Source organism: Phoenix dactylifera, chromosome 17 (genome assembly GCF_051530095.1).
Source record: "Phoenix dactylifera cultivar Ajwa chromosome 17, Ajwa_hap1_PhDact_Kaust_v1.1, whole genome shotgun sequence".
Lineage (NCBI taxonomy): Eukaryota > Viridiplantae > Streptophyta > Magnoliopsida > Arecales > Arecaceae > Phoenix > Phoenix dactylifera.
In genome coordinates, this window is record NC_143206.1 from 16,503,176 (window position 1) to 16,573,403 (window position 70,228).

Below are 70,228 nucleotides of genomic sequence, written 5' to 3' on the forward strand. Positions count from 1 at the left end.
CATCCATATAACAAGCAGTATATTTAAGAGAAAATCCGGAGCTCTAGCAACGCCATTCCACCTCTTCTTTTTTTTTCGGTTTTTCCGGGTAACATGGGAGGCCCGAGGGCCTAAAAACAAAGAAAATATATTACGACCGACAACTATATATGCTTGAGCCTAGCTCCAATGCCTAAAGAAAATATATTAATTCCACCTAGCTCCAATGCCTTAAGAGAATGACCAATCGACCTACAAACCGATGGTGAAGGATTTCATTTTAACAGAGCATCAGCCAAATGGAAACAAACCGTAGTCCCATAGATCCATCCTACAGTCATTAGAAGGCTGCAAGCAATTACTGTCACACTCGCAAACCTACTAACCTAGAGAACTTGGGGGCGCATCCACGACGTCCTTCCCTTCCATCTGGACGCACAGCGGCGCCTTCCCCTCCGTCATCTCCAACGTCTCCTTCTTGTAGTTGTACATGATCGAAACCCAGATGAAGACCACCATATTGATCACTGAGATAGCCGTCAGAAATCCATAGTAGTAGTCCAGATGCGAGTCGTTCAAGTTGTTCCCGATCCAGCTCTTCCCTCCACCTCTCCTCGTCAACTTATCGACGACGGTCACCAAAAGGCTGTTGAGAAAGTTGCCGACGCCGATCCCGCTAGTAAAGAACGTCGTCCCCAAGCTCTGCATGTCCTCTGGGGACTGATCATAGAAGAATTCCAGCAATCCGACGGCGTTGAAGACGTCGCCCACCCCTAGCAAAATGTACTGAGGCAGCAGCCAGAAGATGCTCATGGGCACGATGTCTTTGGGGCCATTCATACCGTGCGACTTGATGACATGCATTCGTTTGAGCTCGACGAGGGAGGCAACAACTGTCACGAGAACTTGGAAGCCAAACCCGATGCCGAGCCGCTGCAGGAGGGTGATGCCTCGGGGGTTCCCGGTGCGGCGCTGCATGAAGGGGACGAAGTAGCGGTCGTATATGGGAATGGAGAGGAGCATGGAAATGATGATGAAGCTCCCGAGAGAAGCGGCGGGGATCTGGAAGCCATGGCCGAGGACTCGGCGCAGGGTGGTGCCTTGTTTGACGAAGAGGGTGCCGACCTGGGCCGTGATGATGTTGGGGATGAGGGTGGCGAGCCAGATGATGCTCATGCCAAACACCAGCTTGGTCTCTTCCACTTGGTTCACTGTGCAGGCTTTGGTCCCTTCCTTCAATGCTGCTTTGTCTAGAAACCTATAAACTACTCAGGATCACTAACAGGGTGATGAAGTGAGCCTTGTTGAAGTCCTCTAGACATGCCCATGAATCTTGCCACGTACTACAAATAAAATGCGATGCTGTATGCCATTCTATGGGGGTTGGGTTGCCTTCATGCCATCAATTTTCCCGGCTTGAAGAACTTAAAGACTTAGGCTTGCACATTAAGGTCACGGCCAGGCTCAAATAACAAGTCCTAGGTGATTTTAGACTTAGGCTTCTTTTTTGAGGGTGTGTATATAGCAGGGTGTATTTTTCGTGCGATAGAATGATTAACCTTTCTTTGCGTGAATTCACCGTTGGATCATCAGTTGCTTGCTTTGATATCTATATCAACAGATGAATGATGGATATCCAAGCGCTTTTTGATCTATGCGGTGGATGATCCAGTGGTGTTTTCCTGCAAAGAAAGGTTAATCATTCTTTTGCGCTAAAGATACAGTTTGCTTGAGTCTTTGTCATGATACTCCAGTCAAAGACATGGCCAAAGCCCAGGCCCAATAAATTAGTCAGTGGTAAGGCTTAAGTGAACTCGGCCTGGAGAATATAAATTGGGTTCAATGCTCATCCGACTATCTGATGGGTCAGTACAGCACCAGCCTTTGGTCTCATGCCAATTAGCTCTAGAAAAAGTTTTTTACAGATGGCTCAGTGAGTATAATGTAAATTCGCTTGATGCCAATTAGGCCTTTCTTTTCTTTAATTTCCTTTTCACTCTCCAATGATGTCAGGCAAGAATTTTTATGAATGTCAGGGCTTTCAAATTTGTGGGAGAGGATTTTCTTTAAAAAAAAAAAAGCTGTACATTTTATTCGAATAATTACTTTCAAATAAGAATCTTTCGCAAATTCCTTAAGCATTGCTCTTTCTAAAATGTTGTAAAATTTGATTTGATTCTGCTAAAGTTTCAAGCAGACAACTGCAGTCGTTTCTCATGATTACGTTCTCCACTAGTCCCTTCAGGTCGGCCACCGGAAAGCGCGGTTTTATTCTCCATTAACACCCCTACTATACCCACCCACCAACCTATCCGACGTAGCAGAATATTGGTGCAATTCAGGTTGGGCTTCGCCCCTTAATTGGGAACCACGTCCTTGCTTTACTCCGCATACTTCCGAACTCAACGTCAACTATCGCCGTTCAGGTGTCAAATTATTACGCAATAAAATTTATTAGATGAACCAGATCCACGACGAACCTGTGATAAAATGTATCCATTTAATAATAATTTTATCTTAAGATGAAATAAATCCATCTGAAATAATTTTATCTTAGGTCCACAGTAAATCTGATCCATCTCATGCAGCCCATCTAAATTTGCTGCTGCAGGCTGTACTATATTCAGCACAGTCCAATTCTCGGACACCACGAACACAGAACAGCCTTACTCGGAAAATCCATGGTGCAACCATTTGGGTCGCAACTGAGTAAATCCTAGGGTTTTCTACTTGACAGAATTAGTATGTTAATATACCAAAGCTTAGAATCGCCCGCTTCGAGCGAAGTATGAGAGCTTAATTACCTGAAAGCTGAAGTGTGGTGCACTCGCCGCTTTCCGGCGATCATATAATGCTGCGGCTCGAGCTCGTAGAGCGCCGCCGGGTCATCAGGTAGCTCGAACCCTCGATTAGCGAAAGCGGTAGAACAAACTTTAAAAATCTCCTTCGCTGGGCTCTCAGTCCTCCTAACCTTGTGCCTATAATTCGGCGTGCCAAAATAGAAGATGAGGAGGGAGACCATGAGCCCGCCGGTGGGGATGCCGTACCCCACGCCCCACCCCAAGTTCTCCTGGATGTACACGAGGCCGAGGGTGGCGATGAGGGCCCCCATGAAGGTACTGAACATCCACCAGTTGAAGAAGGACAGCTTTAGCTTCTTCTCGTCGGGGTCGAAGTCATCAAACTGGTCCGCGCCGAATGTGGATATGTTAGGCTTGGTCCCCCCAGCTCCGATGGAAATGACGTAGAGTGATGCAAAGAAGAAGGCGATCTGAGATGGCGTCGCCTTGCTGCAGATCCCATGGGTGCAAGTTGGCCTTAGAGACTTGAGGGAGACCGCCAATGTCAAGAGGACCATGCCCTGCGGCAGCAGAAGGAAGAGGGTGTAAAGGTGTTGCAGCAAAACACGGCCCACATACCATTAAGATAAAGTGGCACTACATGGGTCAGCAGAGATCATCGACGTACTGCTCGCCAAATTATCTTACATTATTAGGGATTCCACAACCTTTGGAGGCCTGATTCCACTTGAAGAAGGAAAAAGAATAAAACCAAATTGAAGTTTATGTGATACTAATTCTAAAACTTATTTTCTAGTTGCTGGTTCGTTGTGTTTTCTTATCACGGGTGTCCTCTTCTATACATGTCATTAATGGAGCAAGGTCTATCATGTTTCCCTGATGATGAAGCAACTGTAGGCCCTAGCCGTGTTGGGGTAGGTTGGCTTTCCCCGTCACCAAGCTGGTGGGTGGAAGGAAAGCAACTCCGGGGAATGAGACAATTGATATGAGGATTGGGTTCATCACTCCCTTGTCTTTCAAAATTAAATCATAATGAATGTGCGAACCAGAACAAACTCGTGCATTTTCCATCTCCAATCATGCATTCTAGTTGCCATCCAAATCATAGGCCCGTCCTCCCACAACAAAAATAAATAAATAAATTACTCCCCGTGATGTCACCTAGCTTCCTGTCACACTCCAACCTTCACCAGCCGATGATGAAGCTGCATGTTCTTATTACACCATGCTTAGTTCCTTAAATTGGAATTATGGTTGCAATTATCACTTACTGAGACGTAGATGAGAGCCGAAATTGTGAAGGTCCAGAACCGGCCGAAGTAGGTATCGGCGATGTAGGCTCCAAGGATCGGCGTGATCCAAACTGAACCCGACCAGTTGTTAACGCTCCTCACTGATGAGACTGTGTCCTCGTGTAGTTGGGTTGTCAAATAAACCACCAGATTTGAGGCGATGCCATTGAAGGCCATCCTTTCAAATGCTTCATAGCCTGCGTGATCATTTGAGGAGACAAAGTAGCTTTCATGCAAACCTATCTAGTAAAAAGAAATTTTTGGGAAAAAAGTACTTCATTATAGCTACAAAGAAGCACAGCAAGGATCCCTTCCATACTACTCTAACCACTCAACTAAACTTCCATGATCTCTCTCCTTACCAAACATATATGAAGGATATGGGGAGATTGTAAGACCCGATGCTTTGCCCTATCCACCACTGAAATAGGCAAAAAGGGAACAAGTTCTCCTCTTTGAGTCGGAAGAGGAGACCGTCTCCGACTCCTCTTCATCTGCATCGGAGGCTAGGAACCCTAGCCTCCATGCCTATTTAAACGAACCTCACTCCACCTTCGAAGCCATCCTCCATCGTAGCCAAATTTGAGAGCAATTTTTAGTTTGTTACCACGAAGGATCTCGGAGATTTCACTGTCGATCCGGCCGGGAGAGCTCGCCGAAAGTGAGTCGTGGTGGTTGGCATTTCTCTCATTCTTTTGGTTGTTATGCCACCGTCTGTTTGTCGAAATCCGGTCAGTGAGTCGCCGGAATAATCGTGAATAGTGTATCCCCTATTTCATCTTTTTCTTCCATTTTTATCGATCGTTGTCGGTTGTGGCACGCCGCCGATGACGCCGTGGGTTGTCGGCTGCTAGGATCATCGACCACGAGCGACTGCTGCCACCAAGTGCCTATTTCAGGAAAGAGAGGGAGGGAAGGAGAAATGGCCTTATAGCTCTCTTCTTCTTCTCTTATTTTCTCTCTCCTCTCTCTAGTTCTTCTCTCTTGTTCTCTCTCTTTATCATTTTTTCTCTCTCTACATATTTTAGTGGATAGTGGCGGGTCTAGGTACTTTGTAAAGTCGGCCTGACCATTAGAGGGATCCCGACCAATGTTGCGTGACATGAAGCTTCGAGCCGGTATTGGCCTTGGGTCGGCATTATGCAGCTGTACGAAGGTTTCGGGTTAGCATTATATAACCCTATGAGGGGTCATGAGTTTATAACTTGACTTCTCTCTCTATCTTGGTGTTTTTTCTCTCTAGTTGATCCGAAAAAATTCTTGGTTAAAAAGATTTGGTAGTAGCTTTGTTTGAGATTGCTACGTGATGGTGGATCCTTTAGTGGACCAGTAGAGGGTTCTGGGTTGTTAAATACCTCAGATAATTTTTTATATTGATTTGGTTCTATAGGAGAACAATCTTTAGAGCAAGAAAATATCGAGTAGGGTTCTGCGCATCTGGATTCATAGATCGCGGTGTCGACAGGTGATTAGTCTATCTTGATTGTTGGCATAGAGGTAAGAATCTTTGTACATTCATCTGTTTGATTATAGATATTTTGTGTATATATATGATATGCTAATGATTAAGATAAGTAAGATGTAAGAATTCTTTTAAAATGGTTTTTTCATTAAACCATATTTTAATCATGTATGCTTGTAATTAATACTATGATGAATGTACATATGAGTATAATTTATATTTGCATAATCAGACTAATGGATGTGGTGCTTTGAAGATTTTCAGTGGGTGGTAAAACTCACACCATATTTTTTCTTTTTCTTTCAGAGTTGTAAGATACTGGGTACTTAGTTGTAGTTAGAATTAAGGATAAAAAGATGAATAGATAGGCTATTACTAAAACCAGCTGGATGATTAAATTTTCTAATTGTTCTAGTTTTATTATTTGTTATGAATTGAGATAATTATTATTTAATAATATTGAGGTTGTAATAAATTTTCAGATATTGCATATTCTCTAGTGATTTGTCCTAAATAATATGTGGCCATGTCATGTAGCCGATCTAGGTGCTGGGTTTGGGGAGGGACATAGATAAAGCTAAAGATACACGCGTGTTATGTTTAGAAACAAATCCGTTTGTGGAATCTAGGGGAAAGTATTCCTTCAATCAAAAGAATAGGAAAACATTCATTTATTTACCTATAAATTAAGATGATTAATTCGAAACAGATTGCTGTAATAAAGAAACGATATCGTGATATGACCCTAGAAAACATGAAGGGATATGGATGCAGCTAGACATACCTACTAGGAAGGCACACGCTCTCCACCTGCCGGTTTGAGAAGCAAGAACCGGTCGCCCACGGAGATCAACAGAGCCATCCAGCGTGTAGCCCTTCTCTTCCATTAGAGAACCGCGGGGAGGACTTGAGACTTTGCGATGAGAAAGAGAGAAGCGAGACCTTGCCTAGGAGTTGGATGAAGGATAGAGGGGATACCCTTTGTGCTTCTCCGAAGAAGAAGAAGAAGAAGAAGAAGAAGAAGAAGAAGGAAGATTGGACTCAAGATGGAAGCTACCTACCACAAGTGCTGGGGAGCTTATCACTTAAATAAGCTATAGGCGAGCACCAAAGCGGCTAGGTTATGTAGGACGCGTTTGCTCCACTTTCTTTCTTCTTTTTTTTTCCATATACTTTGTATTTTTTTCCCCTCAGCCTTTAGTTATGGTTCCAGTGATTTGATGATGAATATATGCCCTTCTCTTCTAAAATACAGACCCCTTTTTTACAACAGAGGCGCGTGATCCTTTGTGGTGCATATTTTAAACCATGGAGAGCCACATGGCAGCCACATCATTTAATCACGGAGATGGAAGGCTGCCAAATAGGATACGGCAGGTCACCCCAAGTTTCTTTTTTTTTTTTGTTTTTTTAATGAAAAGGAGGTAATAAACCTCCCAGCCTTTGTTGAAAATTAAGCAAAGAGATGCAGAGAGAAAGGTCTATTACTATCTGAGCAAGAGAGTCAGCAACCAAAAGAAACAAACAGAAGAGAGCAGCTAAAACAAAAATAAGAAACAAACAGAACCAAAGAAGGGGCCTCAGCTGGTACAAAGTGGTTCTCAAGCAAAAACACCAAAACAACCAAAACTGAGAATTAAGGCGGATGGAAGAGCTGAAAATAAACAATGCAGGGCTCAGTGGAGTATATCCCAACAGGCCATGTCAAGTAAGGCTGCAAATAGATCGGGTTGATCCATGATCCGACCTGCTTAGACCTGATCCGATTCGATTCATTTTGGAGGACCCATGGGTCCGGGTCGGATTCTAAAATTGGATCCATTTCATTTCTTAGGTCGAGTCTGGGTTTACGGAATTCAGATCCGACCGACCATTTAAAATTTGGGTAATTTTGGATTTTAATTTTACGATCCGACCTTATCCAACCCGAACCTGTAAAATTATTTGGGCTCGCGGCTGCACCTCACGGGGGTGCAAATACAAATTCTGAAGCTATGGATGGGTTAATCCGAATCGGACCCGACTCGGATCCGAATCGGACCCAAATTTTTCGGGTTGAGTCTGGGTTATACACGGACCCGACCCGACCCGAATGACCTATTGGGTCAAAAATTGTAGCGGTGGATCCGACCTGACTCGATCCCATAGGTCCAAAATTAGGACTCGACAAGAAATCGGGTTAGGTCGGGATCACTCATAATCTGATCCGATCCGACCTATTTGCATCCCTAATACCAAGTTACATGTTATACAAGACAGTTTGCTTTTAAATGTTTGATAGATATTTTTCTCTATGATCACATGATGTGGTGGTCACCAAAGGATGTACAGATCAATGCAACCAAAAACATCAAATAGAGAGGATCACAACTCGAGTATGCATGTATGGCAACTCTTGGACAACTCTTGGATAACTATTGGTCTGACCGTATCTTGACTGTTTTTGTGGCTGCCAATGAATCCCTAAAAGTGGCAGAAACAAATGGAGCCAATTATTGGACTAATAGTTACTATCATTCACATCCATTCGTTTCTTCTTAGACATGGTTTTGGGTGGATTAGATTTTTCATTGTGCTTAATGGGAGGTATTATTAAATTTATATATGAGAAATAACACAGCCCATGCATTTGTGCATCACAGCCCATGCATTTGTGCATCACGAGCACTCGCAGGGACGTAACGGAAGATTGTAACGTCCATCAGAGCACTGACCATACGGCGGAATCTTGGCTCGCAAATGCAGCGGGCAGCGACTTTTGGCGGACGTGCCACCGGTAACCATACGCACAAAGGTGACGGCAGTTGAAAAGGAATAAAATATAGCTCGCAAAAAGCGAAACAGCGAACCTTACTGCATGTACAGAAGGACTGAATTGGTTTGGCTTTCCCTTTCATCACCCCCATCAAAAAAAAAAAAAGGGTTTGGCTTTCTTTTTCTTTTCTTTAGCTTTACGGTAAATGTCACTTGATAGATGGGGACCTTTTATATTGATCTTGACTAAATTGTACAAGCTGCGAGTATAAAATGCACTGAAAATTTTTTGCAGCAATCAACCGATTTCTCTTGGATACGAAGGATTCATCTTCCTTTGCTAGAATTTACTCTTGGAACGTGCAATAATTGCTTCGAGACCTATATAGAGGATGATTGAAGGAGTTTGGAGTAATTTTAGATTTGTGCATAGCGTCGTCCAATGATTTATGTTGCGACAGAAGATCAATCACTCTTTTGCATGAAATAGACAACCCGAACCCAAATGATTGTAAGACTATTTTATTTAATAAAGCACTTCATCCTTTACTATCCATCCACCTATATAGATCTCAAGGCATTCTGTCCTCTATCATTTATTGGTCTGCATAGATCTTAAAGCGTTTCATTCTCTAACATCCATCTACCTACACATATCACAAAGAGCTTCGTCCTTTTTATCATCCATCCGCTTGCACAAATCTCAAAGTACTCCATCTTTTGCCATCTATCTACTTATACGGACCCCAAAATACTCCATCCTCTATCATTCATCCATCCGCATAGGTCTCAAAATGATCCATCCTCTATCATCCATCCACATGCACAGCTCCCAAAGCACCATGTCCTCTATCATATATTCATTTGCACAGATCTCAAAGCACCTCATTTTCTATCATCCATTTATCTACACGGATCTCAAGTGCTTTAGTCTTTGTAATCCATCCACTTGCACAGATTTCAAAGCAATCCATCCTCTTCTTATCCACCTGTCTGCGCAAATCTCAAAGCACTTCATCCTCTATTATCCATTCACCTATGCAGATCTTAAAGTGCTCCATCCTTTGTTATCTATCGGCCTACATAGATCTCAAAGTACTTCATCCTATATTATCCATATACGTGCATAGATCTTTATTTTCTATTATTCATCTACTCCGCACACATCTCAAAGCACCACATCCTCTATCATTCATTCGCTTGCATATATCGAAACACCTCATCCTTTCTCATTCGGCTATATGCACACAACTCGAAGTGCTATATCTTTTGTCATTCATCCATTTGCGCCGATCTCAAAGCGCTCTGTCTACGTGGCTCTCCTTCCCCTTATCCTCAATTCATGTCGAAAGATGAACCTCTTGCAAAATTAGTGGGAATGACAGTTTTGCGATTTTATCGAGGCTGACTCTCACGTGATAATGTTTTGTAACAGACGGCCGGACTACATTGCAATAATTTTGAAGTTATAGCAGCTAAATAATACTTTTTAAAATTTGAGATTTAACTGTAAATAGCCTAAATTTGTAGGGTTGTTTCTGCAATTTTTCTATTAAAAAATTAAAATTAGACGATTGATGGTAATATCTCTGCCATAATACCTAGCTGTGCTGGTGTTGGGAGTCTTGGAGAGATACAAAAGAAGTGATACGACCAATATCTTCTTTTTCTCCCCTCTTACTATCCTTTTTCAAATTTTGTTTTCAAGGAACATAGTGACCTTCCTTATCTTTTATCTTTTCTAAGGATAAGAGCATGCTTAAAGTCTCAAGGTACTGCTAAAATTTCCAGATGATACGTCGTTGGTAGAAGGAAGCGCGCGCACTAGTCTAGTCCGGTCGATACCCAAGTCTTTGTGCTCTTTTGTTCATTTTGTAAGAAAATATAAAATATATAAATAAAACTATTTCATCCTATCAGTTTAAGTTTTTGGGACAAGTTGTGATAAACCAAAAGTAATTTTTACAATCTATTAGAAACTGTGGACAGAAACATAGAAAAGAAAAATTGAAGTCCAAAGCAATTCATCCCATGCCTAAGCAGGCGCCACCTGCAAAACAAAAGTAAATCAAGTTTGTAGATCATGATTATATAAATTTGTATACAAAAGTAATAAAATAATTTATAAAGTGTATTATGTTAATAAGTTTATTACAAAAATCGAAGGCAATATAATGTATGTTCCTATAACATCTCCAATTCTTCTATAACATCCATCAAATATAACATCCATCAAATCTTGTCAGAGGCTTATTATCCACTTTTACTTTCTTAATATATATCTCTCAAAATTGAGCCATAAGTGCATTTTTTTTACACAACTTTATGTGGATCCTTACAAGAGTTTCTAGTGTCATATCAAGATGAGATATTTTGGAACTAAATTTACAACTATCATGAATCAAATTGTTGAGACCCTATTCTTTATATAATTAAGATATTTTCTTTAACCTTTTTCAAGCAACTGGAATAGAATTCCAGTTCAGATTTAATAAACTGTGTTGTTCCACTGCAAATTAACTGTGCCATGCCAGTGTAGATTGCGCTGTGCCATGCCATTGTTGTGCGATGAAAGGACTCACCCTCAATCGTACTGTTCCCTTTCCTGCGTCCAAACTGCAGAAAGACGAATCGAGAAGAAGAAGTAGTAGAGAATAAAATCAAATAATCACAAAGACAATAATTTTACGTGGTTCACCCCAATACGGGTTACGTCCACGGAGGCCACACACACAGATTTCAATATATTCAGCAAAGGTTACAATGATTTCTCTTTTCCGTTAGAGATTGCACACCTAGGGCTTACAAGAGAGATAGGACTCCAAAAGAAACTCTCTACAGCCGCTCTCATTACCTCTAGGGTTCACCAAAAAACCCTATTTATAGGTTTTCAACACATAAGGAAACTTCCCTACGAAACCCTAAGTCAAAAAAACCCATCTTGCCATCGTTTCAATCAATCCCGTGATCAGGAGTCGACTCTTCACTTTCAGGGGTCGACTCCCGATAAGTTCGAGTCAACTCGGACATCCTCGGGTCAACTCCAAGTATCAGCACCGAAACTGGCACGCTCTGTCTTCCTGAGAGAGTCGACTTCTTCAACCTGCAGGAGTCGACTCCAGCAAGCAACCCAAAAAACTGCTCTCTGTTTCTTCAATGTGGCAGATGCGAGTCGACCCCCTCATCCCTGGGTCGACTCAAGCTTCACATGAGTCGACTCCTAGATGCTAGGGGTCGACTCCATTCAGTTGGCACAGACTTTTTCAAACAAACTTGAGCCAAATTCAATTTGCAGTCGTTTCAAGTTTCGAGGCACATTTTCTCAACAGCCATTGCACTCCTATTCATATTATCACCACAGGAAGTACATTCAAATCTCAATTTGTAGCTCTATGATATCACATATTTCATTGTTAGCTAAGCACTCATTTGTGTTGAGGTTAGAGTAAAGATAAGTGGATTCTATTTTATTTACTAAATTGAAACAACTTGTGGCTGACCAAACACAAATGCAAGCATGGAAGCCATCTTATAATAGATAGCAACAGACAATAACTCGAAATATTGCTCAACAGAAGTAGGATACAATAAGTCATCTAGGCATATGGTTGCTCATCCAAATCTGCCCTCGGGCACAGGGTAAAAGTTGTGCTCAGTAGACATATTCTGGACTAGTCTAATATGGGGTAAAAAGAAACCATTGAAACAAGAAGGGGATTTTGCAGTCCCACTAACAGATCTTGTTCTGTTGACTCCACACACTATCAAACTGGGAACTGGAGAATTATATCTACTTTCTTATGTAACACAATATCTAAATCTGCACTAGTTTTCAACCTCGCTACCAGGGCCATTTCCATTCATCTGGAGACAATAGTGGGTGCCATGGGTGACACTAGCAACACATACAAAGAATAAAACTCCAACGAAGTGCTATAAAAGATTCTCTTTAACATTTGATAGTCCAGCAAAAGACAAAAAGAAATTAAGCAGTAAATTAAAAGGAGCAGGCCATGATCAGCTTACCTCATTCCAAGATCTTCCTTGTGCGAGCCGTGGATAAACAGGAGCCTTTGGATTTGCAAAGGAAAATGCATTTGAAATTGCGACGACCTTGGGCTGCAAATTTAGTATACAAGTTAATCCTGTACTGCACTAGCGGTGACAACTGCAATCAACAACCAAATAAGAAATCATCATCAAAAGTTATCATAAGTAAATTTAATATTAAAAGTTTCAAATAGGAATATCATCAAACAGTAGCAAGTCATGAAGAAATGATGCGTTCGTTTGGAAGGAACAACCACCGTAGAAAGAAACAGGAAAACTAAAAGAAAGAGCTCTATCTTCGATCTTATCATTTGGTCCCATGCACAGGAAGAGAACAAAACAACAAAAAAGAGAGAGATTTATCTTCAATAGCTCACACTAGGAGATATTAATAGCAGATGTCGAACAGGTGGTGGCCAGGATCTACTATGACTAACTGGGTTTTTTGTCGAATAGATGGTGGGCTGATTATGCTATGCCTACTCTCAAGAAGGAAAAGAGATGCAGTTGAAGGGGCTGAAGGCGGCGCTGAGCTCGCTGCTGCTATGGACGGCGAAGAGGAACTGCACGAGAGGGGAGGATGAGGAGCTCTATATATTGGTGCTGAACTAGCCGATGTACAAGACCATATCCTCCGACCAGCCCCAGTCACTTCTCCGCTGCTCAGTTTAAAGAAAGCCCATATGCCGATGACGAGGCTCTCTCTCGGGGTACCTCTAAGACTTGTAAGTGCCTGTTGTGAGCAAGCATGCGATTACTGCGGCACCTCCATAACTCCGAGGACTCACCAACCAAACCATTCTTCTCCCTCTGTCCAAGTTATTTAAGGGCATTAAAATGTATGAACAAAATTGGATGATAGTTAAGGAGAAGATAAGATATGAAGACCTTTTTACCTGGAAAAAACAACTATATTAGTAGTTGCCATAGACAGCCTTCGCCTAAAATATATCTAGTAAATGGACCTAGCATTTATTGCAAAATAGGCTTGAAAGTTTTTGCAGGAGGATGACTCTTCTTGATGAAACCTTATTCAAAGAGTTTCCTATCGCCGGAAGTAATTTGGAACGAGGATTAGAAAAAATCTCAAAAGTTTATCTTCTATTTGGAAAGACATCAGTAAACAACTTAAAGTCTTTTGAAACTATTTATCATTTAAATTGGGAAATAGCAAGAACATCCGCCCTTGGGAGGATAGCTGACTGGGGCCTTTGAAGCTTTCTTCTTTATTTACTGAGCTCTATGCTAATTGAGTAAGGCAGAATTACATGGTTGCCTCGCAATAGTCATAGAGAACACTCTCTTAGAAAGTTAAAGTAAGAGGACCTCTTACAAAACAACAAATGGATCAATTATATACCCTCAAAGAAGCCCTCTCTCTCATGTAAGACCGTCTCGAATGGGTGATGTCTCCCTGTGGAAACTCAGGAGGTTGTTTTACAATAAATTTTTTCTACAAATTTCTTAATAATAGTGGCCTTCGCTGTCCTTTTTATAACAGCCTGTGGAAGGCAGCTTTACAAAAAAAAAGTGAGAATTTTTATATGGCTTGCGCTCAGAAGAGATTCTTGTTAAGAAAGGATGACAAATTAGTGATGGATGTGTACTGTATGGAAAAAAAGAACCGAAACAATCTCCAATCTACTAATTAGGTGCTCATTTGCCTGCAGTTTATGGACAATAATTAAAAGGCAGCTAAATCTGAGAGAATGGCCTATCAGCACTAATTATGATTTGTGGACAGAAAATTTTCAACAACCAATGAGAAGAGTTGTGGATTAGTTGATTGCTGCTATTTGTTGAAAAACATAGAAGGAGTGAAATGCTCAAATTTTTTTTTAAATAAATCAAGTTCTATCTATTGTGTTTTGTATGAAATCTTGTTAACCTTTTTCAGCTAGAAGTGTCTGTGTTTAGAAAAGCTACTTGATCCTCATCTAAAATTTTGGAATAATCTCGCAACATTGGTACCGCATGTTGAAAGACATTAATTTGTCTTTGTAGAAGAAGGCTAACTCATATCAGGATACAAAGTTTATATAGTTGTATACTGAATATACAGAGATCTTTCGAATCACCTAGGAGATTATTCAGCTTGTTGAATAGTTTACAGGTCTACTTGTAGATCACTATCTTTTGTGAAACATTTTTATTGCTCTTTTGTATTTTTTTTTGTAAATTCTTTATAAATAGTTTATGTAAAGTTTTCTTTTCTAATAAAGGCCAGGTGGCTCTGCCTCCCTCTTCATTAAAAAAAAAAATAATAAGCGTCTCTACTCGATTGGCCGCATAAGCGGCCATCCAATTTGCAATAAAATTGGCCTCCTTAAAAACATGCTTGGCCTGAAAAGCTATCTCATTCTTCCCTATCAGCCAAATATCCTGAAACAGGGGGGCGTCACTCGAGCCCAAAAACGTCAAATCTTTGGAAAGAACAAAACTCACCTTTTTTTTTTTTTTTTTCTTTATTTTGTTAGATAACAAAACTCTACTTCGTCTTCTACAATACATTGAGTTTTGCTGTGGCACATTTTATTAGTTTCACGAAAAAAAGTGATGATTCCTGGCCGTCCTTTTCATGGGGGTAAAAAATAAAAATACGTATGCAACGGTTACCAGTTATTGCATGGCTGCTTTTCTTTATTTTTGATTACTTTATTCAACCCGGCCTCCTCCATCTATACCATGCCCGTCTCCGCCGCTTGGTATCCCTGCCCCACCTCCTCGCTGCCACCTCTGCAGCCCCTCCACGACCCACGGCGTACGCCACCTCCTAGAAGTGGATAACACCACTCCAAGATTGCCGGTTTATCCGAGAGGCAATGGAGGTGGTGGAGAGAGGGGATATGCAACCAAACGACTGGGATTTGAGAGCAGCCATGTTTGTTGATTGGAACTGGTCGGCAGCAACGACGGCAAGCACCGACGGCAAGGTGGAAGAGATCGTGGAGTTAAATTTTGAGCTAAGGTTTTCGCAGGAGAGGTGGCTCCTACCAATGAAGGGGGTCGAGTAGGCAACCACCGCACGATAAGGAAGGAGAAGGAGGAGGGGATAAGAGGAAGAGGAGGAAGAAGGATTTTAAAATAAGAAAGAGTCTTTGTAGTAATTACGTAAAAACTAGCATCTAAAACTGGAGCTCTTATGTGAGACCTATTCCCGGCATTATGCTCCAAAAATAGGAATATTTATCTATAACATTGAGAAAATTAAGTTAGAGTTTATACACAATAAACCATCACACCATCATTTATAAAAATGGCCTATTACATTCAACAAATCTTTATTACCATTAATAATTTTAAGACAGCAAATTTATGACCATTACATTCAACAAATCTTCATGGCCGTTGATTATAATAAAAAGACAGCAAATTTATGAATTAACATAGTTTAATATATATATGAGACACAATTAGATATGAATTTCATAATAAAGCCACCAAGCAAAACAAATTAATTCGCTTTCCTGCAATTCATGCGAATCTCGCCCCGGTTGCCTGTCAGTGGACTAATATTTCCCATCTTCAACATAGACACGGCAAAGTCAGCCCAAAAGGCATAGGGGTTAGCACTATAGAAACTGACCAAGCCATCGCTTACACCCTGACCACGCTTGAATAGCTGTTGGTCCGAGTGCAAGAGCCCCCTCCCATGCAGCAACCCGTTGAAGTAAGCTGTGTCGAATCTCGCCGGGGTCGCGTCCAATGATGCAAGGTTGTCATCCCCACCCGAGGTTGGGCAATAGTTGCGAAGAATGCTTGCAAAGCCTCGGTCGATGTTGGTCTCGTTGTAGAGCCTGTCCCTAAAGCTTGTGCATCGAGCCAGCCCAATCGTGTGGCCGCCAGATAAAACCACTAGATCTTTAAGATCTAGCCCGTGTGATCGGAAGTTGGAGAGGAGCTGAGAGAAGTTAAAGACGGGGGGCGGGATGTCATTATTAGCATCATTTAGGCTCGCTGTCCTCGAGTCTCTTCTTCCTAGTAGTACCATATAAGGAGGTCCTCCCAACTGCAGTAAAGTATTTTGTTAGAATAAATTCTCATAAGAAGGAAACATGTTCGAAGGAAACAAAGGCTAAGAATTACAAACTATCGAGTTTTACTAAGTACTTGATCTAGATATTTCTTTTATCGTTTCTTTGGAATGTTTGACAGTGCCTTTTCTAATGACGAAGTCATATCCAAATATGTTGAGCTAAAAACCATATTTTCTGCTTCTAAATTTAAATAAATACGATCAATCATATCGGGAGGAAATGGTGTTGAGGTTGGGATATGGCATTGGCTGGCAGCACGGTATAATTTGGAGCCTTTGGTTGGAGAAGAATTAGAGGTTTTCGATAACAAGTGGCTGGGAGATCCGATCGAGTAACAATATGAGAGAAGGATCGAGCTATGGAAGACAGTTTTTGCACCAAACTCCAGTTGTTCCTTGCTTCTATTTTTGCGTGTTTCTGGAAGCAATAAATCTTTGCTTTAAATTTTTTTGATTTTTTTTTGGAAATAATTTGAGAAAATTAGGAGGTTTTATGGTACTGGGATTTTTGAAACAGAAACAAAAGAAATACCAAAGGGGCCTCTATTATTCCATTTGCACGCGCCCCATAATTTCTCATGCAGAAGAAAACGAGAGAGCAACTCACCGCCGCGACGGAGTCACGAGCTGCAATTGCCAAGATATCCGCACACGACACAACATTGCCATGGCATGCTTCGTTGACGGCGTTCTTGATCTCGTCGACCACATCGAATCCCCTCACGGAGTTCAAGTTAGGTTTCGCGGTCTTCTCTCCAGTGAAACCAGGTGCATCATCCAACAGAATCGATCCATCACAACCCTGCAAAACAAAATATAAGTATGCACATCAAATCAATACTCTCTGCTTTCCTTTTAAGAAATAAACGAATGAAAGAAAGAAATTAGTGATAAACAATTCCGGACAAATGGGATGACAAGCTAGCTTTACGTTAACGAAGCAGTCGTGGAAGTGCAGTCGGAGCAAAGACGCTCCCATGCGTGGTTCCCGCGCCACCGCTCTCTCCACCACTGCCTTTATGGCGGGCAGTGCTTCTGGGCATACGTGGTCGTAGAAGTCGGGGCATAGCTGAGCCCTCGATGCGAGAGCTAATGCAGCTATTAGGAGGACAAGCATGGAGAAACTGCAACCGGCCATGAGGATTTGTGATGATATCTATGGCGCTCTTGTTAGCTAAAGGATCTGGACGGGTCTTTATGTAGACGAGAGTTAAGATATTTTTATTCCTCCATGGCAGCATACGAGGTTCGATAGCGTAAAAAGAGAGTGCTTGACTTCGTCTATAGATAGATGTTTCCTCCGACTTATATCAGAAAAAAGACTTCGTCTACAGATGTTGTTTTTCTTCCTTCTACTTAGTCTGCAGGTTCCGGTGATTGGACGCGACAAATCTGCTAGATTTACGTGGTTTCGAACCTATCTCGAGAAGCGATGACATAACCCATATTTTCATTCTCAAATTACACAGCCCATCTCATGAAGCATACTGACTACATTTCAGTATCACTGCGAATATATTAGAAGTGGACTGGGCAATTTGGAACCCACCTTCCTCTTGACTATTCAAGAAACCTCTCTGTTTTCATGAACCTGCTACAGGTCCGTAAGCTAGATAAATAATGCATATTGTCCGCGACTTCTAATTGCATCAGAAACGGTATTTAGAACGCGCAACATACACTAAACTACTCACGTGAGGCATTTATTTAGTTAATCATGCCAAACTGACCTGTTCCAAATTTCAATGCAAGTGGGTAGCATCATGTATCCGCTAGAATTTGCCTAGAAACATTTTCATTCTTCCTTCTGAAAAGAACTTCCCTAGAAACATGCTGTAACCTGCATATTGGTAGCGACAAAAGCCTAATATATATATTGAGTTGCTACAGAAATGTAAACCTCAAACATGATGAATCCAATAAAAATGACTCCAATTTAAGGAATGAAATATATATGAATGTGTCAACTAGGCAGTTAGCTGCTCAAATCACTAACAAACTATTGCACTATATACCTACTTCCAACTGCCTTATATTTTATTTTCCTTCGCCTTCATTTATGTTCTGTTTCCTTCTTGGACAAGAAAACTGTCTTTTCTCAATGCATGCGCTTCTCATTGGTTCAAATAGAAATTATACCCAAGGGTCGTTATACTAGCTCGATAGTATATAGGACCAATTATTTTTTGCCACATTCCATGTTTAGCCACCTCAGCATTAGAAAGTAGAAAAAAAAAGAGGAAGCTTGGGCTTCAACCCCTCCCCGGGTGGACAGAGCTCTAGCCGTCCTCCTGTTCAAAGTGAACGGCAAAGTGTTGGCGTTGTCGATGTCCGAATCTCCACCTACATCCTCCATCTCCCGAGAGCGCCACCGAATAACTCCCAATCAGAGGTGTCTCGTCTCAAATGACTCTGCCACAAAATCCTGGGTTGGTAATAAAATTAGCCTTTTCCATGGGGATAACATATTAAATCAATCAGCAATGTAAGTAATAATTAAATTAAATTAGCCCCCGTTTTTTAAGGTAATAGGGAGCCCCCAGGGCCTAAAAACAAAGAAAATATTACGACCTACAACTATGCTTGAACCTAATTTCGACAAGAGAGTCGTCATTGGGATAGGCGACCTGAAATCTTCGATGCATATTTTCTCAAGGATACTTGGCTATGCTGAAACTAATTTACCAATCAAGTATCTGGGATTGCGGCTTCAAGCCTCGTGTGTCAAATTGGTAACTCTTGGAGGAAAAAGATAGAGAAGAACTTAGCATCATGTAAGGCTGCAAATGGATCGGGCTGACCCATAGAGCTGGGTCAGGTCCTAAAATTGGACTCGTTCCATTTTTTGAGTCAGGTCTGGATTTATTGAATTCAGAACCGATCCGACACAACCCGATCATTTGAAATTTGGATAATTTTGGATTTTCAATCTTATGATCCAACCCGAATCTGTAAGATTATTTGGTCCCACGGGTCGCAGCACACTGGGGTGCAAAAAAATTGTGAAGACAGAATGGGTTGACTCGAAACGGACTCAACCCTAACCCAAACTGGACCAAATTTTTTTGGGTTGGGTTCAGGTTATATATGGCCTCGACCTGACCCGAATGACCCGTTGGGTCAAAAATTGTAGTGGTGGACCCAACCCAACCCTTTATTGGGTTGGGTCTGGGTCCAAAATTAGGATCTGAACAAGGAACCGGCCGGGTTGGGTCAGGATCACTCATTACCCAAGCCGATCCGACCCATTTACACCCCTAACATCATGGAAAGGGAGGGTTCTAACATTAGCTAGCAGATTAATGCTAGTGAATGCAGTTTTAAGTAAAATTCCAGTGTTTTGGATGGCTGCTTTCTTCTTACCTTCTCTCTCTCTTTTTTTTTTGTCTTTCCCTTTTATAGAGGCAGCCCAGCAAGTGGAATTACTCTAGTCAAATGCTTAAAATAGTACCTCACAAGTTTCAAGCATGCAGCTTCCTTGACTTGGAGGAGGAGTGTAATCACTTGGTTAAGGCCTAGATAATGCTAGAATTACAAATTAGGTTAGAGATGGATAAAAATATCAGCTTCTCTATTTATCTAGTCATATTGCCAACAGCTAGTAGTTTAATTAATAGATGTTGACACCCCCAACATCTATTATTTTAATATCTATAGCTCGTATTGCTTGAATCTGAGGCAAACCTACCATCTTGTCTATAGGTTGTATTGCTTGAATCTGAGCTAAACCTACCATCTTGTTCTATTTCTGAGCAAATAAAGAACATATATCCTATCTCATTACAATAATTTCTCTCAGTTTCAGCTTGGAAAGCCTTGGCCTGCGAAGTTTTATCCTTTTTTTAAAAATTTCTCTAGTGTTGGTTGTGGACTTCTTCATTTTGAGCATTAAGTTAATTACACTCAACCCTTATAATACCACAAATACTAATAATTAAACAGACTGACTCAATCAATAGCGTAGGGAGAAGCTATCTTATACAACCGCCGTTTCCAATTTTTGTCGGTTCACAGGCAGTCTTGTTGCTATCCGGTCAACGGGAGCCAGAGATTTCCTGTGGCATTCCGTAAAGTATGTTTCTGGTCCAAAGAGCAGTATATATTAAACGATAACGAGATAGAGTGTAGGGGTTGGTTTGGATTTGATTCTAATTAACTTTTATTTTTATATTTTGGTGAGTGATGGTTGATTTGGAGTGTTATCGACAAACTAGAATGACTTGGCCCGGAGGTACGTCAAATCCTAATTCGTCATCAGAATACTAAAATATGATATAGTTCGGGAGTTCTTCTGGTTCTTACTGTAAATAATAGATCAGCATGGGCTTCGTCTGAAATGTTGCTGCTAATTAATAATAAAATTAGAATTCATTCACCTCATTTAGTGCGTCGTCTGCTGACCAAGACTTGGTCTTCAATTCAGTCTTTCCTCCATGAGCTTCAAGGTTCTTGGGCGTAGGCACAACCACATATATGGTAGATGAAAAAAAATGCTAGAGATCATCTATGCTAAGTTCACCAATTTTCATATGGAAAACAAGGACTCATTTGGTTCGCAGAAAGAATTTTTCTTAAATATTTTTCTGCGAAGCTGATGCCTGAAGATATGATGCCTAGGAAAGTGATTTTTGCATTTTTAATTGATTATAGAAAAGTGATGCATTTTAGAATGGCTTATATTTAGTTGAACATCTACTTTTCTGAAAAAAATTATATAAAATATCTGTTATGCCCTTAATAAAGAGAAAGATCTTATCTCATTTTATTTAAAAGCGCAAGGACACTTTTGGGGAAAAAAATTACCCCAATTCCAAGCCATTGGGAATTTGACTTTGGCATATCCTTTATAGATTTTTTTTCCATAAATGTGAAAATCTTATTTTCATAGAAAAACTATTTTTCATTTTTCTTGTTTGAAACTCTAATCAAACATAAGATATTTTTTTATTTTTCTATTGGCATACTTTCCCTCCTCCTCTCCTCTCAAATCAAACAAGTCCTAATTGGTTAAGCGATGCATATATAGGACAGATGGTACCATCTACCTCTCATGTACAGCAGACTATATCATGTCAGGCCAGACCATCACACTGAATAGCCAGCGCAAATTATGTTAATATGCATTGGGAGAACCATTGGATCTAAAATATCGATAGCCAAACGTGACATACATGATGTTTTTGGAAGAAAAAAAAAGTGACTTCAATTGATTGTCAAATAAAGTTAATGTTTTTAAAAAAGAAAATGCAACTAGTGAGTTAATTAAATTATGAGGCATCAAATATATATTCATGTCTCAGGCAAAATGTGCTGCCTTTGCACTATTGCTGCTTGCTGGTTAGCATGCATGGGTCCATTATAGCGCAGATCAAACATGTGGAAGCTGCCATGCAAGCTGATGGTCTACGCGTTCACCTTAATCTACTCGATAATTGAATGCCAACTAGAGTTGCACATTCCATCAAGATTAATTTTACAACATGCATGGAACCATAGAACTTTTTACCACCGTAATTTTTTACAACATCTGCACGTACACCTGCTATATATCTAGGCATGCATTTCCCCTTTATATTCAAATACGAACGTACTTAACTATTTTTAATAGGCTTCAGAAAAACACCTGCTATAGATGGTTGCGTGTCTTCGAAAAACCACCCTCTTCTTCATGTCTAGTGCTTTGCCTTCAGAAGGGAACATTGGAAGCTTTTGATGCCCCTCCCACGGAGTAGAAGATTTCTCCGGCTTTGCTTAAGCTTTGAGTTAGCTAAGTCGAACGGGTAAGCGATAACTCCAGGATCAGAAGAAACCCGTCATCAGAAAGTTCCATATTATATATGAACACGTCTTCTTGAATACAATGCATTAGGTACATTAAACAGTTAGAGGTTAGTAGCCTCCTGATACGTCATAGGTCAATCTTTCCATGGTTATATAGACACTCCAAGTCTCCAAAAACCTTACCCTCCCCCTATCATCATAAAAGAGCAGGGTGTCTCTCCATGGCTGCTACCCAATTGTTCATCACATACTTTGCTATGATCTCGGCCATCATGCTCTCCGCATTTGGGGAGCTATCAGTAGACTTTTACGACGCAGTTTGCCCGCAGGCATTGCCCACAATCAAAGTAATGGTTGAGGAGGCGATCGCTCTTGAGCCTCGGATGGGTGCGTCGTTGGTCCGGTTACACTTCCACGACTGCTTTGTTAATGTAATTACATGGCTCTCTTCATCATCTTTGCCTAGCAAAGAACATCGAAATAGGCTGTATTCGATCGACATACGCCCGTGTATATATATATATATATATATATATATATATATATATATATATATATATATATATATTTTCTTTTAATTGCTCAGACTGAAGAAGAAATTGTCATGTAATTCTGATGGCAGGGTTGTGATGGATCAATTTTGTTGGATGATACCCCAGATTTCATCGGCGAGAAGACGGCAGCGCCTAACAACAACTCCGTTCGGGGCTTCGACGTGATCGATCAAATTAAAGCGGATGTCAATTTGGCGTGCTTAGGAAATGTGGTCTCGTGTGCTGATATCCTGGCTGTCGCTGCTCGAGACTCCGTTGTGGCTGTGAGTTTCGTCCTAATGAAATCGGATTCTATCAACATATGTCACTCATCAAATTAATTAAGCAGCCCAGCCATCAAATACAGAGTCTAAACTGTAAACCATCAAATGAGATTCGACAGTATCGTTTCCCATGATTCTTGCGCGTTTCCCATTTCATACGTAGCAACTGCATGCCATTAATTAGTACGTTCTCTAACTCTACTGCCATAAATTTGACTGCATGCAGCTTGGAGGAGGCTCCTATGATGTGCTCCTAGGCCGAAGGGACACCACGACGGCAAGCAGGGACGCAGCGAATACCAATATCCCATCTCCTCTCTTGGATCTTCCAGACCTCATCGCCAACTTCGAGTCCCACGGTCTGGGCCTCGTGGACCTCGTGGCCCTCTCCGGCGCGCACAGCCTTGGCTTCTCTCGATGCCTTCTGTTCCGAAACAGAATCTACAATGAGACATCCACCATCGACGGCGACTTCGCCGCCTCCCTCCAGGCCGTGTGCCCACCGTCGGGCGATGACGACAAACTCGCACCGCTGGATGAGTCTCCGGTGAGCTTCGACACGGCCTACTACCAAGACCTAGTGGAAAGCAGGGGACTGTTGCACTCGGACCAGCAGTTGTTTAAGGGGGACGGGAGCTTGGCTGGTGAGCTGGTGCAGAAGTATAGCGGGAACCGTGATGCCTTCTGGGCTGACTTTGGGACGGCTATGATTAGGATGGGGAACTTGAGCCCCTTGACCGGGAGTGATGGGGAGATTCGTGAGAATTGTCGAGTTGCGAATTAGGATGAGATGAAGAGTTTGGTTGGTTGTTTGGATTGGAGGGTTTTGTACATGGCGTGGCACTGTGCTGTTTCTGGGTGTTCACGAGATGGATTCTTGTATGTATTAAGTGTTTTTAGCAAAAGGTTTCATGCATTACTTTAGCATCAGAGGATTCTGTTTTTTACCTTGGTTGCATTTCAGCCAGCTGCATCTTCTATGAAATATTCTTTTGGAAGTCAAATATGATTGAAACATATTTGTTATGACTATTATTCAATTGGCAAGTTTTAACTTTACAACTTCAAAGTTCTTAGCTTAATCACTTTTTACTCGATCCTCTATTCATTGTACATAGTCCCGTACGATGTACATTCCCTTTTCTCTTGGCATTTTTTTGGGCCTCCCTTATCATAAAAAATAATAATAAAAAAAAAACTTTAGCAATTGAGAAGTACAGATGATGTTCCATTACATTGCTAAAGCTAAGTCACTACATCTACTTAGCAACTGATAAAAAAACGATTTTTTTTTCAAATTTAGGTTATCACTTACATAATACCTCTATATATATATATATATATATATATATATATATATATATATATATTGTTGCTGGAAATTGGACCCGGGGCAATCTTCGGTCGAGGGAGAGGGAGCTGCAGGTCACCACGGCGGGGCGGCGACCAGTCGGCGGGCGGCGTCCTCCGTTTGGGGTGGCCGGAGAGAGGGAGCAGGGGGTCCTCACGGCGGGGCGGCGATCCGTCAGCGGGCGGCGTCCACCGTCTGGGGTGCCTGCAGGCAAGCCGGTGGCCGGGTTTTCTGGCGCCGGCCCTCCGACGCTCAAGTCAGGAAGGGGGCAAAGTGTGTAGAGAAGAGATAAACAGTATTTGTAGGGCACGGAATATCCCCTTAGGAGGAAGAAGCCTCCAGCCCCTTTTTAGAGGGAGAAGCTCCCCTTTTATAGGGAGAGTGGCAGGGTTACCTGTGATGTGACTGGGCGAATTAATGGATTACCGTCACGATTGGATGTGGGCGTGGAAGTAATGAGTTGCCGTGGATGGCCCGTTCCCATCATGGGAGGAGGTGGCGTGCAGCCAGAGCTTGCTTGAGGCGCACAGTGCAGTACATTCTTGGGAATGATGAGGCGTTGACAGTCATAGCAGAGTATGGTTCCTGATTAATATGTCGTGGCGTGGCCGGCAAGTAAAACATGGTGCGGTAAGGCTGCTGCAGGGCATGGCCGCAGCATATAGATGACGAGGCCGGCCTTCTGAGGTCAGCTCAGCCTTCTGGTCTCGTCCTGCTGGTCTTAGCCTTCTGTGCTCGGCCTGCTGTGCTCGGCCTTCTATGCTCGGCAGCATGGATGAGCTCGGCAGCCTTCTGAGCTCGGCTTGCATGAGCTCGGCCTTCTGTGCTCGGCAGCATGGATGAGCTCGGCCTTCTGTGCTCGGCAGCATGGACGAGCTCGGCAGCCTTCTGAGCTCGGCTTGCATGAGCTCGGCTCGGCTTTCTGAGCTCGGCCTGCATGATGAGCTCGGCCTGCATGATGAGCTCGGCCTGCATGGTGAGCTCGATCTTGCTGACGGATTTGGGTGCTATAATTGCATTTGTGGGGTGGTCCATTTTTCCCCCAACACTACCCCCCGACTTCCGAGTTCGAGCAGCTTTTTGGCTCGGGCGAAGGAAGTAGTCTAGTTGTCGATCATCCTGTAACATAGCCAAATATATATGGAGATGTGCGTGCCAAGTAGGGTGTACCTCTCATGCAGTTGGAGTTAAGTGCTCCAGGTTGACTCAGCGGCCTTCTTTGGCCTTGTCTGTTGACGATCAAGCCGAAATCGAGCCGAGCTCGATAGTCGATGGAGATCGAGCCGAGCTCGATTAGTCGATGGAGATCGAGCCGAGCTCGATTAGTCGATGGAGATCGAGCCGAGCTCGATTAGTCGATGGAGATCGAGCCGAGCTCGATTAGTCGATGTAGCATGACGTTAATCCTTTAACTGGGGGATCCGAGCTTGGTCGGGAATCTGATCTTGGAGACATACGGGAGATGGACTTCATTCGTTGGCGATCGTGCGCCCTTATTCGGAGCGGGGCGACGTTGGAGATAGAGATACCCGTGGGTCGTTTTTTGGATTCTCCGACCTGAAAATAGATAAAATATTGAAATTATTTGAAGCCAAAGTGGCGTCCTGTACCTTTTGGAGATATTTTGATGGCTCCCGAGCTCCAAAGTCCCTCAAGACTTGGCTCAGCACCGGCCTTCTTTGGCTTGATTTTCTGCGAGGTGTTCTGCGCTCGGGCTTCTGAGCTCGACGGCCTGCTGAGCTTGGCCTTCTGTGCTCGGCGGCCTTCTGAGCTCGGCATTCTGACCTCGGCAGCCTGCATGAGCTCGGCCTGGATGAGCTCAGCGGCCTTCTGAGCTTAGCAGCCTGCATGAGCTCGGTCTTCTGAGCTCGGTCTGCATGAGCTCGGCTTGTATGAGCTCGGCGGGGGCTTCTGTGATGGCGACGCTCTGAAGGGGAGCAACGTTGCGGGCGCTACCCTAAGGACTTACGCCCGTGAGGAGGGAGTACATGTTGGTTTCTTGCTTGCTGCCGGAAGATAGAAGACTTGGAAAGACAATGAGATTTAATGGGGCTGTACCCTGTCACAGAGGCTTACAATCCCATTTTAAAGCTCCATAACTCTCCTTCTCCAGATCTCAGCTTTTATTTCTCTTCCCCCCAGCTCGTTGACGTGAGACTTAGACTACTACTTCTCACTGGTTGCCCCCACATACGTCGTTGCAGCGGGAGCCATGCCTGATTCGAGATGGCTCGGGAGTCGGTTTCTTCCTCTGCTTAACATGAACCCGTGGAGGCGGCACAGGAGGAGCCTCCACTTGTTGCAGGCTTTGGGCTGCAATGGCTAGCGCTTGGACTTGCTGCACTAGCGCGTCGAAGTGCTCGGGTTAGACTTGTAGAGCTTGGTCTGCCGGAGGTCTTGGTGGTGGATTCTGGACTGAGCGCCCGGGGCTTGGAGCATGATGCCGGGAGGTATCAGAGACTCCTCTGCTCCTTAGTTTCATGGCCACAACTCGGGCCCTTCCTCTAGCGCCAACTGTTGCTGGAAATTGGACCCGGGGGCGGCCGCGAACGGAGGAGGAGGAGGAGCTCCGGCGAACACTGGCGGGCGGCGATCCGTCGGCAGGCGGCGTCCTCCGTCTGGGTGCCTGCAGAAAAGCCGGTGGCCGGGCTTTCCGGCGCCGGCCCTCCGATGCCTAAGTCAGAGGGGGGCTTAATTTTGGAGAAGGAGAGGGGGACTGTATGTGAAGTCCGAAAAATCCCCTTGGGAGGAAGAAGCCTCCCGCCCCTTTTTAGAGGGAGAAGCTCCCCTTTTATAGGGAGAGTGGCAGGGTTACCTGTGATGTGACTGGGCGAATTAATGGGTTACCGTCACGATTGGACGTGGGCGTGGAAGTAATGAGTTGCCGTGGATGGCCCGTTCCCATCATGGGAGGAGGTGGCGTGCAGCCAGAGCTTGCTTGAGGCGCACAGTGCAGTACATTCTTGGGAATGATGAGGCGTTGACAGTCGTAGCAGAGTATGGTTCCTGATTAATATGTCGTGGAGTGGCCGGCAAGTAAAACATGGTGCGGTAAGGCTGCTGCAGGGCATGGCCGCAGCATATAGATGACGAGGCCGGCCTTCTGAGGTCAGCTCAGCCTTCTGGTCTCGTCCTGCTGGTCTTAGCCTTCTGTGCTTGGCCTGCTGTGCTCGGCCTTCTGTGCTCGGCAGCATGGATGAGCTCGGCAGCCTTCTGAGCTCGGCTTGCATGAGCTCGGCCTTCTGTGCTCGGCAGCATGGATGAGCTCGGCCTTCTGTGCTCGGTAGCATGGACGAGCTCGGCAGCCTTCTGAGCTCGGCTTGCATGAGCTCGGCTCGGCTTTCTGAGCTCGGCCTGCATGATGAGCTCGGCCTGCATGGTGAGCTCGATCTTGCTGACGGATTTGGGTACTATAATTGCATTTGTGGGGTGGTCCATTTTTCCCCCAACATATATATATATATATATATATATATATATATATATATATATATATATATATATATATATATATATATATATATATATATATATATATATATATATATATATATATATATATAGGTTATCTCAAACACGTACAACAAATGAAGAACACTCGGTACCTATGCAGAACAAAAGAATCTGAATTTCCCACTGGAGCTGCAAAGAGTCGAACAGCTAACTATCGTGACAGAGAGAAAGAGCATGTTACTTCTCGGCCGATACATGGTGACCAAAGTTTCAATATATTATATTAGCTGGTACCGTTTTAAGGAATAAATGGGAGTTTCTTTGAGCGAGCCTGCTTTAGAAATAAGTAAACCTTTGTGTGCAGAGCTTTTGGGCATTATAAAAGATTGTCTATAATTGCTTTCCTTGTTTTGGTCTTTCCCATCGACTTGTATACTTCACCATTATGTATCTATCTTAACTTGCAATCAACCATTAGACCTGGTCGCCACGATTATGCCAAGTATAGCTATTTTATGTGTGTAAAAGACACTGTTGAAATGGATTAATACTCCCTTCCTCTGGTTGAACACTTCAGGTATCAACAGAAACTCGGAACTCAGGTGCTTATGCTTGGCTCTCGAAACTATTTTAAATCATGGACACCAAAATTCCGAAACCTTCAAATCTTCAAAAGACCTATTAAGTGATTTACAATATATTATGTAAAACGAAGTGTTGAATGCAATCACCTTGTCCTGGTGTAACAGGTTTCTCAACAACCATTTTTTAATAGCTAAAGATCATGTTCAATGTGTGTCGTGGTGTAGCAAGTTTGTGAGGACCCATACGGGCGTGTGTTTAGTCTCACATCGGTTATTCGCTGAATAGATTTTGGATACTGATGTGGGGTCGGAACCCCGACACCAGCCCGCACACCGGACGAGCAGGGAAAGCATCCGCGTCCTCCCCGAGGTATTGTCCGCTCTGGGATTGCCGCTTCGGGTCTGCGGGAGGTCGCCCAGGGCCGGAGCCCAATGACAGTCCCAATGACAGTCCCGAGCCCTGCCGGCGCGGGGGTCCGCGGAGGTTGCCCCCTATCCTCACGGTTTTGTCCCGCAAAAGGGCCCTCGGTCAGAAGAGGTGTTTGCACCCCCCATTTAAGGCACAGACCTTTCCGCTGATTATCCGATGTGGGACTAAACTGGGAACCCCATCCCACAACACAGCCCCCCAGCGGGAAGGTCTGTGCGTGGCCGGGGCCCTTCCTCTAGCGCCATCTGATGTGGGGTCGGAACCCCGACACCAGCCCGCACACCGAACGAGCAGGGAAAGCATCCGCGTCCTCCCCGAGGTATTGTCCGCTCTGGGATTGCCGCTTCGGGTCTGCGGGAGGTCGCCCAGGGCCGGAGCCCAATGACAGTCCCAATGACAGTCCCGAGCCCTGCCGGCGCGGGGGTCCGCGGAGGTTGCCCCCTACCCTCACGGTTTTGTCCCGCAAAAGGGCCCTCGGTCAGAAGAGGTGTTTGCACCCCCCATTTAAGGCACAGACCTTTCCGCTGATTATCCGATGTGGGACTAAACTGGGAACCCCATCCCACAACAGATACTTATATACAAGATCAAGAAATCCAAATAATATATTCCGGCTAGCCATTTTGGGTGAGGTTCTGGGTTGTGACAAATGGTATCAGAGCGGGTCCGGCCCATAACCTATGTGAACTAAGAGACACTGTAGTACATTTCATTGGGATTGACCATGGGCCGATCATGGTGCTTCTGATTAGATTTGAATGAATTTGAACCCTTTAACTGACGAGGACGTCAAGGCTTAAACGGGAGGAGTATGTGAGGACTCGTGCTGGCATGTGTTTAGTCCCACATCGGTTATTCACTGGATAGATCTTGAGTACTTATATATGATCAATGAACCCAAATAATACCTTCCGGCTAGCCATTTTGAATGAGGTCCTAAGTTGCTACAAATGGTATCAGAGCCGACCCGGCTCATAGCCTATGTGGACTAGGGGACACTATAGCACGGATTCATTGGAGCTGACCACGGACTGATCATGGTGTTTGTGATTCGATTTGAATGGATTTGAATCCTTAGCCCAACGAGGATGTTAAGGCTTAGACAGAGAGAGAATGCGAGGATCCGTACAGGTGTGTGTTTAGTCCCATATCGGTTAGTTGCTGGGTAGATCTTGGGTACTTATACAAGATCAAAGAATTCAATTAATACCTTCAGATTAGATATTTTAGGTGAGGTCCTGGGTTGTTTCAGACTCTATTAGTTATACTCACTCTAAATGTGAGCGGCTCTTGTACCAAAAGAAAAAGAAAAAATATACATCAAACGTAATTTAGTGCTCAAAATCTGGATCTGCTCGAGCCCTCAACCCTTCCCATCCCTCCCACGCCCATCATAACCTGAGACACAAGCTATAGCAAACTCCAGTCTCCACGCACGTTTCCACCTCAGTCCCTGTCGGCAAACCAACCTCAGAGAGCTAAGAAGGCAGCTTCCCCATCGTTCGACGACACCATCGAACATTACGCCGGCCGCACGAGCTTGTCCAGTTCTTCCAAGCATCTTTCGCTTTCCCAGCATGGTTTTTCGACGCCCAAAGACCTTCATCAATGTCTTCATATACTGCACCCATTCCGACGACCCATCGGGCTCGTCGGCCAGCAATCTGTGCAGCCTCTCCAAGGGCTCATGGGCATCGGACCTCCCCAAGCACGCCTCCATAGTATCCGAGTGAGACCTCAAGTGCTCTGGCTCGGCCCTTGCCAGCATGCCAGCATCATCGGAGGTCTCTTGCTTGCAACACTCGCCGACTCGCTTCTTGGCCGCAAGAAAATGCTCGTCTTCTCATGCCTCACCATATCTCTCACAGGAGCTCTAATAGTCATTTCATCGAACATTTACTGCCATGATACTGGGAGAGGAGATGCGCATTTCGGAGGTTGCTGTAACAGCCCGCTATTTCGGGGATAATGGCCCGGCCTAAAGAGGCCAGAAGAAGAATATGCGATCCGAATCCAGTAAGAAAAATAAGATCGAGGCCCGGCCAGCCTGAGATAGGGCCTAAAAAGTGGAACCTGTAGCCCAATCCCGCTTATACGCCCGCATGGTATAATCTTATCCCTTGACCACTTTCCCTTCCTAATACAACAGTGACTCGCACCAGTCTGCATATAAGTGCAACCAATAAAATCAGAAAAAAATATATATATATAATAAAGTAAAAAAGAAACCAAGTCCTGATTCTTCTAAAGAAACTCTCCTAAATGATGCGCAATATAGAAGACGACGCAATCCGCTGCATTGTTCACTCTTAGTAGACATGACAGGCTCGGAAGGAGCCAAACTCTTCTGCAAGCCCAGATGTGCTGTCCTCAGATCCACTCAATCACTGTAGTCAAATCTTCTTCCAAGTGAATATTATTACATTTATTGTTTGTCAGCATAATCATAGAACAAGACTATAATTTTATTTTATTTTTTTTGAAACGGGTGATTCATATAAATTTAATATAAATATATTTAAAAAAAACAAAATATGGCATTTTTCAAAGTGCAATTGGCAGCTCAATCTAAAGGCATCGCCGGACGCCTACCAAATAGGCAAACAGATGGTTACGAGTTGGATGCGTGAGAGAACATTTTTGGGATCGAAATTAAAGAAATCCGGCAAGGACGACATCGTATAAGTGGCCCTTTAGGGGGCGTTTGGTAACCCCAACAAGATCACCACGGTGATCTAAGATCCCCGGTGATCCGAATACTGGGGTGATTTGATCCCCAGTGATCTAAAATCAATGTGTTTAGTAGGCTATGGTCCAGTGATTAAAAATCTTCGGGTATTCATGAGTAACTTATTTGGTATGGTATGGGAATCCAAAATCACTGACCACATGATACCACAAATACCCCTGATATATCGTAAATGGATTTTTTATGTATTTTTAATTCTCATGAATTAAAAATGTAAGCCAATATGCTAATTTCTATAATAGCTTCATAATTTTGTCACATATTCTACTTTTAGTAACCCTTATCATATATTTATTAATCATGTAAAATATATTATAATAAAATATTAATATATTTATCAATATATTAATTATTACTATATTCTATAAAAATATATTTATTACTCCTATAAATCATTAATCTTATAAAAATATGTTATTTTTTATTGTAGAATTAATATTTTTATTTATACTTATAATGGATTTTTTTAAATACTAATAATTATTTTGATTAGAAAAATAAGATAAATAGAAGTAATATAGTAATATATTAAATATTTTCATTATATAAATATAAAATATAATAATATATTTCTACTATAATTTAAAATTATCCTTCAATAATAATAGCATAATAATATGATTAGTAATATATTATAATATAATTTATATCATTAATATAATATATAATATCAACATTATATATATATATATAGCATTGACATAATATATTGATGGTATATTGACATATCAATTTTTTTGCTAACTTGAAGGGTATTTTTGTTTTTAACTTTGAACCCAGGATCACTGTTCTGGGGTGATCTTGGATTCCGGACCTCAAGGACGGATATCCCATCACCGAATTGGAGGATGATTTGAGAAGTGAAGGTGATTTAAGATCACCAGGCGTAGGATTATAATGCAACCAAATACAGTGATCTCATCGTCATTTTTGGTCGCTCACCCCATACCAAATACCCCTTAGAGTATGACACGTAATACGCAGCCTAACGGAGAGGGCGACTCTCCGTCCGTTAGTTCAGGCGGTCCATCCTCTCATCTTCCAATCCGTCCCCCTTCTTGTGAATGCCTCCCTCTCTGCTGAAAACCTCCTCGCCCGCTTCAGTCGGTTTCGCATGGCCCCGCCTTTTCGGTGCGACTCCTCTCCTCTCAATGCCTCCTCCCGAACCCTAGCGCTCTCGCCCTCCTTCGAAACCCTAGAATAATTAGGGTTTTTGCTCCTCTTCTGCTTCTCCTCCGCCATCCAATCATGGAGGAAGGAGACGGGAATCCCGCAATAAGAAGGTCGTCTTGCGCGTCGGATACGTGGGAACTAATTACAGAGGTAGCTCGAGATTAAGTCTTTCTTTCTTTTCTTTTTCTTTTTTTTTTCCCTCTCCAAGATTTTTATTGTATTCTTGATAGTAGTTGGAGTATTTTATATTTTTAACATTGATGATATTTAATTTTGCAGGTCTTCAGATGCAGCGAGATAACCTGCTTTATCGAGTAAGACCATAAAGGAAAATCTTCCCGCATTTGAATTGATAATTATTAAAGTGCAGTTTATTGGATTCTGCTCTTGAATGAAAAAGAAAGTGAAATAATGTTTTCGATAGAACTAATTTTTCTTGAAAGGAGCTAAGATTTACCAAAAGATATTCCGTATATATTATTGTCGGAAGGGCCTTTTTGTGTTATTACTTGTCGTTTATGTAAATGATCTAAGTATTGATGGCATCATGCATCTTATCAGCTTTGCGTAGATGGGCCTTTGCTAAAGCATTCCAATCTTGACGTATAGCAATTGAAGCAGGGTTGGAATCTGCCATCTTTTGGGCTGGTGGGATCCGTTATAGTAATTAGGGAATGCAGATCTGCATAAAATTGAGTGGGCTAGGAGTAGCCGAGCCGACAGGAGGAGTAAGGGTCGCATTTAAATACTTCTTAATTATTTAAATATAATAACATTTTTTTTATTTCTGCAGATGCGGGTATGTACCAATTTTATCTTCATTATGATAAAGTATGCAACCAAAGCAAAAACTTGTGCTTTAAAAAAGCATAAAAATACTGTGCAAGGGAGGAATTTCTTCCTTAATAGCTCCTTTATAAGTAGGTGCACACAATAATTATATGTTTCCAATACAGGATTCCACCTTCAAATATTTATGAGACCAACACACTCTCTTTCTTATGTAAACCTTCATCATGTCCTAAGAAAGCCTTGGTGCTTGTCATCAGATTGGTCATGTTAAGTTAACATGTGATTGTAGTTTATTAGGATGCTGCATTTATTCATCAAGAAAAGAAGTTCTGCCCCCTACTTTCAAGGAGGAATTGATAATAAGCGAATTAGTAATTGATATCATACCATGACAAGTTGATTGCGTATACGCTGAACTTACAGCAGGAACTTAAACAAAGAAACATAGTCTTGGTAGCCTCCTTTTAATTGGCAAGCTATCTTCTTATATTTCCAAGTATACAGTAAGGTTCCCTGGTTTACAAGGATCTTGAGCATCTTCCACATGCGCATTTGTTTTTGTATAGATACCTGCTGATGCCTTGTTGTCACATCTAGAAATCGCCTGGTGTCAGATATGAAAAGCAAGTCACCCAGACAGCTTTCTGGAAATTTCTGATTTTAAAAATCTAGTACTTCATAGGAAAACTTTTCTCACTTTCCATATTTTTTTACTAAGGTTGCATTCATATATATTTATATTTGTGTTATTTAAGAACTAGAATTGCGATTGATGCAATGTTCATGAGAACACCATTTGATGAAGGATACCAATGCTTAACCTCAAATTAGTCGCAACTAGATTTTTGTCATGTCTGATGCACGTGAGAGGATCTGATGGCTTGCGGTCTTTCTGTTGATAATGAAGAAAAGATTAGATGGACTTAGACACAGAAAAAAAACAGAGTTAGTGGGGAACTTTGCGACGTAAGAAATAAGATCCTACCATTTGTAGTTGGCCCTAGTGGCATAATTCTTATGTTTTTGTTCTACATGATATAGAACATCAATGTGGGTCAGGAATCGCAAAGGACAGGGGATCTGGCTACGTGAGATCAGTGTAAATGTGTGTAAGTAATTGGGTTAAGTATGCTACGACTAAAAAAAACCCTGAGATGCAGATCACTATGATAAACTTGACATGACCCGAACAAGATCTCTCCTACCTTAGAAGGAATTGAAGTCTTCTAATAAAGAAGAAAATAGTAAGATACTATTGTTGAGTTTTAAAATAATTATTGTCGCAGGAAAATAAATTGAATAACTAGAAGGCTAATTTAAACTAGAAAGCTTGATCTAAAAGATAACTAGAAAGCAACAAACAAGAAGTAGAGAGCTAATTCTAGACTAGGGTAAGTAGAAGACAAGATCCAAACAAGAAAGCTGGAAAGTAAATTAAGGTAGGATAACTAGTTGGATTCTCCCCAACTGAATCCATTAATCTGACCAGAGTCATCCTAGCTGTCACTTGGACTTTCCACGTCAATAACGTTGCGCTAGTTTTGCATAGGGCCTTATGGAATTGTATTAAAAGAGAAAAAGGGCATTCGAGTCACATGAAGGTTTCTACAAAGTTGCATCACAGCAAGGCAGAGTCACACCACCAAGAACACTCATGAAAACTTCTATTCTACTCATTATGATATAAAAGAGATGAGTACATGAGATATTTATAGTGTTCTAGGGCCTTTACATTGATAAAGACTCATGGAATCCTTTAGAAACTTGGAAAATATCTGCATGATGGCTCTTAAGAACTAATGCTGCATTTTAAGGGTGCTTCTAGATGCAAATGGAATATCTGACTATGACCGAGTCCCCATTAGATTCAACTGATGGTAACCTGGGTTTATCAGTTGACCCGAATTTGACTAGGACTCAAATTTCTTTGGCCAGCAGGATTTTTCTGCTGACAACTGAATTTGATGGTATGGTTCTTATCCTTAATTCGCTAATTGATGATTTGACTCTTGCTAGCGGTTACCAAAATTGAGAAAAATACAAAGACTGAAAACAAAATTATCAAAAAGACTCTGATTGCACTGATACGACTTTGATATTTTGCCCATAACATTCTTGTCTAACCTCTGGTTTATGTGATTCAAGTTGTATTGGTAAACTTACTTGACAGCAGGCGTGATGGAAGTGATTTCATCTCATAATTCTATTTGTGCTATTGTTGGTGAATTTTTGAAGTTGTTGTTACCTACAAAGCATCCTAACACTACAAACATTTGAGTTTTTTTGTGACCTGTGAGTCAAGTGTCACCACATAGCCATGCTTGGCTATCAATTTAGGCTTCCTAGGGTTGCCCATGTTGCCTTAGGGCATGTTTGGTGTTGCTTCTGAATAGAAGGAAAAGCCAAAAGCTAGGTTTTCTAGCTTCTCCTAAAAGTATTTGTTTTTAACTTTCTTCTTATAGAAATACTTTTCGTATAATGCTATCGAATAATAATTTTCTTTTGGAAAATGTTCTTTTGCTTTAAGAATACGAAAACACATTCTTTAAGAATACGAAACATGCCCTTAGTTCTACTCCTTTGCCTTTAGCATGACTGTCGAGGCAGGTGTATTTTCACCCTTGCATTACAATCATTTAACTTCTTTATTTGCTAAATCAATGAGATGATCATTTGTTGGAGTGTACTTCCTAAGTCATCAAGATGTATTTAATGCAATCTATTCCATTATGATAATCCAACAAAAGAAACAAAACTTCTACGACATCTCTAATTTATTGTAAATGCAATAATCACTTGCATCTTTGAATATGCTTATGGGTCTAATATGCTATTGCTTTAGTTCTTTTTTTTGGGGGGGAGTCTTTTATTATGTGTTCTAAATGATACTCCATTACTGTAATTAGTTTCTTATTTGGTCTGAGATTAACATATGTTAGGTGCATTTCTTGGCAGCCATGATTTCATTGAAGATGGAGATCCCTGAATATGCATGGAGAGAGAGGATCCTATTGGCATGGTTATTGCGAATTATGTTAATTCTAGCCTACCCAATAATGTCAGTTTTCAGCATATTACCATCTCAAAAGTGAGAACTAGAACTTGAAGTTTTTTATGGGTTAATTTATATGCCTTATTACCACCCCAAAAGTGAGAACTAGAATGAGTTAATTTATATGCCTTTTTACAAACTAAGTGAATAAAATACGGCGTTTTAAAAAATATTGAGCAACTGCATGATGAACTTTGTTCTTATTTAACACACTGCACACAAAGTAAATTTGGGCATGTTCAGCGGCATATAAGCCTTTCTCATCCAAGAGTTCTTTTTGTGCCAACAAAGCTGGAAGCTTTTCTCCATTAGTTAAGTCCTTGTCAACTTGTATCTTAAGGGATGCGCTTGAAATTTCGATAGGAAGGACTGCTTCCATACACTAGACCAATGAATAAGGAGTTTGACCAGTTGGTTCTTTCACTTTGGATTCATCGAGGCCCTGGTTAGGAAAAAATAAAGGTTTTGGGCAAAAGCAGCTCTTACCTCAAATTTTGTCACTTGCATTCACTCCATCATAATTCTTAGCTGCTAGCCTTCTAATTTCTGTGCACTTTATTGTGGGTCCATACAGCTATCTTGTACACATGCTTTGTTTGATCTTTAGGTGACTTGAAATAAACTATCTCCACATTTCAGTATGACTGTTTTCTTTGGAGATACGTGCAAATAGATGCATGCATACGTTCACACACAAACTGCAAGCATTAGTAAATATCACCTTCATTGCGTTCACTTCAATATTTGTTGTGATGATTCTTTTGCAACAGTTCCATATTCGTCACTGCCCAGCTATGTTAACCTAGTTGCTTCTTTCTTTTAGACACAGAGAGATGATACAACATGACGTGCCATTTGGTGGCACTCCCAGAAAATGGAGTGAACTGTTTATGTCAGCTACAAGATTTAGTACTTGACACTTATTTTTGGAATACTCTGTCGAGAGCACCTTATTGCACTTGCTGGCACTTTTTTTTATAGTATGATTACAGTACTAAACATTGATAGTGAAAAGTGTCCATACTCTTTTAGTGAAGTGTCAGATCTATATGTTCTTCTTCTTTTAGTGTTACAATGGCATAAGTGTAAGTGTAACAAAATTTTGTTATTGACTGGTGAACTTACCTGGTCATCAATGTATGTATGATATGGAAGTGTCCCTGTGTCAGGATTTTTGGAGGTCGGAGTGTCTAGGTAACACTGCTACACAGTGATGTTGATGATGATGAAATCTTTTCTTTTATCAACTGTCTACTAGTTTAGCACTGTCTACTCTCTCCAAGTTATAGGAAAGGAAAAAGGATAGCCTATCCCCGAGCTTTCTGAGATAGTTGATATCTTTTACAAAATGTGCTGTTTGGAGAGTTATAGCATGTTATAGCAATGCTGAAACTCTTACTACTAGTAAGCATGCTTTTTTTGTTTTTGTGTTTTTTCCCCCCCTTTTCCCTTTCTGGGTAATGACTGTAGGAAAGAAGGAAAAGAATGCTCCTTAGCTTACTTCCTATTGCTTATTTGAATTGGTTTCTGTAGGAGTTTTGGTGCAAGAAGAGAATGCACTGTTCAGATGTACTCTTATCTCCTGCCTGCTGAATTTATTGGGATCGGTAGCGACTCCAGCTTCGCTGAATTTATGATCATTTATATCAATTCAATAATATACTGAAAAGTTTTAACGTATATGTTTGTCGCTGGCTTGTTTTTGAGTTTGCTTTTACTATGATATCTCGGTTCTCTGGACTTTTTGTTCTTTAATGATTAATACATATATAGATTTGTCCACTCTGATCTGTACAATTATGTGGTTTCTGTCTCACTTGTTTTTTATCCCAGGGTAATTTTTCATGCATTCATCAGTATAATGACTAATGATTAAGCATATATCAAGTGAATAATTAGTTTAGCTTATTATCAGATTTAAATTTGCCTATGTATTTGCTGAAAAGTATTCTCATTTGTAGTCAAGTGGCATCTGAATTTGCACAGAACAGTCTAATAACACTTGCTTATTGTAGATGGAAATGGAGGAACCATCCATAAGCCATTCTTATTTAGGGGTTTATAGTATTAAATCAGAACTGTCACATTGTTTTTTACAACTAAAATGATCTGAAAAGACATGTATATAACATTTTTGATTACATTAGAAATTTAAATTTTTTCACATGGTCAAGACAACCATGATTGGAAAGCGTGCCTGTCATGGATGTCTCAGGAATACATAAAACATCTAAATTTAACAGCATTTACTGGTTGAATGTTAGATAGCTGACATCTATTATTTCCTTGTAGGGAGAACATTGTTTCCATAAGTAAACAGTTCATTTCAAATATAGGAAACAACCTCCAAAGCAAGGCCACATTATCAGAAAAACAAGAATTGCGGAGGATGTGTTGGCCGCTGAAGTTGCGGAAAATGATGATCTAGAAAGTTCTGAGGTTGTGGATGCTGCACTCGATAAATGTGAAGAACATCCAAACATTCAATGTGACAGTGACTGATGAAATGATCTGCCAGGAAAACAAAATGATGAAATTAGAGACTCAGAGTTCCGTCTTGCTGTTTGTGCAAGATGGCTTCATGAGCCAGATGAAATGGGTGGACTAAAGTGTCTCACGTCAGAAAGGTCTTTTGCTGCTCATGTGGACAGCTGCAGACGTCTTCAGGAAATAATTTCGTTGAGCTGTCCATATGAGGTGAATCTTTCATGCTACATAGGCAAGCTATACCCTATAACCTGGTGGTCTTCATTTGATGCATATAGCTCCTTTTACAATTGCTGCATGCTAAATGTTGCTATTTAACATACATCCTGGAATAGGTAGGAAATCGCTAGCTATCATTAGGTTGTCATCTTTTTCCTTCAAACTTAGTTTGATATTTTCAGCAAAATTTTGCATCTTGTTGGTGCCTAATATCATCAAGTGTAATGGAAGAGCATGTGGGACTCACCATAGTTTGCCCATCTAAAAGAAAATCATGAAGCTTTTAAGTTTTCTATGTATATATATATGTATATGTATATATATATGTATGTATGCATCACAATGAATATTTAAAAAACAAAATAATGCGAGAAAAGCATATGTAGAGATCTCGAAAAACTATGGTGGAAAGTGGTAAAATGGCCCATTTTAAATTCGCTTCAGAATCATTTTCTCTTATTTTACTGCTGGAGGCCATTTTACACTATTATATTCTGAAGTTGAAAAGCTTGTCTTGGATACTTTTCCCCTAACTAGTCTTTTGCTTCATATATACATTTGACAGGTTGTTGTGGCAAATTATCAGTACTAACTAACATCGGGATTTACCAGGATGTTTGACTTGAAAATCTTTGCCTATTTTAGATATCTGACAAGTGACTTTTAAGCAACCATATCAACTAAGCTATCAGCGATGATGGAGTATAAGCTTTGAAGTAAATAAGACAATATACTGTCATCTGCAACTGCACCAGTATATACTATAGGGTAGTGTCCTATCTTTTAGTAGATAAAAACATGAGCCTTATTTTAATAATTTCTGGGTTTTTTTCATCTGAGCTTGTGCATATCTTAATCCAAGTCATGCAAGTGCTTAACTTTTGTTACCATCACAGCTCTGAAAAGTGGGGACTTTAGCAGCAGTGAAGCGGGGTTGGCTACCAAAAGATGTCATAGAGTTATCTCTGGTGATGTTTTCTGACATTCTACCCCTTGCCCCTTCTGATCCCTGGGGGTGACCGCTACTCTTCTTTAACACGACCTGAAATGCAAATAGTGATCGAGTCCGAAGAAACCCAGAAAGCATTTGATGAGTTCTACTCTTCTATGATGTTGCCTCAGTCACCCGACTTCTTGGATCCATCCAAATCCCCATGGAAGAAATGGGTGGATAGTCTAGATGCAAACAGAAGCATTTCAGATAACAGAGCTGGTTGAAGTCAGAGCCGCATGGAAAGCATGGAAGAAAATTTCTCGAAAGCAAAGAAAATCCTTTTGAGTCACAACTTTGCCTATACTGAATCTCCAGTGAGCGTGCAATGAGGTATGATATCACTCCCACTTTTTCTGATATTCTTGCCTCCCTCCTGCACCTTTGACCCTACTGTTGTGTGAACACTGGAAGGTAGCTTTGTTGTATTGTAGGAGATGCATGCATTGTTCCATGCATGTGTTGATATCCGTTCGTATTTCTATGAAGTGTTAGCATACTTGATCTTCCATTCAATAGGCTGTCAACTGTTATTTGTTCGTGATGCTTAGTGAAGTTGAATATGTTTTCACAGTAAATGAAAGTTTTCTCCAAATATGGAATGATTTTTTCTTCTCTCTTTGATTCTCCCAGCTGGGTTGATATCCCTCGTTACAAACACTAACATGGTCAAATCATGTTGAAACTTCATCCACCTTTGATGCTACCTAATAGCTCTTCCAACCTCACTATTGATTTTGATATTTAAACCTGTGGCATTCGCCTGTTATGCTTGTGACATCACCATTGTCTCATTCATTCAGAAAGGGGTCTTAAAATGACTTTTGCTTTGTTCTTCCTCTTCTGTCTAGTCCTTGATGGCCCCCAAACATGAGTTCCTAGAGATGCTGCTCCGCTTTATCTACCCAATTTGTTCAAGGTATTTCAGACGCTTTTGACAATGTGGAGTCTTAGGGCATTGTGTCTATCTGTGCCCCCTTTTCTGTGCCATATCTCTTCCAGTGCCATGATTTTGTGATTGACGGATAACACAATTTAACTAGACAATGATATCATCCAGATACAAGATGATACTAGCATAGTTACATTAATATTGTTGGGGTAAATTTTCTATTTTACTGGGTTAAGCTTAAACCTTGCACCTGAGACTTGAAAATGCCCCCATATGGTTTAGCAGGGTGTAGCCTTTGTTATGGTCAGAACCATTGGGCTGGGTTACACTTACACCTAACCAGTTTTCATGTGTTGCAAACCACGTGTTGGTAGGACTAGAGCCTTTTGGCAAATCCAGCGGCCATGGCTGAATTAGAAAGACCCACTCCACTTCCGTTCCACCACCTGCCATTTAGCTGGCCCGTTACTCATTCTTCGAGAATAAAAGGTTGAAAAAATACAATCCCCTTTGTCTCAAAGTTGAAATGAGCGTCTAACTGAAGCCTGCTTGCCAGTGGTTTGTAACGTTCATCCCAGGTTTAATGTTTAAACCCAGGGGCACCTACACCTTTATAACTTGTTCCTTGGCCTCTTACTCTCAGCACTCACCTCACGCTCCTCTGTGCCTCTCTCTCTCTCTCTCTCTCCCCCCCTCCATTTCCTGTGTCTTCTCAGGATGGGCTCTTTGCAGGCATGGGTTTCTGAGCACAAGCTCGCCAGTGTCGGTAAGCAAAGCATCTGATCATCTGGCTTCTTCGGAAGGAGCAAGAAAAAATTGGTGAAGTTTTAGGTCTATGATGAGCCACTGGCTAATATGGAATCCTGTGTCTTTCAGGAACTCTATGGGCTTCAGCCTTGGTGGCATCCTTAGCTTACTCGCGTAAAAGAACGCCACACAAGACCAGCGTCAGGCTGATCCATGCTAGGTATTTGTTAGCAGGATAAGTTTCTTGTTGAAGGCGGAAATAAAGGTAACAATGATTTTGTTGTTTATGGTGGTGGTGGTGCAGGATGCATGCGCAAGCCCTGACCCTTGCAGTGCTCTCAGGTGCAGCGCTGAAACATTACTTGGAGACCAATTTTGCCATGGATGATGACAAGAATTAATCCCTCAGCTGCTCGATGATTCCAAGGAACGGCGTCCATGAAGCGTCTCGCAATGATATCATGTTGGCTTGTAGCTTTAGCTTGTGGGGATGGCACATCATGCCTAATTAAATGTGCAGCGGGCTTATGGTGGTGAGAATATGGACTGCATCTTGATGAAATAATGATATTTGTGATGATGCATGTCTTTTGAAATTAAAAGTTATGATTATATGCAATTTATTGTTTTGTTATACGGAACAAAGAAGAAATTACCTTGTCCTTGTACAGTAGAATTTCAAAGCCCATAATTTTTCTTGACGCTTCGTATGCATTTCTCCTGTAAATATAATTTTCGTTGTTTAATGACCAAGAACTTCCATGGAATGTGAACTATGTGCCAGGATAATCACAAGAGATAAATCATTTAGAACATTTATGATATAGGATAACTAGGTTTAGCTTAGATGTTTGGCACCCTTCTTCTTAGCAGAGAGGTCTTTGATTCATCGTCAACTAATAGGAAGTCCAAGGAGTCCTCAGTCCTCTTATATTTTTCATCTTCGCCCCGAAAAAAATACGGCCTTTTTATTTTCATAAATATTTTTCTGATAAAAAAATATAATTATTCATATATTCTGTCGGAATTTAAGTTTTAAGGGAACGTTACACCACTTCATCACACCATATGCGGAGCTACTACTGTTGCATAAAGCTGGTAATGCAATTGGAGACTAGAGAATAGATCTCGTAGATTTTTTTTCTAACTTATTTGGTAAGGATTTCGATCGTAGCTCACCGAGAAGCCACTGGAGATGACCTGTGAGAGCGTTTCTATCATACTTTGATCTTGATATTCTCCGGAATCTAATCTCCCACCATTATTTCAGGGAAAAAACCGTGTAGCTCATTATTCTTCTTTCCATTTTCCTTTTTTTTTTGTTGTTAGGAAATCGTAGTTCATATTGTCAAGACCACATGATAATTCGTCACTAAAAAATTATCACTTGGTGATGTTTCACAAAAATGGTATGGTCTTAATAGTGATGGAAATGTCTTACATAAACATGTATTCTTGTTGAGAACAGTGAGTGTTATCTTTATCCATGCTATTTAACAATGCATGATGCTAGTGATGATGGCTGTCTCTATGTCCACGGAAAACCACCAACATTAGCGCCATGTACGTTCCCTCTTCTGCAATCCCATCCCCATCAAACATTATTGTAAATCCTATCTTTGCGTACCTAAAAGCTACATATTACATTCACCTCAGGACCCTCTCCACGTTTCTTGGCATCATGTACCACTTCGCTCTCAGGTTATAAGCAAGGTATCATTTCTTTAAACCCTTTCTCACCCTGAGAAAGAAGTGGCTTCTTCACGGGAACCAGCAGCTGAGAAATATGCATCCATTTGGAACCAGTCCGTGGGGCACATTGCTAGGCTAACTCGATGGAATACCGAAGCCAAGCAAACCTTGGGCTTGATTCCTATATAATTGGTTTGGTTAAGAAAGAACTATGGTCCTTGATTATTAAAGTATACTGTAGCAGAAACGATGCAACTTATTTAAGGTAGCAGATCAATCAATGAACTGATTGTGTTGATGAAATTTAGTCCGCTACCTAGAATTGGATTTAAATTTATTAGAGGAAAGCTATGGAAGCACACTCTAAAAATCTATGTCTATATGTTTAAAAATCTATATATGGTTAGTTTGCATATTAAATTTTAACAATCCATTGGATACGTAATATTCCTACATTTTGAACCCTTTTGGCTAGGGGGCCATCATGTGAACTTGGCATGATCCAAAATTCATGGCAATAAGTAGAACCTACATGATCTTGAGCTGGTCAACCAGTGCTACTCCAGTTCACGTTATATTGCGAGTCAATAATTAGTTTGGCCTCTCTACTACCAAAATAATAATAATAATAATTTAGTCTGTCTATAACACTCGTGTTTTCTCACGAACGGCCGATCATAATGCCAATATAAGTTGATGATACAATATATAAGCTCTTATTAGTTGTTTAAGTAACTCCTTTTGACGATTCTCTACACAAGCATCCATAATTTGACCTTTCATCTACCACGAGTCTTTGTCTACATTTTTAATTTCCCTTCTTCGTAAGTTGGGCAAGGAAAATTTATTCAAATCATGAGTTGCGGTGAATATGGGACTCCAACCCAAGTCACCGGTGTTGAATGAACTAGTCGACACCCTCAACGCTGTTGGATTTAATAAATAAAATATTTATTTATTTTTTCAAAATAGTGATCCAAAATTTAATTATGTTATATTTTTGAATGGACACATCTCTTGTTGTTCTCTTTTTAGAGGTGCTTTAAGAGACATTTCTTGAATAATAAAACAAAGAGACATCTCTTGGATGATAAATCAAAAGGATGCATTTGCTGGTGGATATATATGCATCAGAAGATACATATCTTAATTTAAACTCAAAAGAAATATCTCTTGAACTGGTAGTTATGCTTAGAAGGCATGCATCCTTTTATTAAAGGAATGCAATATATCCAAGGGACAAATTTATTAAGCGAAGGGATGCAATCCTTCGAGAAACTTATTCACTCACAGCTTCTCATATCTACAAATGTGGCATGGGTCATTTGGTCCCATAATATCGAGATCTGAAAATGAGTGCGAGAGATTTAAGAGTATATTACCACCTTGGTGAGATTTAAGAAGCCTATGTAAATTAAGAATGCATACTTATTGGACTTACTGTATCCAATTGGGCGTGCATAAAGAGAATTCTATGAAGTATTTTTTTCTCTATAGATTTTCTTGAAGTTTTTTGGCATTGCATTCTATTTGGTATAACGTTTATAGGGTTTGTCAAGGATCCTATTTGAATGCACATTAGGAGACTGGTGAATCGTTGTATCTTGGAAGTAGACATCATTTGGCCATACCCTGAAGAAAGCGCTTTCCATAAAATGCTTCAAAGCTGCAGGTTCTATTAACCTTCTATTTCCTTTGTTTGTTGTGATTGCCATAGGAATTCTAGAATATTTATGTCCAACACTCTTCATCTACTTTGGATTGTTGATTGAGCAGTAGATTTTTTGCACCACCATATCACTCTATTTTGCAGAGCATCTCCCACAGTTTAATCACTGCCACTTTACATAATTGAATTGTTTCACAAGCCTTCAAAATTCTGCTTTCATGGGAATCAAGTTATAGAAGATTTGCCATTGTTGACGACTTGTACGACGAGCAGTAATGCTTGATCCTTATTCATGCTTTACACGTTGTGCTGTATTCAGCTGTAGTGATGAAATATTCTAAAGAATTGAGAGATGTTCTAGATGAAAAAGCAAATTATACATTTTTAGTGATTCTACTGGAACAAGGTGTGTACTTATTAGTTCAGAGTCTTGTTATTTCAAATAGAATAACAAGGCATATTTCATACTCTTCGGAAACCTTCTAATTATAATTATACATAGAATAATCTACCTTCATTAAAGAGCTTCTGCAGCCCATAACAAAATGCTATAGGAAATTTAGGATCTAAAGATCAAAGCTTGCGCCGGGAGGTCTTCTATAATTACTCTTGCTCGCTGCTTTCAGGGCAACTCTTGATGGCTTGCAGCACTGCTTGTTTTACCACTTGCGCATCCAGACTTTTGATTTGATTCTGCAAATTAAATTAAAATAAAATCAAACCTTAGTGACTGAATTTAACTGAGCTATTTATATCAATATGAAATAAACAAAACAAACAAGAAGGGCCACCTCATCCCAATCCACAATTTTAGGGACCGCTTTCCTTGTGCAAAGGCTGGGGACAGAGAAGGGTCCCAACAGTTCACTCTATGATTCACATGCTATACATATCTGGGTTTCATGATTGTCTAAGTGCATGTGATGTACATGCCCTGTGAACCACTCATATATCTTTGATGTACCGTCATCAGTGTAATAATGGATACTCTTGGATATCGTACAACATGTCCCATGGAGCTGAGAAGATACTATGTCCTATGCTTGCATGCATTCTATGCATGAAGTACTAATTTTGCTGTCTTCTCATGTATCTAATACATATAACCATACTTGAATCAAAGGCAAGTTCATAATCAAAGCTAACCCCAAATGATTGGAATTCTGTATCTTGTTAAAAAAAATTTACCACAAATTAATGTTCAAGTAACAAGTGTATGAGATATCTCCAAAAAAAAAAGAGAGCAAATATTTATGTAAAATACCAGTATGTGTGCATGTATTGAAATAGATAACTGATGCACTTATTTATCCACTTTATACCCTTGATCTTCAGGAAAAGACATTTTCTCATCAACTAGATGGCTTATTTGTCTACTGTGCTGAAACAGTTGCATTCTAATGGAATTATATATAACTGTGTCATTCTTTCTCATCTTACTTCTCCTCCAACTGCCTCTAGACGGAACATGTCAGTGCAAGAAGCCCTAGCTTCCATCACATCGAGGCCCAGCTCCTCAAAGGCTTCCAGAATAGAGACAAGCAATCCTGGGCATCTCTTCTCTGAGAACACATTGATAAGGAAACCCTTTTTTAGGGTTTCAACTGTGACCTGTCAAGACATAGATGGAAGCAGTGAAGAGTATGTGAAGCAGCTAGCTACTACGTAGCTTTTAGGTCTGTAGAGAGCACTAGAACAGATTGCATTAGAAAACAGCACCCAGACTTACCATAGGCAAAGGGTTTTCTTCAACAACATTCCGCGCGCATGCAAGCTCTTGATTCAGTCTTTCAACTTTCTGCTTCAACTCCGCAATGTATTTCGATGCATCTATTATTATTGATGTTTTACTCAGCTGCCAGAAAGAGAAGCGAACATGAAATCATACTCCGCCCTTATAGGTACAAGCTGTGTGGGTTCTATTAGTAGTTTCTAATACTATTTTATAAATGAAGAAGTTTCATGCGGTAATTTACCAAAGAATTATTTTCTCTAAATATTCAGGTCTATAGCAAGATGGTTGTACGCAGGTCAATACATGGAAATAATTTCTGTGGGGTCGAATGCTTGTTAAAGAGTGCTGACTAGGACAAGAATGTCTTCGGAATTTTAGTGTAAACTTGCGGCGAGTATATTCTATCTTATTAAAGTCTGCTGCTTAGCTACATATCATCACCATTTTTGGCCCTTTAATGAGTTTAGGAAAGATACCACTAGCCATCATACAGTGTGGGGAAGTTTTAGCAACAATCGGAATAACGTTATAGGATGCAACAATAGAGAAAACAAATCAGTGTTGATTTAGTAAATGAAACTACCACATGAAATTATTTGGAAAGAGTGGGTGATAACAGTACGGTATGTGTTAGCTGATGAGATTTAGTATTTTCACGGGAGCATGAGGTTAGAAACTGAAAGTTTATTGTAAGAGGTGATAGAATATATAGATGGCGAGCAAGCAACCGAAGAACTAGATGATGATACAAATGCAAACCTTGAAAAAAGAAAAGAACATTGGAAGATTTCACAATGAGTTTCTAAATACATATATATGAACCAAATTTTAGGTGACACACATATCCCTACAGTGCTAACTAAAGGGACAAGAGGAGAATGAGCGCACAGCAATGGAAGCTAAAGAGCTTAGAAATTTAGGCAAATTACTGCACGAGAGTTTGTAATCGAGCGAAGGAGCTGCAGCTTGTCATGCAGAGAAGCTCTCTTCTGCTCCCTGGAGACCATGGCTCTCTCTCTCTCTCTCTGTGTGTGTGTGTGTGTGTGTGTGTGTGTGTGTAAAGCTGTTGGGGAACTGGAGGATCGCTTAAGGAGAGGAAGGAGCCCTCAAATCTATATGGTCTCCTGATTGCCACCCACATGAGCTGCCTCAGTTTCCTCAAATAAATAATAGATTATATGTGCCGAGGAAATACCCAGAATAGCCTTCAGCTTTCGAAAAATATACTCTTGCAGTGCCCCTAGTACTCCCTACCTTGCTAAGAAAAATAATGTAGGCGACTTAATCTTTGGTTAGTTTGGGATTGGGTGTTGTTATTTAATCACGTCTTAAAAATGTTAATTATCATAGAATTAAATTAATATAACATTTTAAGAAAGAAACTAAATTCTGTTCTAGTTCACATAAAGAGAAAAAAAGTGGTCTAATGGAATTAAATCTTGATCACATACCTCAAATTCTTTTGTCTCGTTATGTCTTTTCACTTAAGAAGACATATTAATTGTGTTTGCCCTTCTTTATATTGCAACATTTTATTAACATGATAGTTCTTCTCCCCACCCTCATCACTTGAGTAGCCTTACATAGGATATTTGTATCAGCTTAGTGCTAGCTAGATCCAAAAGCATAAACCAACCCTTACATTTTAAAATGCCCCCAAACATTCTTTTGCTCTGACGAAACAACAAGGAGAGCATGAAACATAAGGCCCCCATTACATGGTACCTTGGGTAACTGGTAGCTTATTTAAACACTGCTACTCGGAGACTCTGGGTTGCATTTTTGGTAGGGACTTTTGCGATATGTGTGGTGGGTGACCCAACAGTGGATCGTACGAAGGTAAATTCTTCTTTCGTATGGATGATACGTCCAATTTTTGCTGCCCAATGGTCACTACTTGGATCACACCCTCAGACAAGCTTAAAATTTGTAGTTAGATCAGACTCCCTGCTGAGCTGATGGACTAATATACCCACAAACCAGTATGTATTTTTTTTTTTTGCTCGTTTTTATGCATGTTGATATGTGGTTGAATTGGTCTACCGCTGAACTAATGGATCTGATCCAACTAATAATTTTTTCAGACAAACAACCTTCCTCACAAGTCTACGTCACGAACCCCTCCACTGATTCCTTGATATATATAAAAACCTAGAGACCTTAATAGGTTAAATTACTACCACCACTGCAAATGACAACGGAGGCAATTATTGTGGCCATGATAACACCCCACCACATTACTTGGGGAAAAAAAGAGAGAAAAGACTGTGAGGCTTGTTATTATACGAGTGCAAGGGGAAGAAGAAGGGATATATTTACCAAAAAAGAAAAAAAAGAAGGGATAGAGGGGGTGGGGTATAAGAGAGAGAGAGAGAGGTGGCCTGGAATCTGCTCGTGATCGGGGCGCCATCGAAAGCCGCGAGCGATGGCGTCAAGGGATGGTTGTTTGCGCGTTGGGAATGTACGGGAGAGGGGAAGGGGTTGTGGGGTTTGCGAGTGTGTTTTTGTTGGGTGTGAGTTGTGAATGCCTCCAAATACCCCTCACGGGGGGGATTTCGCCATCACCTCCTTGTCCAATTCATCTCCACCTCCTCGGTCCACGCGTGTCCCTCGTTCCCACCCCATGCCGGTCGCTGCTCTCGGAGATGAGGATGGGAAGGGGTGATAAAGGAAATAATTATCAGCTTTGATATATACATTGGTTGAATTGGATGCGATTTTGAAGAACGCCACAAAAATTTTGCAAGGAACGATGTCATTATCTAGCATTTCTTTTATTTACAAGCTAACATGCAACAATGTGGCTTCAAGCAGTTGAGATTTGAATAATGACTTCCAATGAATTGTGGTTTAGGTCCATTCTATATATATCATGCTATTCGTCCACAATCATTTTTAGATTTCATGTCTCATGCGCTTTGCGCATCCCATGTACAAATACATGACATACAACCACACTCATCTAAATATTGAAAGATGTATTTTTGCAGGAGAACCTAAATTCATCTAATGCTTGACGGTGCAAATTTTCGAAGAGTAGCAATCTCTTAAGGATTTAGCGCCCCTAAGGCGCACTTTCTTAATAAGGTTTACTGTACTATGTTTCGACATGATAGAAGGAGAACGCAAGCTAGTTAAGTTTCAAAAATTTTTAATCAAAAGCTAGGATAGAAAGGCTCCTTATCATAGTTATATAAGGTCAAATTAAGATATCATAATCTACCCCTAATTAGATTGACCATGCCTACTTTTTAAGGGGCTAATGGAGGTCAACAAGCAATAAGCTATGTTAGTAGGTTACTCGGCTGCTGCTGCTAAAGACTAGGGGTAGGAAGAGAGAGAGAGAGAGAGAGAGACCCCATCATCACCCTACTTGAATATCGCCAATTATAGCCAACATTTTCATGAAACAACCTAGGACCTACTTCATTCTTGAGCAACCCTCATGAACACCTGCAGAGGAATTGACGCAAGCGACATCATCCATGTTAGGTGCACCATCACAAACATGGGACTCCTGGCGTGGATATCGACAGAAAATTGATGGAAATCTTAGCATGAGCTCAAGAACGAGCATCTCTGGCTAATTTAATTTGACGGAGAATATATCATGACAAAAATATGGCATTCCACAAAAGAAAAGAAATCTATCTTTCTTGCCGATAAGAATGAGTTAATTAATCAGCAAGTTAAAATGATATGCACAGTAACATATCAGTGGGACCCTCCGAAAGTACGTAAACCGTATGCTAAGCACCACCTTATTGGACCCTAAAATATGGCTCTTGTCTTTTAACGGTCACAAGACTGGAAGGAGGCCTCTGCAAAGGCTCTCGTGACCTTTTGGAAGCACCCTTCTATTACCGACCGCTCGTGAGGGGCTGCATTCCTTCTTGAAGTGGGTTTGTGCGTGGTTGGGTGCTTGATTTGGGCTTTTTCCGTGTCCCCGTCTGTCTGAAACCCACCACTTACCCTAATGCCTCCTCCGGCCTTGTCCGCATGCCACATGGACAAACCACGTACCAACCTAATCACATGTGTGCACCTCTTTCTCTCTCCTTCATCTCTAATCATCAAAACCCAACAATCTTACCATGCAAGCACCCCTGCCCTGGCTTTGTCTCTTGCCTTGCCCTTGCTGCGCTGGCCTTCGTTAGGGTTAGGGTTTCATCATCCGGACCTTACCTTTCATCAAAATGGAATGCCTCTATTTGTTCCTTTGCTCTTGGGTGTCATTTGTGTTTGATCGATCTAGCATGATAGGGCGAGTAATGATTTTATCCCATTGGATATTTTCGGAAAAATGTTCAGCAACTTGATGTCGCACCGGTGATCAATCGATTTTAAGAAACATGGTTAGAATCATTTATAAAATTCTTCAATTGCATTGCAAAACGAGTGGAGAGTGATTTCATAGCTAATTGGATGATACCTTTTTGACATGCATCTCCAAGTAGAAAATGGCATGCTACAATATTTTGGTTAAATGGTGGACCAAATCCAATTGGATTGACTTTTCTACAGGAATATCAAAATAGACCCAAAATAGAGAATATTTCGAATTCAAACCAATGATAACTGTTTCTCGTATATTTGACCTAGTTCAATCGTTAACTTAAGTTTTTTATGAAAATTCTAAAAAAAAAATAAAAAATAGGCTGGATGGTTCTCTATTATTGTTGTAGTTAATTGCTGATTGCTGAGCTTTGTCATCCAAAAGAATTTTACTAGCCAGTCATCATACAATATGTGACTTGGATCGTTCGAAACCATTTTCAGTAGGACCACCATGAATGACAGAAACCAGCGTGAAATGATAATACATCAATTCATACCAATTTTTTTTGATATTCATCTTGTTTATGACACCATAATCTTGCGCAATGTGATTTGATTAAAGAAATATTGCATTATCCTTTTAATGTTGAGCATGACCTCGTCCTTATGAAAATGATAATTCTGTTTTATGCTATATCATATAATGGTGCGAGAAATTATTAATTAGGATTTTGTTATCACATAGCTATATGCACTTGCATATAAGATTCACCTTATTTTACTTTTGTTTCTTTAAATGTTAAGTTGTAATCCAATTCATTCAGTTTTCTATCACATGCAACCATACAAAAAGGACACAAATTAAATAAGCGGATAGGCCAAAAGATGCCTCACGCGGAGAACATATCAGTACATCTACCAAAACTTGGCACTGTGTTTGGCTACATCCTCTCTCTTTTCTCTTGCAATGACTGGATCCAGTTGTGTCAATAGCTATCTTTTGAAATAATGCATATTTCCCTCAGCCCCATTCAGCAGAACTACAGTCAAGAGATGTGCTAGCTGTTGGAATTGGTGGAGGCAGTGCTTAAAGATTTCCTTCTCGTCCCAACACCCCCTCCCCCCTTCCAAATGGTCAGTTTTCGTCTTCCTATCAATCACCCAAACGAATGAACCAAAACAGTTTGAAAGAGAAATAACATAAGATAGAAGTGTCAAGGCACATAATTTCAAGAAGTTAGGAACATGGCCATGAAGCCAGCGAGTAGGTTTGAAATGATGAACAGCATCACTTAATTTGGGTCCAGTAACAGATTGCTAAACCTTCTTATCGAAAAAGAAAGAAAGAAATTAAGAAAGAAAACAAAAGAAACCACATGAATAAATTTGCAAAAGTTTAGAGTTTTCTAGTGTCATGCTGCTGGAAATAGTAAAGTCGAATTATATATGCTGTTGTCACTTCGGATCTATGCTCGATTAATTCAAGGGTGATTCAAAAGCCATTGGGTGATTTATATCTTTATTATTATATTAATTATAAATATAATATTATATTACATTATATCATAATATACTGATATGCTATGTTATATAATATTATATTACTATATTATAATAATATTATATTATATTACAGTAATATTATATTATATCATATATTTATGTATTAATATATATTATATTTTGTTATGCTCTGTTATATAATACTATTCAATGTCTTTTATGAACATTTTGTCATATCAAAAATACTTTCTCAGTTTATTTACCAAACACATATTAAAGGTTCATAATACTTTAGAAATGTAGTTACCAAACAGTAAATAGTTTTTTTATATAAACTCTACTTCAAAAAGCTCTACTTCTGAAAGCTTTACTTTCGAAAGCTCTACTGCCAACAATTTTGCCAAACATAGCATCTATCATTCTGTGGTGGTCCTAGACCAGTGTTTTGATGACTACACTCCAAAGGTTGTGATGTGCTAGTTGCAACGAGAGAGATTTAGTGCCTCTAGATATATATATTTAGTTATAGGGTAAATTAGATAATGGTTCTAAAAAAGTTAACTCTGAGATATCCAGATACCAATTTCAAAGATTTAGTCTGCTGTGTTAGCTCAAACATAATTACTAAATTGAAGCCTTTAGTGCGTCATTATTAGAATGTTAGGAGTTTTGGTATCAGATAATGCATTATATAACCCCAGTCCTCTCACACGCATGCATGTGTAGAAGCATGTAATTAGAAAAGATTTTGGTTAATGATCATGGTTGTTTGCTAGGAAATAGGAGTCTAATGTTATAGTATACTTAATTGGGAAAGAAAGGTGTGCAGGAGAACTCTTGTGGCATACTGGCATTGCAAATAGCGCCATTAATAAGAAATTATCTTACACCGCAAATACCACGTAGCAGTGCACCATGCCAATCATCTTATCTTCTTTCTCAGAGGCCTTGTTCATCCCACGCTCATCCTAATGATTGACCACAGAAAGGAGATAAGCTGATTGGTATTGCATACAGCCATATCGACATAGTGTAGGGTATAATTTGTCCATCATCTATATATGGACCATTTTAGCGGCAGAAAATAATATCTTACTTTCTTCTTGATCGTCAGAATACGAAGGAATTATATCTTACATCCCATTTACCGGCCGATAAGCTGCCCCATCCCAATCTTCTCATCTTCTTTCTATAGGCTCCCATGTATCCATCTATGGTGATTGGCCTATGGGAAAGAGACGATAAGATGCATGGCATGGTGTACGGCAAACAGTGTAGTATATAATTTGCCTGCAACTGGGAGAATGTGTTACTGGGCTGCAGGCGTTCTGTCCTTCCTTGCTATATTTTTTCCCCTCGTATAATGGAGAACAGAGACAGAACAAAGAGGCGGGATAGCTTCGTCAAAAAAAAAACAAAGAGCCGTGATAGCGCCATCGACATGTTTGCCAGGCGATGCCCAGTTTGGCTGACGTGTATTTTGACAACCTCTCGTGACTCCTCCCTGTTCATAATTGTTCTTTTATTGGATGGCAAGAACAACTCCCCATACCCACGTAAAGAGTGACCTTTTACATCAAAAATAAAAAAAAAAAAAAATTTGTAAAGAGTGACCTTTTGTCTTATTTTTGTTGCAAACGGTTGGTTGCAAAATTTACCTCGGGTTCTTTAAGCATCCCGAGGAGTTGATGAGGATCTCTTTCTCTTGGAATGAGGTGGCTTTTTTTAAAGAAAAATAGAATTTATCTTTTCTTGTAATACTCGCAAAAAAAAATCCACATTAATGTAAAATTAATGCTGTCTAATATTTATATTTATGTATAACCAAAGACTTCGGTTCCAAGCTCTGTTTGTAAAACTCTCTGCGGTCTCCGAAGATCTTTTCCTTGCCACACCGCTAGATAACATCCTCTTAAATAAAGACAAGCAAAATGCATATCCAAAACACATGAATGGAGAACAGAAGGGGTTAAAACACTTGGAAAGAAGAGAGGGATGCACAATTACGAGACTGTCGGTTTGGACTTTGAATGGATTTTGCTGTATAGAAGTTCTGTCAATATTCCATGACGTGGAATCCTAGTTTTCAAGATTTTCATTTGAAATTTGAATTGTGCAATTCTCTACTGTTATCTTGATAATTTGTAGAAATAGCACTTAATTCGAACTCAACTTATATTATGAGAGAAACAAAAGAGATACACCTGCTATAATTGCTGGTGTCTCTTATCAGATTACATGGACAAGGGAAAAAGATGTTTCGTTTTATTTGGGGTTCAGCCATGCATGGGTGCCTGTCAAATGCATCATGGCAGGGATGCCAGAGGATGATCTCATGCTTTAACAGCTGCAGGGTTTTATAATGTTTCTTTAACTATTATTGGTGTTCCTGGTAACATCATGCCATAGGTGCAATGTTTCAGAAAGACTACATGTGACATCTAACGAAACATGTAAAAAGATACAAAAAATTCACTCCCTAGTGGTAGTAATTTATATAGCCTTAGTACTTAATTGATGTTAATTACTTCAAGCTGGTAGGATTCACAATCGATGCATCCCACTTTTCCTATAGAACACATGCATAAGAAATATGAGGCCAAATCTCATTCAGATTACCTAGGTGGTCGGTTTCATCTCCTCAACAATTGGCACTTACCTAGAATATACTAAATTCCTATAGTCAAGGATATCGAACAATTGGATGCTTTGATTTTTTTTGTTTTTTGTAATATAAATGAAGAATGACAAATGGAATTGCACAACAATACTGACAGGATTTATGATGAAGCATCATCTTGTTAATTAGAATGACATTTAGTAAAAAATTGTTTGAAGGTAACATCCTTAATTAAAGATACGACAGTAGCTTGAGCTTGATATATATTGTTGACCCGTCACCTAACAACTTAAGCTTCTGAGTCTACCAATCAGTTAACACATTATTGGTACCTCTCTTTTAAGTGTTTACTCTCGAAGGAGATCCGGAGTTCAGATCCTAGTTATTTCTTAAAAACTTTAATAATATTAGAGTATAGGTTGTTAGAGATCATAAGTTTGAACCTACTCCGCCTCAGTTATTTATGTAATTTATTCAGCTGACTCAATTCTCTAACAATTTAAACTTTAATTTCCAAGTCAACAAGTTAATATAGATCTTCAATCCGGCTATTCTCTTTCGATAGTTAGAAACCATTACAGACCATTTAATTATTGAGCTTTTACTTAAAAGATATATCAAAAAAATTTGCACTACTTGACAATTATTTACGGCCATTACTACTATATATGTCTATTATTAAGCCTGCCCAACAATTCCTCTCAAAAAATTTGAAGTTATATAATTATCTAGTAGTGTATTTTCCCTGTGGCAGATTCCATGCGACCCTGCCTGCTCTCGTGCAGTAACTAGTCTCATGGCATACTCACGCATCATATGCTGGTATGGTATGCAACATGAAGGGTAAGTCCTACGGTGAAGTTTTCTCTGATTATGCTCTACTGGGCAGTGATAATGTCATCACGGATTCAGAAGGGGTGAAGTCATCTCTTGAGGTTATGGAAGAGTGTGAAGTGACGATATCAAAAAAAAAGTCCATCCTTAATGTGAGTACTCTACAATTTGTTAAGAGATTTATGGTCTATAAGATTGCGCATGACTTTAGTCCTATGCCCCTTCGGATTCTCTATACTCTCTCTTCTGATAATAGCACATTGCCACAAGAAGCAGAACTCACTCCGTATTTCTCAAAGCAATTAGGAGGAGATTCTTTAATCAGAAAAAAAATTAGTTTAGATATAGAATACCTTCTTGCAATTCAATTATGTATTGATGGAATCATTAAAAATTTGATCTCGAAAAAAAAAAAAGAAAAAAATATACGAGGAGATGTATGGAGGCCACGCACTGCATATGCTTTGGCACTCGGGCCCCATGGCCAGCCCCTACCATGCATGCAAGCCAATCGCATGCATGGAACAAAGGAGGCTACGTACGTATCGGAGGAGCATGGATAAACTGCACCCCCTGTGGACCGCCCTCCAGGATTCTCGTGATCCACTACCAATGGTCACGTGAGTTGGGGACTTTGGAAAGTACATTCACATGCAATCGTGACAATAGAAACAAAAGCTAATGAAAGTATGAAGCGGTCGATAAGCTGCCAGGTCGTACGTAAGGAAGGGATGGGATGGAAAAATATCTTCCGGGGGTAAAATATGTAAAGGTGGGATGGAGGTGAAAAGGAGAACAGCAAGGACAAGGAATCTCAGTTGGGTACAAGCGTACACGGGTGCATGAAAGCACAGCAAGTTTTGTTTTGTTTTGTTTTGTTTTTTTTCCGCTATAATAAATGAATCCTATAATTTTAATATAAATATATAAAAAATAAAAATAATAAATTATAAAATATCTTAGGTAGTTCTATTTTATCGGTATAGAAATTTTTTTATAAAATTATTTACCATAAATAAAGCCACCTAATCTGCAGCTTCATTAGTAAGGTATTATAAATTTTTGCTTTGATGCAATAGTAGAGTGAAAAAAACAGAAGTAATAATGTTTTAATTTTAAAATTTAAATTTAAATTCAAATTCAACTGCCATAATTATAATCGAGGATAAAATTACCAAAAAGAGTTAAATTAGATGTTCCAATTTTTATGAAAAATATAAAAAAAATTCGGAAAATGCTCACTCTTTGCGTGTGAACATCTTGCCAATCATTCCTAATTTTTTTTTATCACATTTAATAGCTGGAGGAGATTTTTGTCATTTTAACTTTTAACTCATCATAAAGAAAGCAAAATTAATAAAAATAATAATGAGTTGCATTCTAAATATATTCCCCCCAACTTGTCTCATCGGCCCTCTTTATGCATCCACTCTTTTTTTTAAAAAAAAAAAATTAAATTTCCACTTTTCTTCTCTTTTCAAAAAAATAAATTTTTAATCTAAAATTGTAGCCTGCATTAGATTCAAGACTCTCTTACATATAGGGCTAAAAATGGGCTCAGACCGAGCTATGAGCTAGACTCAAAAAATTTTAGATTCCGTTTGGATTTATTTACATAGCCTTTTTTTTTTTTTTTTTGGACCGAACTCAAGTATACTATTGGTTTGGCTTAGGCTAGGCTTGAGCCCGAGCCTGGATAAGGCCCGATTTAGAACCCGAATGCACGCTCAAACCTGGCTTGGTTCAAAATGGATTGATCAGGTTGCCAAGCCTCCATCAAGTCCACCAGCCCCCGGCCCGAAGTCTGAAAAAAACAAGCCAGCCTCGAGTGAGGGGTGTGGCCCAACCTAGCCCAATCCATTTCTGCACTACTTATATATAAAGTTTCAACATTTCAATTTCTATTTGTCACATTTTGTCTTGTGTGCGTGTTTTTGTGAATTAATGTTCTACCTCGTTTCATTAATTGTTTTTTTGGCGGTAATAATTTTCTAAATTTTCTAAGCATTAGCTCTAGGCTGAGTTTTCCCACATTGAGAACCGGCGGTTTGACGGACATCTCAGTGATACTGTTGCGATGTTCCGCAAGAACATTGTAAGTCAGGATTTCCGCGGTCCCCGCAACGCAGAGGTCTGACCCTCTCGGGTTCCGAAACCGGAGAGGTCAGGTCTATTAATCATGGCGGTTCGTATGTTCCACGACGGCCGTGATTGACCGTATCTCACGAGGTAACATGCACCCCTACCAGTTTAATCAGGCGGTTCAGAATAACTTGAACTTAGATTTCCCTGACCATATCGTCCACCGCATCACCATTAGGTTCACCGAGCTAACGCTGTAGCTAGAAATCGGTGCGGTACAAAATTAGTTGATGGCGTCGGTAAAAGTCCGGACCATCCATCAATCGACCACCGAGTCCCACGTTAGACTGATGTTTTGAAATAAAAATGCTGATAAGGCCCTGGGATTGGTTGATGTCCATGTCAACCCACGCTAGGTCCCTTATCTACCAATTACTGACTGCCACATAGGACTGTGGACCCTTAGCAGGGAAATGGAGCGGGGCTCCGGAGCAGGACTCGGAGGAAAAATATTAACGGGCATAAGGCCGAGCTCTTTTACTCCTGGTGGCAGTGTAACATGAGTATAGAACCAGTTCCTTTTCTTGTTCTCTTTAGTTGGCTACTTGTTTTTAGGAACACCAAGGTGGAATGAATAGATAGGATACGCAATACATGTAGGAAAATTTAGATCTATGTGAAGTATGTAGAGGGTGAATAAAATTTGGAGTTAAGATTAATGTATTATAATTTTTGACTTTGCAATGGTATTGCTCCTGAAATTTGGTAGGTGGTGGGATAAAAAAATTGATGATTATGTAGATAAAATCATAAAAGGTTCTTACTTTTATCCCTAGCAATCAAATTACAATGAAATCCTCGTTGCTTGCTTGCATGTTCATGATTTTATGATGCAGGATATTCATAGATTAGTGTGTTAGTCATGTTTCTTTGCTATACTGTTAGTACGTTAGTTCCATGTTTCCACAGTTAAACATTGTTGATGGAAAGATGCAGCACTTGTTTGATGAGGATGGTAGCTAGGTATGGCCACTGCATGCTGTGGGCACTGCCATACCGAAGTCATTGAAGCTATCATTGAACAGACAAAACGTCTTCAGCATTCCAGTGCTGTGTATCTAAATCGTACCATTTCTGATTTTGCTGAGGCATTAGCGTCCAAGCTATCCGGCGATCTCAAGGTATATATGTATCTTCTGAGGCTATATAGGTGTGCGGTTTATAATATTAAGTTTCCACCTACCATCATTTTTATCCGTTATGGTGTAGAGACTTGTGTCTTGCTTAGTATTATAATACCTTCTGCATGGCATTGATCTTTTTTATCGTAGGGTGTATTGGTATGGCCTCCATATTAAATAGGTGTTCATTTATTATATAGTTTTGGTGCTGCAATTTTAGCTTGGTAATGAGTAGGAAATGCATTCCTGAGTGACGGAGAGTGGGTGGAGTAGTTGACTAGCAGCAAGTTACTTGCCTGCCGTCTATAAAAGCATCAAGAAAGTTGGGGGACTCGAAGCTGATGAAGTCCAGTCAGTATTTGCACGCACTGATGAAGCCCATGATGTTGTGCACGACAAAGTCACGGCAAAGGTGAGCTCTTTTAGCATTTCAACGCCTTTGGTAACTTTCTTTTCTTCTGTGGCAGATGATTATTGCTGCACAGACAAAAACTCTTCGTCCATGATATCTCTATAATTTTGCTAGCCATAGAGGTCACGTAAATTGTTCCAAGCGAGCCATGTATTCCATGAGACAAACAGAGCAGCTGACTGAATCGCCTCATTTATTGCTCGACACATCGAAAAAGTCAGCTAGACATCTGTATCACAGATACCCTCACCTCTGTACTGTTCACTTTCTTCTGATTTGGCAGAATGTACCCACATTAAAATGATATGAAATACCGTCTTTACCAAAAAAAAAAAAAATAATAATAATGGAGTTGAACAAATACAAGCCAATGTTTGGACAACTTTCTTAGGATCTAATCCTGCATTTGATAATTGATATCTTGCTGCATGCCTAAAGTTTTCCTCCTTTGTTTAGATAGTGATAGAACAGCCTAGTTTGTACATTCAGAAGTTCATCCCGCAAGCTTCTTCATCTAGTAATGAGATGTTTTGTAGTTCTTACAGTGAAAGAAGCAGTCACATATGAGTGTTGGTGATCATAGCATCTTCTTCATCTTGCTAAAGGCGGGACAAAATTATAGGTTCTGAAAATGGGTGGTTGCGTATAGATTACTTCAGTTCAGTGCACTAGCTAGCTCCTGGAATGCTTCAATATCCTTGATACTCTTTAAATGGATTTGATTCATATATCCGGAAATATCTTCAAAGCCTACAATGTTTTCGACTGCAGGGTAAAACTTGAAATATCTTCTTTACAGCAGATTTGTTAGGTTGACCGGTATCTTGTGCAACATCATCAGGGTATCCCACCGATGATTGTTCCCTAAGGGAAACCTCTCATTAACGAACTAAAAATAAATAAAACAAAATAATTAAAACAACACTGTTTGAAAAGCCTCTTTAAATTGATCGATGTGCCTTACAAACAGAAGATTTTTCTGCAGCCTAAAATTCGCCATCTCAATACCACATCCATACCAGTGCCACACTAGCCCTATATCGGTATGGTACAACATAGATTTTCTTTTTTTACCGTATTGATAAACTCGGTACACCTCTCCTACCAAAGAATACCAGTACCAAATTAGTACAGTATGATACATCACATGCCGCTCGATTCGAGCTGGTACAACGAACCATACTGCAGCCTAAATCTCGTTGTCAGAGAATTATAAGTTGATGCAATTACAGCTTCACTTCTAAGCTATATAACCACTACACTGATCTGAAGTTAGGATGCATGGTCCGAAGTGCCTAATTACAGAATGGGAAAGAAAAACTTTTCTTGTAATGATAGGTATCAAGCAATCTCTGACTAGTGTTTCTAATTTCTCAGATATGGGTGTACGGGTCGGCCAAAGGTGGCTTTCATGGGAATGTGTTCAGTATAACGCCGCCTCTCTGCTTCACGAAGGAAGACTGGTATATGCTAAATTGCTTTGCTGCATTGCTGTTAAGTTTTTTCCTTCAGTGATAGATCCACTGACTTAAACTTACTTCCACAACATCTGATTGCTTCTTGCAGACTTCTTTGTTGATGTAATGGATATTGCACCGTCAAAGCTGTGAATCCTCTGCTCCCAGTACCACATAAAATTGATAAAATTTGTATCAGCTGTGCATAGTGCTAGCTATTGTAATATAAATTTCTTAACATTAATTGTCAAATGGGGTCTCATATATCATGAAGTATGCATAATGTGAGCTAATATCTCACGAGATGATTAAGACACATCATTTGATTCTGTCTTTGGCTTGTTTGCAAAATAAACAGTGCCTTCCAGTGTCACAATATGATAGAACTAACATCGTGTTAAGCTTGAAATACATTATTGACTCATCTCGTATTGACTTAAGCTTCTGAAATCCTATGGCTGTCTTAGTAGCAGAGGTTTACATAAGACTAAATGCTTTTGTAAAAAAGAGGTTGAAAGGTTACAGGAGATTTTTCTATGGCTTTTACTTTTTTCAACAATATCATCCACAAAAGACATGTTCAACACCCACCCTTTTTTCCCACTCATGAGCGCTGCTTGTGATCTATACCATAGGTACACTAACACGATTCAGTTTCCTCAGAGTGGTCATGTAGCCTTTGGTTTTTCAAGGGCTACATGGGAAATTTTCAAAAGAAAAGTATTCTCCATTTTGACGAAAAAAAATCAAAAAAAGGAAGGTTTATTCAGGAAAAGCTAATAGAGATATTTGATGAATTATTCAAAAATCATGCTATCATATATACATAATATGGAGAGAAGATCATCATAAACAAAATTCTATGCATAAGTTACTATATATATTACTTGTTGCTTTTAGGATTCGGGCATCTATTGCAAAATCTAAATATAATATAGCACTACCTAATCTGCTCGGTTCCAAATCGCTTTATGACCCCTAGAACCCTGCAAATCTTTTTCAATGAAGGGCTATATCATCTCTCAACATATGTTTTCAAAATCTTTATCTTTTCTGACTCTCGAGCAGGTTTCCTGTGTCCTCCGTTATCAAGAAAAGCTCGAGTCTTATCCTCATTTTTTATCTGATTCAACTGTTGCTACTTCTTTGTTCAACATTACCTGGTCAGCTTCCCACCTATCAATTCCCTACATCGCGCTTCATCTTACATGCTAAGTGTTAATATCTTTGTTCTTTGTGTTTTTCAAAATCCATGATAAGATCATTCGATGTCCAACTGCTCCAAACATTTCGATTTGAACAAAACCACAGATCTTGCTAACATGTGATTTTTTTACCTTGACAATCATAATCACATGTCATGAACTAAAAAAACCCCAAAGCACAAGTATAGAGACCTCAATAAACTGAAAGATAACGAAATAGAGGCATTCACAATGAATTTATCTAAAATGTGGTTGAACGATGATGAAATATAGGATATATGACAAGAATACGTACAACTTATTTCGAACAAAGGATAAACTTTTTAAATTCAAAATTAAAGAATAGAATTTAATAACGGACCACCCTATGAAGTTGTGTAAGGTCTGACCAATATAATTTTATTGAAGAGATACCTGAAGGTGGCCGTGTGTTTGTGCCAAAGAAGGTTGGCTATTGAGGTTGCTTTCTTGATCACATAGTTGATAAGAAATTTTAAGAAAAATAGAATCCTTCCTTGATATATTGACAAGCAGCTAATATATCACATGCCAAGATGAGTACCTCGTAAATGAGATGATGAAAAGGCCTGTTCTTGGATGGAATAATTAAAATAATTCTTGTTTAGATAATTATGTAGATAAATATTGATAATTGGTTACTTAATGATATGTTCATTGTAATTACAACCTAGCAATCATTGCTCATAGCCAACATTCTCACTGGGACATGCATCAAAAAAAGGTTAGATATAGCACTGATTTATCCACAAAAAGTCATATACAGTTTCTAATTTCTATTTTTTTCATCCTTCTATATTTGGGATGCAATATTTTGGTTTTGATTTTTTATGAGAGACACAAAATAGCTCTATAAGAACGGATCAATTTGCAAAGTGATTAATATTCACAGTACTTTTGCCAAACAATGTAATCACGAAAAACTGTTAGATATTCTTTACATATGACAATGATAATTTATAAAATTGGCTATTAATGTATTCCATACTTTCTTTTTCCCTGTCATAAAAATACAAGAATGTCATAATATTATAAAAATTTTACTTGTGCAACCTGATGAAACAACTCATGAATCTAATTGTGCGAAACCAACACTTCTAATTGTTCTAGAGAAATATCTAAGAACTTGAAAACGAAAAATGCAGCAAAACTCAATGATTTAAGAGCCAGGACAGCATTAATTAATTTAACTCACATTGATCACAGTAACTGGTTACAAGCTAATTCATTCCTCAAACTTGCAACAAATAATTAAATAAACAAATAACTGAAAAAATCACCTACTTAATGATTAAATCCTAGTATCAGCATACTTAACATAAATTTATCTTTCATTTCATAGCTTACAGTGCTTTGCTAGAATAATGTACCCAAGAAAACAATATCTGATCAAGAACAATGCCAAAATTCATATCATAACCAATTCCTAGTCCAAAAACTCCCTGATCACCAAAACATACTACACCCGGACGACCAAGATCCAAATCCCACCACCAGACTGATCGAGCATCCAACATCTGTCAAACACTGAAACGAAAACCCACCCAGATGCCATAACTATAAAAAATTGTTCTCATTTCCTTCAAATAACACCATGCAAATATTTTGTTCATGAAAAAAAAATAAACAAACGCATAGAAGAAACACCAGCCACCAAGACATACGTGCTAGTTTCACACGCAACCGAAAAAAATAAATAACACAAACGCATTGAGGAGAAGCCTAATTAGAGACACATCTGCCATCATTCTAAAATATCAAAACTCCACACCTTTTCACACAACTTGATATGTCCAAGACATGAACACAGTGCAACTCAGAGGGGACAAATGAGTTAAAGAGATAACAGTTCTGGCGTCAAGACTTTGACTAGATTTTGGCCTACCTATCATACCTGGTCGCCACTGATGACATGGGGGAATACGTGGTCGGAACCGGCACCGGCCGCCGGAAAAGCAGTCCTGAAAACCTGAGCGCCGTCGAGAGGACCGATATGAACTCCATGGCCATCTTTCCCATCTCTTGGAACCGGCAGATGCTCTTCCTCATGATCACACCCAACACTACAGAGATCACAGCCTCCCAGCTTCCCATCTCCTGTCCCTCTCTGCTTCTTTTCTCAGTTCTCTTTTGAGAAAGCGATCAAACTGAGAACGGAGCTGGATGTTACGGGTAACCGGTTAAAATACAAATTTATTGAGGATCTAGTGATCTAATCTCTTGTTTTAAAATAAAGTTGTGTTATTATAAGACGTTGACGTTACGGCTTGTGTGATAAGACCGAAATACCCACCATCCAGATCGGCTGCGTAGACCAAAATATCCGACCGAGTCGGCGGTTCACGTCCACGCGTCAAACCGACCGAAGTTAGCATTTTGGTTTGGCTAAAGTTCGATAACGGTGCAAACATAAAACTTGGGCCCAATTTGACCTAGATATATATTGTTTTTAATTCTGATAATAAAAGTTTTCTCCTTAGAGTTATCATATCACATGATGAGATGGGATTAATATGATTCACGAGAATATTACAATTGTAATATTAACTATTTATCTCTATAAATCATGTGACATGTCAATTATTGAAAGAAAATCTCTTTATATTCATGTTGAAAATATTGGCATATTTGGATGCCAGATAAAGACCAAATATGACTTATAGCAATTCAAAAATAAATTAGATATTATCCAAAATAGTAGAATTAATCGGACACGAGTAGATTTTGTCTGGTTAAATATATTGAATGGATTAGTTGAATGTGAACTCAAATCCTAATTAATAATTGTTATGGGGGAATTGAGCCGCCATGCCCCACGTGATCGGCACGCGTATCCAGGAAAGCTACAGCTGCCCTATGATCCAGCACTCCGACCCCGAGTCGGACCTCCTCGGCTCCGCAGCCCGACCCCGGGTCGGCTGCCCTATGATCCAGCACTCCGACCCCGAGTCGGACCTCCTCGGCTCCGCAGCCCGACCCCGGGTCGGCTGCCCTATGATCCAGCACTCCGACCCCGAGTCGGACCTCCTCGGCTCCGCAGCCCGACCCCGGGTCGGCTGCCCTATGATCCAGCATTCCGACCCCGAATCGGAGATCTTTTGATAACGACAGGCTATTCTCCAGAGGCACGCCGCGGCCTCCTGCTCCACTACTCCCTGCAACGGCTGTACCCGATGCTGCCCACGATCTCCTGTATCGACCGTACAAAGCGGAGCTCCACTACGCCCTGCCATGACCGTACCCGGCGCTGCTCCACGACGCCCCGTAACGGCCATGTCAGTGGCCATTCTATCGTGCCCCACGACGACAAACCCCCCTGAGAGACCTCCCAGCCAGGCATATATGCGGCTGGGGGGAGAAGGGGGGGGGGTAAGCAATACCTCCCAGAGCACTCTCTCCCACTTGGGATTATCATCTCTCCTCCTCCAATCTCCTCTGACTTGACCGTCGGAGGGCCATCACCACCCTGGTGGTGGTGCAAGGCTTGTTTGCAGGTTCCTTGGCGGAAGGTGGAGCGCAACCAGCACCAACCAAGACAACTCAGGCGGAACCCCGTTCACACCGTCGTGTCAATCGTTCTCGGTTTGGACCACCAGCAACAGTTGGCGCTAGAAGGAGGGCACCGAATCTCAGAACGATCGTAATGGCACGGCGAGGTGGTCGCGGAGCTTCCAATGCTTCCGGTCGCGGAGCCTCTCGCGCCTCTGGCCGGGAGGCTGCTGCGTCCCCAACACACTCTCAGCAGCATTCCACCGCTTCTCCTCCCATTCAGACGGTCGAACCTGCTCAGTTCGACCAGCTAGCCCAGCAGGTTCGCACCCTCGCGGAGGCAGTGCAGAATCTGCAGGGTGTGATCTCTCGGGTGCCGCAGCGGGCTCAGGAGCCGCTGCTCCCCGAGCACTCGCCTCTTCCTCACAACCCGCGCTCCTTCCTCTCCCATGGAGAGGAGCGCCGGCGCGGGGAGGATTCTCGAGTGCGGTCCATTCTGCCAGGACCTTCTCATCGGAGCTGCGCGGGGTACGAGAGGCGGACCCGGGCGCGTTCTCAGACACCCCAGTCCTCGAGGGGCCCGCACTCCAGTCGGTCCCCCTCGCGCCGCTCCTTGTCTCCCACCCACCGGTCGCGCTCCCTGGACCGGCGGGTGGACGATCTCCACAGACAGCTCCAGGTCCTGAAGGGCCACTCCAAAGATCCCTTCGCCGACTTGGAAATCTCCTCCCAGCCGGCGCTTGCCTCAAGGATCCTGCGAACCCTAAACCCGCCGGGGTTCAAAATGCCGGCGATCGAACCCTACGACGGGGCGGCGGACCCACGGGACCACGTGGAGAGTTTCAGGACTCTTATGCTCCTCCATGGAGCATCGGATCCTCTCCTCTGCAAGGCCTTCCCGGCGACCCTCCGCGGCCCGGCAAGGGCGTGGTTCGCCGGCCTGGAGGCTAATTCCATCCAGTCCTTCCACCAGTTCACCCGTCTCTTCATCAGCCATTTCGCCGTCAGTAGCCGGCGAAGACTGGTCTCCGACTCCCTCTTCGATGTCCGGCAGAACGAGGGAGAGAGCCTGCGGGATTATCTCACCCGCTTCAACAAGGCAACACTGGAGGTCCGGAATTTGAGCCAGGAGGTGGCTCTCTCAGCCCTGAAGCGAGGCTTCCGGAAGGGCAGACTCACCTTCTCCCTGGACAAACGTCTGCCGCGGAGCTTCCCGGAGCTGTTGTCTCGGGCAAACCAGTATGCAGACGCCGAGGAGGCAGCCTCCCACCGGAACAAGGAGGCCGCCGAAGCCCCTCTAAAGCCCGGGAAGAAAAGGCGAAAAGAGGCACCCCAGAGGAGGAGCCCGACGCCTCAACGCCGGCGCAGAAGCCCGTCACCAGCAAGGAACCACGGCGCCACACGCCCTCGTTCTCCGCACCGACGCTTCAACCGGTACACCCCACTCCTGGCCCCCCGGGCCCAGATCCTCATGGAGGTCAAGGGGCGGGAGGACCTCCCGGTCCCGAGGCAGATGAAGAAGATCCCTGGGAGGAAGCCTTCTCGGGCGTACTGTGAGTACCACCGAGACCACGGCCACGATACCGAAGACTGCTTCCAGCTTCAGGACGAGATCGAGGCTCTCATTCGCCGAGGACGTCTCGGTCGATATGTAAACGACCGACGTCCCCCCGCAGACCCGCGTCCAGCCGACCCGGCCCCTCAGGAGCCTCGGGAGCAGAATCGACCCGTTGCGGGAGTGATCCACACCATCACTGGGGGCTGCTCTCGGCCCGTGAGGAACGCAGGGGGCTCGGCGGAAGTATCAGGAGTGGCCGTCGCAAAGAGGCAGCGGGTCGGAAATGTAATCACTTTTTGTGATGAAGATGTAAAGGGGGTTCAGACTCCCCACGATGACGCCATGGTGATCTCTCTCACTATGGCGGACTATGATGTAAGGCGCGTTCTTGTGGATAGTGGAAGCTCAGCTGATATTTTGTATTACGAGGCCTTCCAAAAGATGGGCTTTTCCCGACAATTGTTGCACAAAACATCCACCCCCCTCATAGGATTCACTGGAGACGCTATCTCGGCCGAAGGTGTCATCGAGCTGCCTGTGACTGCGGGCATTGCACCCGCAGAAGCCACGGTGCGGCTCGGGTTCTTGGTCGTCCGTGTCCCCTCGGCCTACAACGCTATCCTCGGACGACCCGGACTGAACGCCCTTCGCGCGGTGGTTTCTACCTACCATTTGCTCATGCGGTTCCCCACAGCGGCCGGGATTGGAGAGGTCCGAGGTGACCAGCCGACCGCACGGCAGTGTTTCCTAGCAACTCTCAAAGGGAAGAAGCCCATGGAGGCCCTAAGCGTCGAGTCACTTGACGCCAGAGACGAAGTGGCCTTGCGGCACGGGGAGCCGGCCGAGGGCGTAATCGAAGTTCCCCTCGAAGAAGGCCGCCCGGACCGCACGGTCCGGGTCGGTGCCAACCTCGACTTGGAAGCTCGGCTCCGGTTAGTGGAATTCCTCCGAGCCAATGCAGATGTGTTTGCCTGGTCGGCGGCCGATGTACCTGGGATCGACCCGGAGGTCGTTTCTCACGCCCTCAACGTCGACCCGACCCACCGACCGGTAAAGCAAAAGAAGAGACACTGTGCCCCGGATCGGATCAGGGTGGTCGACCAGGAGGTAGACAAACTCTTGGAGGCAGGTTTCATAAGAGAGGTGAGCTACCCCGAGTGGCTGGCAAACGTCGTACTTGTCCGGAAGGCGAGCGGGAAGTGGAGGATGTGCGTCGACTACACCGACCTGAACAAGGCGTGCCCCAAGGATAGCTTTCCGCTTCCACGGATAGACCAACTGGTCGACGCGACTTCCGGATATCAGCTACTGTCTTTTATGGACGCCTTCTCCGGCTACAACCAAATAATGATGGCTCCACAGGACGAGGAGAAAACTGCCTTCATAACAGACCGGGGGCTGTACTGTTACAAGGTAATGCCCTTCGGTCTGAAGAACGCTGGCGCCACTTACCAGCGCCTCGTCAATAAAATCTTCAAGGAGCAGATCGGCCGGAATATGGAGGTGTACGTGGACGATATGCTGGTAAAAAGCCGCCATGCAGACCAGCACATTGCAGATCTGGAGGAGACTTTCACCACCTTGCGAAAGTTTCGCATGAAGCTAAACCCAGCGAAGTGCGCTTTTGGTGCTTCGGCCGGGAGGTTCCTCGGTTTCATTGTCAACCAGCGCGGGATCGAGGCCAACCCGGACAAGATCAAAGCCATCCAAGATATGTCCCCTCCGACCAAAGTGAAGGAGGTTCAGGAGCTCGCTGGAAGGGTCGCCGCGCTCGGACGATTTGTGGCAAAGTCGGCCGAACGCTGCCAACCATTCTTCAAGGTGTTGAAGCGCCCAAAAGACTTCCTCTGGACGGCCGAATGCCATGCGGCGTTCGACCAGCTCAAGGAGTACATGGCGTCTCCTCCCCTGCTGTCCAAGCCGCAAGAAGGGGAGATGCTCTACCTTTACCTGGCGGTCTCCCCAACCGCAGTCAGCGCAGTACTGGTTCGGGAAGAGGCAAGACTTCAGAAGCCTGTATACTACATCAGCCGAGTCCTCCGGGATGCCGAGACGCGGTACACGAAGACTGAGAAGATCGCCTTCGCGCTGCTGACTGCGACCAGGAGGCTTCGCCCCTATTTCCAGGCTCATTCTGTCACTCTTTTGACCGATCAACCACTGCGGCAGATTCTCAGCAATCCAGAGAATGCGGGACGGCTGGTGAAGTGGGCAGTAGAACTTGGTGAGTTCGACATCCGCTACCAGCCCCGACCAGCCATCAAGGCCCAGGTACTCGCGGACTTTCTCGCTGAGTGCACTGTGCAGGAGGCGGAACCTAAGCCGCCGGAGACACCCAGCCTCGATCTCCCGATCTGGACGCTCCACATTGACGGATCGTCGAACCCTGAAGGTGGAGGGGCTGGGCTGGTCCTCACCAATCCCGATGGAGTGATAGCCGAGTATGCCTTGAGGTTCGGATTTCCAGTGACCAACAATGAGGCGGAGTACGAGGCCCTAGTCGCGGGACTCAAACTCGCCAAGGAGCTCGGCATCCGGCGTCTGAAAGTCTTCACCGACTCCCAGCTGGTGGTCGGGCAGGTTCGAGGGGAGTTCGAGGCGCG

General features: G+C 41.5%; 5 protein-coding genes and 1 long non-coding RNA gene across 27 annotated transcripts; 2 read left to right on the top strand and 4 right to left on the bottom strand.

Moving 5' to 3' along the window:
- Positions 1-42: 42 nt before the first annotated feature.
- Positions 43-6,800, bottom strand: LOC103696558 (protein NRT1/ PTR FAMILY 5.1-like). Of its 6 annotated transcripts, none has more exons than XM_008778230.6 (4): positions 6,319-6,800; positions 4,052-4,269; positions 2,784-3,340; positions 43-1,237 (listed from the first exon to the last, which is right to left on the bottom strand). In XM_008778230.6, exons 1-4 carry the CDS (start codon positions 6,419-6,421, stop codon positions 361-363), a joined length of 1,755 nt encoding a protein of 584 aa, XP_008776452.4. In that variant the 5' UTR covers positions 6,422-6,800; the 3' UTR covers positions 43-360. The 6 variants fall into 6 exon arrangements, with proteins under 6 accessions (XP_008776452.4, XP_088570105.2, XP_088570104.2 ...); XM_088713979.2 differs by having other exon boundaries at positions 4,052-4,945; positions 6,319-6,787; XM_088713978.2 differs by having other exon boundaries at positions 4,052-4,948; positions 6,319-6,787.
- A 3,358-nt stretch (positions 6,801-10,158) lies between these two features.
- On the bottom strand, positions 10,159-13,742 carry LOC103696559 (uncharacterized). 4 transcript variants are annotated; one of them, XR_003383353.4, is made up of 3 exons: positions 13,235-13,737; positions 12,315-13,148; positions 10,159-10,338 (listed from the first exon to the last, which is right to left on the bottom strand). It is a non-coding gene; the product is annotated as an uncharacterized LOC103696559 (long non-coding RNA). The 4 variants fall into 4 exon arrangements; XR_016398928.1 differs by lacking the exon at positions 10,159-10,338 and adding an exon at positions 10,379-10,904 and having other exon boundaries at positions 13,235-13,742; XR_016398927.1 differs by lacking the exon at positions 10,159-10,338 and adding an exon at positions 10,939-11,628 and having other exon boundaries at positions 13,235-13,742.
- Positions 13,743-15,602: 1,860 nt separating this feature from the next.
- LOC103696562 (peroxidase RIP1-like) lies at positions 15,603-17,741 on the bottom strand. Its single transcript, XM_089928324.1, has 3 exons — positions 17,306-17,741; positions 16,982-17,176; positions 15,603-16,347 (listed from the first exon to the last, which is right to left on the bottom strand). Exons 1-3 carry the CDS (start codon positions 17,510-17,512, stop codon positions 15,793-15,795), a joined length of 957 nt encoding a protein of 318 aa, XP_089784450.1. The 5' UTR covers positions 17,513-17,741; the 3' UTR covers positions 15,603-15,792.
- Positions 17,742-22,318: 4,577 nt separating this feature from the next.
- On the top strand, positions 22,319-23,976 carry LOC103699953 (peroxidase RIP1-like). The gene is made up of 3 exons (XM_039133188.3): positions 22,319-22,586; positions 22,778-22,972; positions 23,199-23,976. Exons 1-3 carry the CDS (start codon positions 22,377-22,379, stop codon positions 23,754-23,756), a joined length of 963 nt encoding a protein of 320 aa, XP_038989116.3. The 5' UTR covers positions 22,319-22,376; the 3' UTR covers positions 23,757-23,976.
- An 8,526-nt stretch (positions 23,977-32,502) lies between these two features.
- On the top strand, positions 32,503-42,526 carry LOC103721515 (uncharacterized). 14 transcript variants are annotated; one of them, XM_088713150.2, is made up of 10 exons: positions 32,506-32,862; positions 32,992-33,026; positions 36,460-36,592; positions 38,090-38,233; positions 38,849-39,253; positions 39,828-40,030; positions 40,159-40,586; positions 41,862-41,911; positions 42,022-42,112; positions 42,197-42,526. In XM_088713150.2, exons 7-10 carry the CDS (start codon positions 40,582-40,584, stop codon positions 42,291-42,293), a joined length of 243 nt encoding a protein of 80 aa, XP_088569276.2. In that variant the 5' UTR covers positions 32,506-32,862; positions 32,992-33,026; positions 36,460-36,592; positions 38,090-38,233; positions 38,849-39,253; positions 39,828-40,030; positions 40,159-40,581; the 3' UTR covers positions 42,294-42,526. The 14 variants fall into 14 exon arrangements, 6 of the variants coding, with proteins under 6 accessions (XP_088569276.2, XP_089784250.1, XP_089784252.1 ...); XR_015974263.2 differs by adding an exon at positions 33,274-33,440 and having other exon boundaries at positions 32,504-32,862; positions 40,159-42,157; positions 42,235-42,526; XR_016398854.1 differs by lacking the exon at positions 41,862-41,911 and having other exon boundaries at positions 42,022-42,157; positions 42,235-42,526.
- A 3,085-nt stretch (positions 42,527-45,611) lies between these two features.
- Positions 45,612-48,155, bottom strand: LOC103721514 (transcription factor bHLH61-like). The gene is made up of 4 exons (XM_088713149.2): positions 47,918-48,155; positions 46,983-47,108; positions 46,694-46,864; positions 45,612-45,946 (listed from the first exon to the last, which is right to left on the bottom strand). The coding sequence occupies exons 1-4, from the start codon at positions 47,993-47,995 to the stop codon at positions 45,857-45,859; spliced, it is 465 nt and encodes a 154-aa protein (XP_088569275.2). The 5' UTR covers positions 47,996-48,155; the 3' UTR covers positions 45,612-45,856.
- Between the last annotated feature and the right edge of the window lie 22,073 nt (positions 48,156-70,228).

Coding starts and splice junctions, on each gene's coding strand:
- LOC103696558 (XM_008778230.6), bottom strand. CDS start 6,421: ATGGAAGAGAAGGGCTACACGCTGGATGGCTCTGTTGATCTCCGTGGG. Junction 4,270..6,318: donor AGCGTGTGCCTTCCTAGTAG/GTATGTCTAGCT, acceptor ATGATCACGCAG/GCTATGAAGCATTTGAAAGG. Junction 3,341..4,051: donor CGGCTCTCATCTACGTCTCA/GTAAGTGATAAT, acceptor CTGCTGCCGCAG/GGCATGGTCCTCTTGACATT.
- LOC103699953 (XM_039133188.3), top strand. CDS start 22,377: ATGGCTGCTACCCAATTGTTCATCACATACTTTGCTATGATCTCGGCC. Junction 22,587..22,777: donor TCCACGACTGCTTTGTTAAT/GTAATTACATGG, acceptor TTCTGATGGCAG/GGTTGTGATGGATCAATTTT. Junction 22,973..23,198: donor CTCGAGACTCCGTTGTGGCT/GTGAGTTTCGTC, acceptor GACTGCATGCAG/CTTGGAGGAGGCTCCTATGA.
- LOC103721514 (XM_088713149.2), bottom strand. CDS start 47,995: ATGGTCTCCAGGGAGCAGAAGAGAGCTTCTCTGCATGACAAGCTGCAG. Junction 47,109..47,917: donor CGATTACAAACTCTCGTGCA/GTAATTTGCCTA, acceptor TCTTTCTGGCAG/CTGAGTAAAACATCAATAAT. Junction 46,865..46,982: donor AAGAAAACCCTTTGCCTATG/GTAAGTCTGGGT, acceptor ATGTCTTGACAG/GTCACAGTTGAAACCCTAAA.
- LOC103721515 (XM_089928124.1), top strand. Junction 41,912..42,021: donor GCACAAGCTCGCCAGTGTCG/GTAAGCAAAGCA, acceptor TGTGTCTTTCAG/GAACTCTATGGGCTTCAGCC. Junction 42,113..42,196: donor GTCAGGCTGATCCATGCTAG/GTATTTGTTAGC, acceptor GTGGTGGTGCAG/GATGCATGCGCAAGCCCTGA.
- LOC103696562 (XM_089928324.1), bottom strand. CDS start 17,512: ATGGCCGGTTGCAGTTTCTCCATGCTTGTCCTCCTAATAGCTGCATTA. Junction 17,177..17,305: donor TCCACGACTGCTTCGTTAAC/GTAAAGCTAGCT, acceptor TTTGTTTTGCAG/GGTTGTGATGGATCGATTCT. Junction 16,348..16,981: donor CTCGTGACTCCGTCGCGGCG/GTGAGTTGCTCT, acceptor ACTTTACTGCAG/TTGGGAGGACCTCCTTATAT.